Source organism: Pseudorasbora parva, chromosome 10, assembly GCF_024679245.1.
Source record: "Pseudorasbora parva isolate DD20220531a chromosome 10, ASM2467924v1, whole genome shotgun sequence".
Lineage (NCBI taxonomy): Eukaryota > Metazoa > Chordata > Actinopteri > Cypriniformes > Gobionidae > Pseudorasbora > Pseudorasbora parva.
The window spans coordinates 4,781,085-4,853,173 of record NC_090181.1 but is presented as its reverse complement, the minus strand read 5'-3'; the positions used below and the strand labels follow the sequence as shown (position 1 = coordinate 4,853,173).

Below are 72,089 nucleotides of genomic sequence, written 5' to 3'. Positions count from 1 at the left end.
CTCATTGGTTAATAGGCAAACAGTCGGATGTTTGAATGTTGCTAACCAATAAGATGTTCTGGCAAAGAAAAATCCCATTGAAGATATCATAGAGACTCTTTTGATTTGGCCCTGTAGTGCATTGTGCGTCATGTTTTGCATGCACACACAGTCGAGTCCAGTGAGGTTTGGCTCCTCGTGTCATTTGACTTGGTTCTGCCACCATACACTCCAAAGACACAATAAAAGGAGTCTGAGCTGCACAGTAATAGATGTCACATGTGTTACGCTGAAGATCGTGAACTGTTAGTAAACCACACGAGCATTCCAGCGGAGCCAGCTGCTGAAGCCAGTGAGCAATTCTCAAAGTCATTTATTAGTGCATGTGGGATTCATTATCAAGGAATTTGTTAAATGGAAATGGAAACCGGTAGCAGTTGAATAGGCGAATCCAGCGGGGTACACCGCTGTTCCTCTAGTTTACATCACCCGCTCTGTGTGTTTTGGCTTCCATGTGTGTTCGCCTGACCTTTGTTGGCGTAGCGCGTCGCGATACTCCGGGCTGAGTGCGTGTGATGTGGCTTTCGCTTCTGCATTTACTTAGCCTCATGATGTTGCAAACCTGTTTGTTTTTCTTTCTTCTGTGGAACACAAATGAAGAAAGAAAGAACACACTGCTCTTTTCCATGCTAATGAATGAGGATGCATGCTGTCAAGCTCCAGAAACACATTCAAACAACTTGTGCAACTTGTGCCCTGTGAGGCAAAGTCTTCTGAAGTCACGTGTGAGGAACAGACACAGATGGAGTATTCACTGGAAAGTCTGTTTCTCAAATAAGACTTGAACTTTATATTACAATTTTGTAAGATATTGTATTATGCGTAATCTATCCCTTTAAAATCTGTATTTCTATACAATAGAATATAATTCAAATTAAATGAGGTGACTGCAATATTTCTTTATAGCGTTATTAATATACTATTATAGTTAATAGGTTTTATTTACTTTTAGTTTAGGTTTTAATTCTTGATTTTGTTCTGTGTTTTTGTCGTTTGATAAGTTTTTAATATTTCTTTGCTTCAGTTTTTGTACTTAAACTTAATTTATTTCAGTTAGTTGCCCATGCAACTTTTCTAGTTTTATTTAGTTAAGGTTTTTCATCTAATATTTCCATTATCTTATGTCAGTTTTATTTCTATAGACCTTTTCACACACTGATGATGTATTTTAACATTTATGAACATATTTAATATAGCAATGTGTTTATATATATATATATATATATATATATATATATATATATATATATATATATATATATATATATATATATATATATATATATATATATTTACATTTCCAGGGTTCTCTCTTCTATAGTGGGCTTTTTTATTTCTTCTTTAAGAATAACTTTATTTCATCAAAAATATAACAGAGACTACAACAAATATACATTTAATTAAGTATAATTTTTGCTCCAGTAACAAAAAAAAGAAGGAAAAACAATAAATCAGTGATAACATTTCTGACTTTCCAAAAGAGAAAAAAACTATTTTGAGCTAAAAACTCGCACAGCACACACACACACACACACACACACACACACACACACACACACACACACACACACACACACACACACACACACACACACACACACACACACACACACACACACACATGTCGTGTTTTCATGTTTTATGGGGACATTCCATAGGCGTAATGGATTTCATACTGTACAAACTGTAGATCCTATCCCCTTACACTGCCCCTGCCCCTAAACCTACCCATCACAGGAAACATTCTGCATTTTTACTTTCTCAAAAAAACTCCTTCTGTGTGATTTATAAGATGTTTTCCTCATGGGGACCTAAAAATGTCCCCACAACGACAAGGATTTCGGATATTGCCATCTTTGTGGGGACATTTTGTCCCCATAACGTAGGGATTACCAGGCCACACACACACACACACACACACACACACATATATATATATATAAATGAATGTACATTTATAAGACTATACATTAATTACCTTGGCATTAAATTACAGAAAGCTAGTTAATGGTGCTGTGCGAGTTTTTAGCTCAAAATAGTTTTTTTCTCTTTTGGAAAGTCAGAAATGTTATCACTGATTTATTGTTTTTCCTTCTTTTTTTTGTTACTGGAGCAAATATTATATTTAATGAAATGTATATTTGTTGTAGTCTCTGTTATATTTTTGATGAAATAAAAAAGTTATTCTTAAAGAAGAAATAAAAAAGCCCACTATAGAAATGAGAACCCTGGAAATGTAAAAAGAGTTCATTAATTAAACGTTTATAAATGGGTTTATTTTTAGTTCATATAACATCATTGAGATGAATGTCATATCGTCGGAAAGATGACTGCTGAAGACCTGGGTCACATTGCAGCATTCATGCTGATTTAGAGCGAAGCGGTGCTCAGGAATACTGTGTAAAAATGGGCCGAGTCGTTCCTCAGAGGGGTTGGCAGAGGATTTTGTTTGTTTGGCAGCAGATCCAGGTCTGTGTAATCGGACAGAGCTCGACACCTGCATTGTAAATGTACAGCTTTACGTAAGACAGAGCCAGTCATGCTGTTGATCTAAGGATGTGGCAGCGTTTCACTTTGAAGGTCTTGCTGCAGGTGCACTTCTGCTGTCATTTCTGACAGAGTTTAATGGCTGGAGCATAAAGAGGTCTCACACACACACACACACACACACGCGCGCGCACAAACACACACACACCCTCTCTCTCTCTGACGCTGCACAGGAGGAAGGACAGACTCTTTCTAACCCAGCGTATGTAACAGAGGCCAGCTAGTGAGAGCCGTGCATAAACATTGCTCCCCGTTCTCAAGAGACTATTCGACTGACGCTAGAGACTACGGTCTTTAGTGTCCTTGTTAGTGTGCCATCTCCCATGCCAGACTGATCTCATGAAATGGCATATATATGAAATGCCAATACGTATGCCATTTTGGCATGCTATGAAGAAGCATAAGCGCTTTTTAGTGTTTTTATCTACGCCGTTTTATTCTATCCCCCTACCACTAAACCTACCCAACACACACACACACACACACACACACACACACACAAAACATAATTTTGTATTTTTATAAATCCATTTACATTGCGGACACACACATGGTTTGTTTCGGCGTAGACATAGACGTGAAATTACATGGCATTGACATACCATGAGATGAGATGATGGTTTGTTTCGCCGTAGACATTAACACGGAATCACACGGCGTAGACGGATAACACGCCACTTGGGGGGACTGGGGGTGAGTCTAACGGCGGCCAGCTAGTGAGAGAAGAGCGAGTAAACCTCACTCCCCAGATCTCAGCAGGAACTCTAGCGACTCTTGTCTTTAGTGTCCTTGTTTAATCAGACACACAAAGTAAAGTCCCAAGTTCCTGGGGAAAGTACCCGCAGTGCAAACGTGATTTAGTTGACAGTCGTCTGTGATTCCCTCTGTGTGTTGAAGTGCAGCTTTTTTGCCCCGATGCAAGGCGACAACACAGTCGGCTTTCATCAGCTCTAGTTCTTTGGCGTCGGTTTGGTGCGTCCCTACCCTATGTGTGCAGTACAGTAGTGGCCAAAAGGTGATGTCCGGGGGAATATTTGTTCTTGAGGACTCTACAAGAATAAATCGTCAAAATAAGAGAAAAATATTTTAGATTTTTTTAAGTATGCTAAATGTGAGGGAAGACCAAACCACTCAACTTGAATTATGTATTTATTTGTCAAAATGATGTGGCAAAAAGGGCAAACAGCTACAGGTTTTATTTTAGAAAATGCATTGAAAAACAAAAAACATAAATTGTCTACAACATTAATATTCAGTTGGTTCTCTCTCTTTATTTTTTGCATGCGTTCATAATTTATCTGTATGCGAGCCTGGCCAAAAAATATTTGATCACAATTTATGTCACAATTGTCACATTTGGCTTGTTTCATCGCGTTATCTCAAACAAGACAATCGACATTTCCGCAATATGCTCACAAAATCTTTAAAGGTGCACTATGTAGGATTTTTGCAGTAAAATATCCAAAAACACTCGGCCAGTGTTATATATTTTGTTCAGTGGAGTTCTTACAATATCCCATAGCGGACAGAAAAGTTACATAGTGCACATTTAACACGTTTTTTTAGAATATTTGAATAAATGGTAAAGATGTCATTTTTTTCTACTGCTGTATACTAATAAATACATTCTCCATATGGATCTGATATTGATGCATACAACTTTCATAGGAGAGAAAAATTATCTCTTTAGAGATTAGATAATTTTTTTCCATTCTTCCTAGACAGCAATAATATAATATATTGAGATTATATGGAGATTTCGCTCGTGTCCTTTTTTCCATTTTATTATTTATATTATTGTTATTTATATAATATTATATGTATATTACTGTTTTTTCCTGAAATTTCTTTTGTAATAAAATTAATTTCAGCATGAAATCAGAATTAACTGAAATGTCCATGTTTCTGGTGCATGCTATTTCAAAGAAAAATACTGTATCTCATTAAAGGAGCGGTGAAATGCTGTTTCAGGCATACTGAGCTTTTTTCACTGTTAAAGACTTGGATTCCCATCCTAAACATAGACAAAGTTTTAAAAACTAATGTTGGACGTTTGATGGAGTATTTCTGTGTTAAAAATACTCCTTCCGGTTCCTCACAAGTTTCGGAGAGTTTTTTTCGAGTATGGCTCGACTTGACGTTAATAGAGCGGAAGGTCCTTGTATGGGCCGTACGGGCTCTTCTCCCGGTAGGGTGCGCGCGTGACTAGAGCGAGAGAGGAAATGCACGCCCATAAACACTCGCTCAGGTGCAGATCCACTCGTCCGTGCAACACTTCTGTCGCGCCGCGCTTTTTATTCCTATGAGTGACAACAAGCGACTTTAACACGTCCGCATAGCATTCCGGGAAGGCAGCGCTGCATTTGAACCGATTTGAATGCAGAAATGACGGGAAGCTTCACAATATCGCTTCAGTCGTGTTGGAAAAGGTCACTGCTGGTCAGAACTTCATGAAATCAACAGTTACCAAAGAAGTGTGTTTTTTACGGAGCGGTCTCAGCGATAAAGGTTCGGTCCTGCTTTGGAAGCAGCCGGTGAGTAAAACTGCTTCAAATGTCTGTGCTGTCGGCTATCGTCGCGTAAGTAAACATCAGTATACAACAAGATCGTGTATAACGTTAGTTAATTTATCAATGGAGCATGCGATCTATGGTGTGTGTTTAAATACATTTGTTTAGCTGACCACTATAGGTGTCAGTTTGTTTATTGTAAAACCACCCAAACATAAACCTAGGGGACGTTCTCACAAAGCGTGCTTCGTCATTCAAATGCGCTAACGTTACTCCATTGTTGTTCTATGTATAACGTTACACTAGTCTGACGTGCAAAACCGTTTTGCTTGCTACTGCTAAGGTTTAGTCGCATACAATAGTCCATAAACCGAATCATGTCCTCATAAACTGCGAGTAAACACACACAAATGTTGACAGGCCACTAAATACAGTCCATACCACAGAGACGGACGTCCTGCTGTTGCTGTTTCTCCTGTTCAGTTTATTTCAGCCTCCGAATCTGATTCTGGATCATAATCTGTATTAGTTGAATCTGATTTAGGGTAGCCTTTTCTTCTCCACGCTTGAGGACGTCACCGATTTGTGTGCGCTCGACATTCTTTAGCTCCGCCCACACGATACGCCTCCAGCCACTCGTTTTTTTCGGAAAGACTCGGTACAGCCTATCTTTCTTTTATAAATATAATAAAACTAAAGACTTCTCAGGGATATGAAGGATGCAATACTACTCTATAGGTACTCAAGACTCAGACATGAAACTGAAACTGAGTGTTTTTACCCCCCCCCCCCTTAAGTTTTCTTATAGTGATGTGATGTCAACATTTTTCACCTTCCAATCAATTCCTGATGGATAAAATCCCATCCCCCCCTCATTGAATATCTTCTTTCACCTCTGAGGAATAACATTTTTCTCTAGGGTTTTATTTCTGTAATAATTTTAAATATATGCACATAGCATGATGGAGATGGCTCTGTGAAATCAATCTCAATTTTAGAGTGCGCCAAGAATGGTTTAACATTTTATAGTTACGGCTACTTTTCATCTAGTTCTTGAAATCCAACCTTGCCTGTCTAAATATTTGTGTACCTCTCATTCTGGTGCAAAGCCAAAGACGCCCAGCTGTGTAGTTTACGTTTATTTGTGTACTATGGCTGATGGTCTCTTCCTCTGGGGTTGTTTATGCGCAATATTGCCGGAGAGCCAATGTCCACACTTGTCTCAGTTTTTCCCTGCAAACGGTCCCACCCGAATTTGTTTGTTGTTGTGGATACATGTTGTGTGTGTGTGTGTGTGTATTTTCCTTTAGGGCAACAGCACGTCTGCCAAAGTCTAACTCAGGTAATGGACTCACACATCATGACCTGAAGGCAACTAGCGTATTGGTCATAATCAACCATTACCCCATAAACATATGCACCGGCTTTATCTGGCCCCCATCACTTCCTGTTGACTCTCATCCAAACCACTGTCACGTCACATCACACAATAATAGCTTGTTAAGTGAATTTACTTCCTCGTAGGGCAAAACCGCAAAACAAATGCCAAATTAGTGTGTCATATCAATTAAGTGCGGGAGACGTCTTTTGAACAAGCAGAGAGATAAATGAGCTGTGTGCATGTTTGTCTATGAGTTTTGAGTGTTTGCTAAGTCAAGCATTACTATTGCTCATATTTATGATTACAGTAAGTCGATGTCGAGTCATTTATTTCAATAGTGCTTTATTCAATACAGGTTGTTTCAAAGCAGCTTCACGTGATAAACACCAAAGTAACAGAATCAATGATGCAAATATGAGACTTGATTACAATAGAAGACAATAGTGTTGTTTTTCAGGAGTAAGTTTTTCAGGAGTTGCAGAACAAAACAAAGTCAAATAAGGCCACAGAATATTTTTTTAGATAATTGCGCCCCCGTCCCATCCCACTTGTTTATACCTCTCAATTCTGACGTTTTTTCCTCGTAATTTGGACCTTTTTTCTCGCAATCCAGAATTTTTTCTTTCAATTCTGTTTCAAATTGATTAAGCTGCTGCATAGACACACCTTGGCAACCACCCACAGTATCCTAGCAACCACATGGTAACACCATGGCAACCACCCAAAACATGCTGTGATAAGTTTTTTGCATGTGTGGACTCTTTGAACTCACTAGCAGCCACATAGCAACATGGTTAAAGAAAACCTTAGCAACACCTTGACAACCACCCACTTCATACTAGAATCGAGATGGTGAATTTGCAATCAATCATACTACTCTATCAGTTTCATCGCAACATGCCAAAAATCCCTCTGGATACTTTAGCAACTGCATAAAAACACACTGGCAATCCCCCATAGTACCCCAGTAACCACATAACAATGCCATGGCAACCACCTGTAACACCCTGCCATTGTGTCATTGAACACCCTAGAAGTCTACAAAGCAACATACTAAAACCATTATGAAATACTTGGCAACACCTTGGCAACCACCTAGACACCTTGGCATACCCATGAAGGTGAACTGACAATTACTCAACTCAGCTCCCTAGCAACTGCATAGCAACATGCTAAGAATCACCATGCTAAAAATCTCTCTGGATACCTAACACCTTGAAACCATATAAACACCTTGGCAATTGCCCGCAATACTCTAGCAACTGCATAGCAACACTATAGCAACCACTTATAACACCTTGTTAGGCTTTACATGATCAAGCATACATCGGAGCTCCCTAACAACCACATAGCAACATGCTGAATACCTTGGCAACACCTTAGCAACCATCCATATAACACTAGAATCATGATAGTAAATTGACAATCACCATAAAAACCCTATCAACTTCATAGCAACATGCCAAAATCACTCTAGATACTTAAGCAACTGCATAAAAACACATTGGCAATCAATCATAGTACCCTAGTAACCACATAGCAATGCCATGGCAACCACCTATAACACCTTCATTGCGGTGAATCAATATTTTGAACTATGCATCGTCCACTAAGCAACATACTAAAACCACTCTGAAATACTTAGCAACACCTAGGCAACCACCTAGACACCTTGGCACACTAGAATCATGAAGGTGAATTGGCAATCACTCCCAGAACTCCCTAGCAACTGCAAAGCAACATGCTAATCAACCTAGATACCGAAGTAACACCTTGAAACCATTTAAACACCTTGGCAAATTCCCTACTCTAGCATCTGTACTCTAGCAACCACCCATAACACCTTGTCATGTTTTGCATGAACAAGCATGCATTGGCTAAATACCTTAGCAACACTAACAACCGCCCATAGCACACTAAAATCATGAAGTTGAATTGACAATTACTCAGAACTCCCTAGCAACCACATAACAAAATGCTACAAATCTCTCTGGATACCTAACACCTTGAAACCATAAAAACACCTTGGCAACTGCCCACAATACTCCAGCAATTGCATAGCAACACCATAGCAACCACTCATAAAACCTTGTTATGCTTTGCACGATCAATCATACATCAGTAGCCTCTCAAATCTCCCTAGAAACCACATGGCAACATGTTGAATACCTTAGCAACACCTTGGCAACTATCCATACTACCATAGAATCATGTGAATTGACAATCACCCAGAACACCCTAGCAAATGCATTGCAACATGCTAACACCAATCACTTTTTCTTCTATCATAGATCAGATTTTGCAGGACTGTATATCTTATGTTAATTATGCAATGTTTAATCTGTTGGGACCATAAAGCAAAACATTGTTTTTGCAGACATTGTTTCTTATATCAAGCATGCAGATTCCACCAGAAAAGTTCAGATGATTTAAACATGCTTGTTATGATCCAGTCCCAGACTTTAGTCTAGAGGGATAACAGTAAAGCATTTATTTACGAGACACTTTAATGCCTTTTTTTTAAAGTCTTCTTTTCTGAGTATGTCTGCAGTTATGAGTAAGCCCTATAAAATATTTCAACTAATTAAAGCAGTGCATCAACAGGCTCTATTAATAAATTCATTATTTTCTGAACTTTGGACTGCATGAACACATTCCACCTGCCAAACATGCAGACACGCTGCGTCCAGAATTGAGTATTAGCTTTCTTTCTGATTATTGTGCAGTATAAACTGTACACTTTTATGCGATGATACTGTAATATCTTGAATAATGAGGCAAGATGTAAAAATCATGGTTGATATTGTGTAAGGGAGGCAAGCTAGTAAGAGCTTTGTGAGAAAAGCTCATTCACTTGGCTCACTCGAGATGTGTGCTAGCGACTGATACTACAGATTGTGGTCTTAAGTGTCCTTGTTAGCACACCCGCCTCTAATGCTGGAGGAGAAGGACTTGTTACATTTGGTGCCGTGACCCAGATGAAAGTGAATGTAATGGAGGCAAGCTAGTAAGATATGTGTGAGTAAACATCGCTCCCGTCCTCAAGAGGCGCCTTAGCGACTGACACTAGAGACTGCGGTCTTTAGCGTTCGAATCCCACTCAGAACTGGTGTTGTAGAACCAGTTACATTTGAATCCCGCTTGGATTGGGTCGAGTAGTTTGAGTTACAATTGCTTTTGATTTTCTCCTTTATACTGTCTAACACTTGATGGCTGCAATGCCAAGTCCACAACGTCATTTTGTAACCTGGGTGTGCTCTTTGATCCTAGTCTTTCACTTAAAAAGCCACATTTCTAGCATTTGTAAAACTGCATTATTCCATCTTAAAAACATATCTAAATATACTGCACATGCTTTTGATGCAAAATGCTGAACAGTTAGTACATGCGTTCATGACCTCGAGGCTAGATTATTGTAATGCTCTACTGGGTGGTTGCCCTGCTCGCTTAATAAACAAACTCCAGCTGATCCAAAACTCAGCAGCTAGAGTTCTTACTAGAACAGGAAGTATGACCGTATAATCCCAGCTCTGTCAACGCTGTACTGGCTCCCTTTTAAACATTGTATCCATTTTTTAATCTTGCTAATTACTTGCAAAACAATAAATGGTTTAGCTCACCAGTATCTGAACGAGCTCTTAACCCATTATACTCCATCACGTATATTGCGCTCAAAAAATTCTGGCCAGTTGATAATAAAATATACCTAAAATATCAAAATCTACTGCTGGCGGTCGATCCTTTTCCCATTTAGCACCTAAACTCTGGAGCAGTCTTCCTAGCATTGTTCAGGAAGCAGACACACTGTCAGTTTAAATCTAGACTAAAAACACGTCTCATTAACCTGGCATACACAATATCAATTTCTATTATTTAAATCAGTTAAATGATTGTTAGGCTGCATTAACTAGACCAGCCGGAACCAGGAACACTTCCCATAATACCTGATGTACTTGTTCATCATAAAAAGAGTGGCATCTACGCTAATGTTAGTCTCTCTGTTTATCCAGAGGTTTACTGTAGTCTGCCGGATCCAGATCAGATGGTGGACCTGCGCCTAGACACGGCCACAACGCAGCGCTGAAGTGTCGACAGAGACCGTGTTAACTAGTCTCTCCCCTGTTAAGGCCTCTTTCTGTTCCCCTCTGTACATATAAAAACACATATCCACACATACGTATTGAAACGCGCTTGCCTATAGGCTAAACACGTAATGCTTGTGTACCAGGCGCTATATTAGTGAAGGTAACTTGACTTGACTTGACTTGACTTGACTTGACTTGACTTGACTTGACTTGACTTGACTTGACTTGACTTGACTTGACTTGACTTGACTTGACTTGACTTCACTTGACTTCACTTCACTTCACTTCACTTCACTTCACTTCACTTCACTTCACTTCACTTCACTTCACTTCACTTCACTTCACTTCACTTCACTTCACTTCACTTGTTCATCACTATTCCATGCAGTATGCTGTGGTTTTATACTGCATATCTTGGCAAATGCTAGCCTAGAAATCTAGACGCACCCTAGCGGCAGCAAATTTAATTTGCCCGCAAGTGTGGTCTAGCAACTCTCAATTCCTATCTGAGCTGTATTCCTCAGAATCTGGACGGCCCAATCACATCGTGTAGGTAGGCTATAGAGTCGGCGGGCGGGGCCATAATGACGACGGCCGAGTTGCGTTTGCGTGATTCTAGTAACACAGTCTTCTAGTAAACACAGAAACTGGCGAACGGCGGCGGTCTTTCGAATCAGCTCTGCCCGCGCCTCCGGAAGACTTGGAGTTAAGCTTTCCTCTGAGAAAAGAACAAAGAGCGGCACTGAAGTCATTCTTAAAAAGGGAAGATGTGTTCGGAGTTTAGCCGACCGGATACGGCGAATGTTTAATCAGTCAGAGAGCTCCCCTTCACCGTCGTTGCTCTGGTTGGTGTACCGCTATCCTATCGCGTGCAGAGGGAGTTTGAAAGACAACCGTTTATCCCGCCCCTCAGATTGAGCCCTGTCTATGGTGAGTTTCCAGACCAAACATCTTGATGTGGGTCTGGCTTGTCAGGCTAGGCAAATGCCATAGTTCATCTAGATTTCTTCATCATTTTTCTCAATGTCTTTACACCAGCTGGTGTTTTGGTGTTTTTTAATAGACGCTAGAAGTCAGTTCATCTCAAGTTCACACAGGTGTCCCAGCAGAGGAATCAGGTGTAGATCATCAACATGTTCCACTGTGAGACAGTACTTTCTATCTTTATTTTCAATGCTGGAGCTATTATTTTAGCTTTTCAAAATGAACATCTTTTCATCAAATGTTTGGCAAGATATCCTGTGTCCAAGTGTGGTTTAAGTGTCCAAATAGTAAGGGTAGTATGGTAGGGTACTGTTCAGAATGCAGCCAGGCCTATGAACACAACTTTTATATTTCTGAACATCTGCACATCTGCTGGTAAATGGGAAGAAAACAGGAATGCAAATCACAGCCGAACATCTGCTGACCAAAGGCCACATCCCAGCCCAAGAAGAATAAATAGTGTTGGCCGTAATCATCAACAGATATTGATTTTAGATGGATATCGAACAGACACAGCTGCGTCAGGCGGAGTGCGCGAGACCACATACAATGCTCTTGCTTTCATGTCTTATGGATTCATGCGCTAAACGTCCGTGAATTGACAAACAAAACAGAAAGATCTGTGGGAAATGTTTCGTAAAACAACAGGCCCAGATGTTGGACTCGGACTCGTGGTAGTAAAACACCACAATGACTGAAAAAAAGAAGAATTCAAGGTTCCACAATTTTGATGTCAACAGATGTGTGCTTTTTCCTCCCTCTCTCCTCTCTCTTTCTCTGTTCTGAACGTACCTCTTGTTCTGAAACTAAATTTACTCGAACCGAGCCCCCTCCCTCCTCGGCTGTGGCCTGCTGCAGCGTTGCACATGAAGTTGTTATTAATTGGACGCAGCTGTGAGTTCCATATCTGAAAACACGTACTGTCACCAGGCCTGTGCAAAAATAAATGGATAATTTGGGGCAATTGTCACTGAGTGTTAAAGAGACACGGAGTGTTTTCAAAACTGCTTTCCCTGCAATCATATTTCTTCACCTGGTACGACTTAAACAGTCATTTGAAAAACTTCCACATTCTTACACGTAGAAAGCGAAAACAAAGAATTTGAGCGTTCTGTCTGATGACCCAAAAACATTAGCGGTATTCGAAATCGCATGCAACACTTTTACAAAGTTGTAAAACAAAGATTATCTATTATAGTCGTTCATGTTTAATTCAATGCCATTTCTTTGTACTTAATTGTGAAATTTACTAGCAATTAAACCATGCATACACATCCACGGTTTGCTAAAATACAACCAGCAAACACTTGATACTGTATCCCTCACTTGACTTTAACTTTATATAATAGTGAATTTAAAATAGTGTACCTTTGCAAAATAGTGAAATCATGTGGCACCAATGCAACATGTTACTGCTTGCACTACATTTTATGTTGCTTTTATCCAAGGTAACTTACACTACATTCAAGGTACATGAGTTCATACATTTCCTGGGAATCGAACCCATGACCTTGGCATTGCTAGAGTCATGCTTTACTTTTTTAGCTACAGGAATGCCAGTTAAACATAGTATTTTTGAAAAACGAGCATGCAGTATACAGCCAAAGCGGCGAAACACGTGGAAAGCCTTCAGAAGCAGAGCCGGCCCTGAACTTATGAAGTCACAGCATGGACTGCTTGTTTTTCTTTTTCCCCTTCTTTTCTGCTTGTTTCTCCTTGTGGATGCCCTACGTGTCGAGACCATCTTGACGGCCGAGTGTTAGTGTCAGTCCAAAGTTGTTTTAGTGACCCTGAGTGTTAGTTTGAGATCAGTTCTGGTGGGTTAACAATCATGCCTGATCCCCGGGCAGATGACTACTGTGGGAAGTATGATGGAGTAATTACTTGCACATTGATATGGTTTTCCAGGCCATTACATTCTGTGCCACAGGAAGGAACTGCCTTGTTCTGTTTGCCGTATCGCCCATGCCAGATCTTTTAACTCGGCTGGTTTTCCATCAACAGTTGGGCTTGAAAGAGCAATAAAAGAGTTAATCAGATGCATTCGTTGACATTTAATGAGGGTATAACTCAACAATCTGTGCGTCGGGTTTGTTTTCTCTTGTGCTTAATGCGTATTTGTTTAATCCCACACTGCAGCATTAATTTGGAGTGCATTAATCGCATCCTGCAAAGATGTTTTCTGAAAAATTAGGAAAAGATGTTTGTCTCAATGCAGAACAGTTGTTTTAAATAAGAACGTGCTTGTCTTTACTGGGGAAACCCAATAATCAGACAGACTTTTTTTCCACTGATGAGAAGCTAAACATTGCCCTCTCCTGGATATATGACTTGAATCGCTTTTTTGCTGATCCAGTAAGTAGGATAGGAATTTAAAGGCATTATTGGAGTGAGATGTGTTGTAAAAGTAGGCAGCGTAATTATACTGTCTTCTAAGATATTTTATTTTGGCCACAGCATTTTAAAACAAAACAAATCACTGAATGCATTGAAACAAGCTAAAAAATTAAATTAAATAAAAATCCATCCAAAATGGCTGCAGAAGCTTAAGAAATGTTGATTTATAAATATAATTAATTCAATGCTAATTTCTTCAATCTAAATGAAATATGGGCTATTTACCTAGTATTTATGTGTGCTGAGTATTTTTATTTGTTGAAGAGAATAAACAAATGAGATTTTCAGGGCCAAGTACCCCTTGGTAAACACCCTAGCAACATCCTAAGAACCGCCCAGGTTACAATAGCAACCACATGGCAACGTCTTAGCATCATGATGGCAAGTTTTCCTTGGGTAATTATGCCCTGGTAACTAACAATCTAGCAACTGCACAGCAATGTCCTAAGAATACACTCAACATGATAGCAACACCCTAACATCGTTACAAGTTTTGCATTGGCCAGCATGCCCTAGTAAATACCAAGAACACCCTAACAACTGCATAGCAACACCCTAGGAACACGCAGAACACCATAGAAACCCCCTTAGAACCTCCTAGGATACCATGTAGCAACCACATAGCAAAACCCTTGGCAACCATCCACAGCAAGATTTGCACAGGCAATAAGGCCTTGCATTTTCTCCAGAATATGTAAAAATCTAGTGAATTATGCTCTCAGCATTTCAAATAGTCATTTTATATATTATTTATGTTTAGTTGTAGCAAAGAGGAAATAAATTGTATGTGAGAACTTGTCCCTTGACGCACTCTTCTTCACGCTGGGCTGCTGTCTAGACACACAGGTGCAGATCTCTGGTTCTCCAGGCCCTGTGTGCAGAGACGCTCAGCTGGTGTCTTGTCACAGTGACCGCAGCTTCAGTGGGACACACCCTGTCCCACACTGCCTTCCCCCAAAGGCTTTCAGTGTGCAGAAACCAAAGCTAAAGCCATACACGCTGGGCCGCAGCCAGAGGCTGTATTTCAGAAACAGACACGCAGACCATTGCAGCCTTTTGCCTGCCAGATCACGGCTGAACAAATCTAAACAGAATACAGCTGAGATGCATACAATACCAAGGGCTTATTTCACAAGCCAAAATGTTTGTGAAGTTTAATACTTATGGTAAGGGGTTTGGTCAAATCTGTAACTCTGAGTATGAGCAATTATAAAAGTGATTCTTTACCACTAAATATGACATGTAGTGAAATGAAAGTAATTACTTTTGATCATATGCAGTGGAAGAATATGCACTAAAATATCACAATATTCAACATGACGTAATGACTTTGCGTAAACATACATGCCACTTTCTAAAGCCAAATGGCGTGTTATCTGTACACATTTTGTGCTATCCGCGTGTGTATGTCTACGCCGAAACAAACAATCATCTCAGCGTGTAAATCTACGTTGTGTGTTTCAAGGTTTATGTCTACGCTGTGTGATTCCGTGTGAATGTCTACACCGAAACTAACCATTATGTGTGTGTGTGTGTGTGTATATAAGAGCAGCAGCAGCAACAATATCAGCAGCAGCAATAACAGCAGCAGCAACAATATCAGCAGCAGCAACAATATCAGCAGCAGCAACAATATCAGCAACAATATCAGCAGCAGCAACAATATCAGCAGCAACAATATCAGCAGCAACAATATCAGCAGCAACAATATCAGCAACAATATCAGCGGCAGCAACAATATCAGCACCAGCAACAATATCAGCACCAGCAACAATATCAGCAGCAGCAATAACAGCAGCAGCAACAATATCTGCAGCAGCAATATCAGCAGCAACAATATCAGCAGAAGCAGCAATATCAGCAGCAACAATATCACCAGCAGCAGCAATATCAGCAGCAACAATACCAGCAGCAGCAATAACAGCAGCAGCAACAATATCAGCAGCAGCAACAATATCAGCAGCAGCAATAACAGCAGCAGCAACGATATCAGCAACAATATCAGCAGCAGCAACAATATCAGCAGCAACAATATCAGCAGCAACAATATCAGCAACAATATCAGCGGCAGCAACAATATCAGCACCAGCAACAATATCAGCAGCAGCAATAACAGCAGCAGCAACAATATCAGCAGCAGCAATATCAGCAGCAACAATATCAGCAGAAGCAGCAATATCAGCAGCAACAATATCACCAGCAGCAGCAATATCAGCAGCAACAATACCAGCAGCAGCAATAACAGCAGCAGCAACAATATCAGCAGCAGCAACAATATCAGCAGCAGCAATAACAGCAGCAGCAACGATATCAGCAACAATATCAGCAGCAGCAACAATATCAGCAGCAACAATATCAGCAACAATATCAGCGGCAGCAACAATATCAGCAGCAGCAATAACAGCAGCAGCAACAATATCAGCAGCAGCAATATCAGCAGCAACAATATCAGCAGAAGCAGCAATATCAGCAGCAACAATATCACCAGCAGCAGCAATATCAGCAGCAACAATACCAGCAGCAGCAATAACAGCAGCAGCAGCAGCAATAACAGCAGCAGCAACAATATCAGCAGCAGCAACAATATCAGCAGCAAAAATATCAGCAGCAGCAATATCTGCAGCAACAATATCAGCAGCAGCAATATCAGCAGCATCAATATCAGCAGCAGCAACAATATCAGCAGCAGCAATAACAGCAGCAGCAACAATATCAGCAGCAAAAATATCAGCAGCAACAATATCTGCAGCAACAATATCAGCAGCAGCAATATCAGCAGCAACAATATCAGCAGCATCAATATCAGCAACAATATCGGCAGCAGCAATAACAGCAGCAGCAGCAATATCAGCAGCAGCAGCAATAACAGCAGCAGCAATATCAGCAGCAAAAATATCAGCAGCAGCAATATCTGCAGCAACAATATCAGCAGCAGCAATAACAGCAGCAGCAATATCAGCAGCAACAATATCAGCAGCATCAATATCAGCAACAATATTGGCAGCAGAAATAACAGTGGCAGCAATTTCAGCAGCAGCAATAACAGCAGCAACAATATCCGCAGCAACAATATTAGCAGCAGCAATAACAGCAGCAGCAATATCAGCAGCAACAATATCAGCAGCATCAATATCAGTAACAATATTGGCAGCAACAATATCAGCAGCAGAAATAACAGCGGCAGCAATTTCAGCAGCAACAATAACAGCAGCGGCAATAACAACAGCAGCAACAATATCAGCAGCAGCAATAACAGCAGCAGCAATATCTGCGGCTGCAATAACAGCAGCAGCAACATCAGCGGCTGCAATAACAGCAGCAGCAATATCTGCGGCTGCAATAACAGCAGCAGCAATATCTGCGGCTGCAATAACAGCAGCAGCAATATCAGCGGCTGCAATAACAGCAGCAGCAATATCAGCGGCTGCAATAACAGCAGCAGCAATATCAGCAGCAGCAATAACAGCAGCAGCAATAACAGCAGCAGCAATATCAGCAGCAGCAATAACAGCAGCAGCAATATCAGCAGCAGCAATAACAGCAGCAGCAATAACAGCAGCAGCAATATCAGCAGCAGCAATATCAGCAGCAGCAATAACAGCAGCAGCAATAACAGCAGCAGCAATATCAGCAGCAACAATATCAGCTGCCGCAGCTGTATATAATATGCAGCTTTTGCTGCAGCAACTTCCATTTTTCTTTGTGATGTTTAGCACCAGTTTATCAGGAAGTGACTATTTTGTTCTCTTCGGCTCACTCATTGCAAGTTGTGCTTTATTTGCAAATGTTTTATGCAATATTCCAATTTTACGTATAGGTTAATTTCGCAACTTTGGATGGATAGCTTATAACAACACTGCACTGGAGATGTAAGGTCAAGTTTAGTGTATTGCTTTGTGGTATCAAACACTGTGATTTGGTTGTATACACAATTTTGCATACCATATTTCTGTTGTAGTATTGTGTAATATAAGTATTGTAGTATGCATGCTGGGCTGGTGACTTGAGAGGACACAGTTTCTTCTTTCTCTAGATGAGCCACTTTTGTTTTCTGCACTTTGGTTTGTGTATTTGAACAAGTGCCCTCCTCTGGTCAGACAAAAGCGCCTTGTTAAGCAAAACCTCGGCTAACTTTTATGGGTGATGCGGTCTCTGTGCTATTTGCAAACGCTCAAACAAATTAGAATAACAGCTGTGTGATGCGGGCGCTTTACGGTTAGATTCTTCATGGCCACACAGTGTTTCAAAATGATATCCTTCAGTGCAGCTCTATTTCTGCGGTGTGCAGGCGAGGTTATATTGAGATAACTGGTGACCTGCTATGTCAGCACTAGTGATCTGACAGCTTACGATCAACAGGCATGTATATTTTTCAGGTGAAGTCATTACTGCATGGTCTTCAGCAAAGAAAGTTTTTCTAAAGTTCTCATTAACTCTTGACCTGACTCTGAAGGCTGTTGGACATAGTGCTGTATCAGAGGTAAAAAATGATATAAATACTGTTGAGTTTATCGCACAAACTGATCGTTTCGTGTCTTAAGACATCAATGTGCTGTCACGTGTCACAGGGTTTTATATGGATTTGTATATGCATCGTTTTTTTTGTTTTACTCTATTAGATTTTGCTAACATTCACATGCATTACAAAACTGACAGACTTAAAGGTGGGGTTAGTGTTATTTCAAAACCGTTTTAGAAAAAGGACTCGGGCCGAGTGGAATAACAAACTTGTAGCCAATCAGCAGGTAAGGGGCGTGTCTAATAATGAAGGTGAGAAGAGCGCTCGCTCTCGCTCTGTGCACGTCATTATTCAAAACACACGAGTCACACATGACGGACAATAGGCGAGAACTAGCCTAATATATGCTGACTTTTGCTTCACTATGCTCGTGTGTCATGTTCGCTTGTTTGTCCATTTGCGATCGTATTGTGGCTCACTTCAGCGATGATAAAGACCCGTTCATTTCCACACCGTACTATGGAGCTTCTAAATCTCCTCCCTGTGTGCTTCAAGATCAGCTCACACAATGTGTCCGACAAGTAAGATACTATACTCCTAATATATGTGTTTCCTCTTTTCATGATCTATATAACTCTAATCTGGTCATAATTGTAATATGTCGTTAGTTGGACTGTCGGCTCGTGTACTATCGAGTTGTTCATGAGAATGGTTTGTGTTTTTGTGATCTGCATAACTCTAATCTGGTCATAATTGTAATATGTCGTCAGCTGGACTGTCGGCTCGTGTACTATCGAGTTGTTCATGAGAACGGTTTGTGTTTTGTGATCTGCATAACTCTAATCTGGTCATAATTGTAATATGTTCGTAAGTTGGACTGTCGGCTCGTGTACTATAGAGTTGTTCATGAGAACGGTTTGTGTTTTTGGGATGATGGGGTGACTTTTTCATTGAATATTCGACCTGGATTAGTTACACAGATTCTGCTACAGTCGTTGCCTGGGTTACGCATGTGTGGGGCGGAGCTATCAAAATAGGGGCGAGACCCTTTTGGGGGTAGGGGCGTGTTTGTTTTGGTGATTTGAAATATCAACAACGGTTACCAGAAAGCACTCACCTCACATTTAACTTGTGTTCTACTGAAGAAACAAAGTCACCTATATCTTGGATGCCCTGGGGGTAAGCAGATAAACATAATATTTTCAATTTTGGGTGAACTATCCCTTTAAAGCAAGAGGCTGTTTTTGCCTTATTTGAAAGGGTCATGAGCTCTGCTCTGATTGGCTCATTTCAGTAGCTCATGTAAGTGCAGTTTCTTCAGCAAACACAATCGCAAACATCACAAGCGGCTCATGAGTTGTGACAGATTCACTGATTGAATGACACTTTAATCAGAAAATCTTAAATGGAGATGACTTGTTTTTATTTTTAAACTACATTTTAGTCTTGTTTTCTTTTGTCAACAATATTGCAAGTTTATATAGTCAAAATATTAATTTAGGGACATTTTTTTCATCTCATCTTGTCTTGGCGAAATTAACGAAACTGACACTAGTCAAAGCAAACGAACGACTTTGAATCACATCCCTGCACAGCCTGGATCAGAACATTTTATATCCATGATCTGCCATTTTCACTATATTGTCCTCATCTTCACAATACCTGTAGAACTTCTGTTGATTCGGTGCAGGTCCATGTTAATACTGGCCTTGAACGTGGGCTGGGTATATGCACATTTGGGGAGGTGTAAATATTAATGATCCTGATTGTTACGTCACAGTCGGTGTTATGTTGGCATTTTTCAGTGGTCTTTTTCTAGCACAATGTTTACGTATGAAGGAGGAAACAATGGTGGTTGAAGCTCATGGTATGCTAGTTCAATGTGCAGGACTCTTATTATTAAACTATGCCAAGGTAAATACAGTTTTTCATTAGGGCACCTTAAAGGACAACTCCGGTGAGAAATGAACCTAGGGGTAATTAACAGATGGTTACAGAGTAGATCGTTCTCTGGGATGCGTTTTCATGGAAATCGAATGTAAAGAGTTTTATCTTTAAACAGATTAGCTTATAACACTAGTCTATGGGGCACAGAGTAGTGAAATTAAATCACTAGTTAATACCACTAACAAGACTCAAAATAGCCTCACACTAACACAGTAGCATAATGAGGGTCCCAACATGCAAACCGAAGCATTGAGAACTTTGTAAGAGTACAAACAGTTTAATAAGAAGATACGTTGTAAACATAGTGCCTTACGCATTCACGGACAGGCGCCATCTTGGAAAACAGTCTCGACTCATCGAGCGACGAGAGCTCTGCTAAGTGATGAACTGTGACTGTGAATCTCATATGGTCCGTTGTTTCCGGAAGAAAACACTGAACACAACAGAGAAAATAAATAAATAAAAATAAAAATGTCCATGTTATTACATTTCACAAACTTAATTCCTATCGACCAGCTCACTTAGAACAGCGCTCGTAGATCGATTCATCGAGACTGTTTTTCGAGATGGTGCCTGTCCGTGAACACGTACTGCACTATGTTTACAACGTATCTTCTTATTAAACTGTTTGCACTCTTACAAAGTTCTCAATGCTTCGGTTTGCATGTAGGGACCCTCATTATGCTACCGTGTTAGTGTGAGGCTATTTTGAGTCTTGTTAGTGGTATTAACTAGCGGTTTAATTTTACCACCCTGTGTCTACCCTGTGCCCCATAGACATTTATCTCTATGTTTTTAGAGATAAAACTCTTTACATTCGATTTTCAAGAAAACGCATCCCAGAGAACGATCTACTCGGTAACCATCTGTTAATTACCCCTAGGTTCATTTCTCACCGGAGTTTAAGGGAGAAGGTTACATACATTTTAGACTAGAGGTGGGACAAAATACTGATAGGGCAATATATCGTTATCCTTCTCCATGCGATGTGAGAATCAATAAGCTGGTGCTAAATAATAAATTAAATTAAATTAATAAAATAAGGCGCTCTAAATAGATTTCCCTGCTCCCAGTGTCTCTACTTCATGGCTCCTCAAGGTGGCGCTCAACACATGAATGCAGGAAACGTTAACATAAGAAAAAGAGTTTTTTAAAAGAATGGTGGACAGCAGTAAATTAAATAATGTTTAAGTCCAAAGTCCCGAATAAAGAGAAGACCTACGCTAAACATTTTCACTTGCATTTTTTTTATACACTCTAAAAAATGCTGGGTTAAAAACAACCCAAGTTGGGTTGAAAATGGACAAACCCAGAAATTGGGTTGTTTGAATGGGTCAATTCACTGGGTTCAAACAACCCAATTTCTGGGTTTGTCCATTTTCAACCCAACTTGGGTTGTTTTTAACCCAGCATTTTTTAGAGTGTAGTTAGACGGATATGGTAATGTATTATGATAGGATTGTCCAGCAATATTTTGATAATCGCCGTATTGTGATGTTATCGGTATCGTAGTGAGCCATGTATCGTATTATAGCGTGCGAAACCCTGTGATTCCCACCCCTATTTTAGACATTACATTAAATACTGTATTACATTAAATACTGTATAAATATAAATACTGACTACTGAACAATTATATATATATATATATATATAAAACTAATGGATTTAACATCAAAATGTAATTATGTCAGAAGCAACTGTAAATAAATTACAGACTAAGATTAAGAGTAATCCCTTACTGTAATTTGATTAATTTTCCCTTGAAATTAGATACTTAGTAATGCAATATATATATATATACATCTTATGCAAAGACATAATGAAATTGTGCAAATGCTGTTTGGGGCCCGGTATATTTATCATGGAAGTATCTGGGGTGCATGCAAACAATGCAGAACCTCTTAACCTCATAAACGGAGGGTTTTGTTTGATTGCAGCAGGAGTTCGCTTCCCCTTTCTGGCCCCTGCACAAGTAGGCGGTTCAAACAAAGTGTTAGGTGCTAATGAACAGAGCCCTGACAAAGTTTGTTTTCCTGTGGAGAGTCAATGCATATAATGGCTTCATTCAGGTCCTGTGGTTCAGCCATGGAAAGAGCTAGTAAAGAAATCCCATGCCTTGTGTGTGACCTTTCTGAACCTCTCACAAACCTGTTTGCCTTTCGGCCCCGTCGAGGGAGGACATGCATATTCATGAGACGGTACGGCAGGGAGCGTGTTTACAGCAAATTGACTATTACTGTAATGAAAGAGAGGAATGAAAACGACTAGTGTGGTGAGGAAAAATGTGTTCATTTTAATTGAAATGAAAATGATAAATATTTTTAATTTAATTGTAAAATGTATTTGAATTGCAAATTAATCTTTTTTTGTAGTATGTTTTTGTTGTTGTTGTGGTTTTAGTTTTTAAACTAGGAAAACCCCTATTTTTGTTAGGTGAACTACCCCTTTAAATGTCCGCTTTGTTCTGTTCCCAGTGTCCGGACAGTGAAGAAAACAGTCCCTGTGCAGATTGGAAGAGTCACAAAACTGGTTTGGGTTACTAAACATTGCATGCCTGGAGTAAACAGGAAGGATTACTGCTGTCATGCACGGTAGGGTTGGACAAACCACATGCTTTTGATGCATTTATTCAAAACTTTACACAAATGACTTACACAAATGTTTTATTCATGATGCTAAATCTGTCGTGCCCAAATCCTCTGGGTTCATTTGATTTGCACAAGGCGGTCCAGTCACTGGCACACATGAAATCCCCCAGCATGCAACAGTTCTGCTCATTAGATCCTTGAAATGAGTTCAGATCTTCTCAAAAGCGATCTATTGACTTCCTTCAGTGAGCAACATCCTGCCAGAAGACAACACACTGTAAAAACAATGTCACATGCCAAATACAATCACACTGATTAATAATGGATGGAACATCATCTTTTCTTTTCTTTTATTGTGTTGTATTACATTTTATTGCATTTTATTTTATTTTTGTATTGGGTTTTGTTGTATTGGGTTTGGTTGGGTTGTGTTGTATTGTGCTTTGTTGGGTTGTGTTGGGCTGGGTTGTATTGCGCTGGGTTGTGTGTTGGGTTGTGTTGTATTGTGCTGTGTTGGGTTGCGTTGGGCTGGGTTGTGTGTTGGGTTGTGTTGTATTGTGCTGTGTTGGGTTGCGTTGGGCTGGGTTGTGTGTTGGGTTGTGTTGTATTGCATTGGGTTGGGTTGTGTTGTATTGTGCTGTGTTGGGTTGCATTAAGCTGGGCTGGGTTGTATTGCGCTGGGTTGTGTGTTGGGTTGTGTTGTATTGTGCTGTGTTGGGTTGTATTGTGCTGTGTTGGGTTGCGTTGAGCTGGGCTGGGTTGTATTGCGCTGGGTTGGGTTGTATTGCGCTGGGTTGTGTGTTGGGTGGTGTTGTATTGGGTTTGGTTGGGTTGTGTTGTATTGTGCTGTGTTGGGTTGGGTTGGGCTGGGCTGGGCTGGGTTGTATTGCGCTGGGTTGTGTGTTGGGTTGTGTTGTATTGCGCTGGGTTGTGTGTTGGGTTGTGTTGTATTCAGAGGTGTAGTGGTAAAAAAAGAGGTGGGTAAACTATAAATTCTGGGTGACCGCATCGGTAAGGTGGGTCACTGCCTACCGGTGTATGCAGCCCGATCTCACGGCAATTCGTACTAATTTTACGAGGTGGCTAATATGAGCACATATGAGAGAACACACTAGAACATATTCACATTAAACAAGCTGGAATCAAAGAATTTTACTTTTGTTTAAAAAAATTACTCAAGCCGACTAATCGATTATCAAAATAGTTGTCGATTACAGTTTTTGCCAATTGCTAATGAGGCAGGTGCAGATTAACGACTAAAGGATGAATTTGGTGCCACATATTTTAATTTAAAGAAAACTCAGTTTCTGTAATTAACAGAAGATAGACAATGTAAGTTGCACTGTAGTTTCCACAAGTGTTTAATGGCTGCCGACATTAACAGACGATTTTGCTAAACTAAAAAAACAATAATACCAAAAATTTTCCATTTGAACACAAAATACACTGCATCATTACAGCTTTTTTTTTTTACAGGGTTTCGACATGCTCTCTACAATAAACCAGCTGCCTGTGATTAATTAATAACACAACAATGTCCAAAGTGCCTCTTTGTCCACTTGAAAAGTGATTGAAAAGTGTCACAAGCTGATAAAATGTACTGGATAATTATGTCATTTTTGGCTTAGGAACTGTAGGCTATTTAGAGGTGGATAAACTCAATTTAGAGGTGGATAAACTCAATTTAGAGGTGGATAAACTCAATTTAGAGGTGGATAAACGCTATTTCCAAATTTTGGGAGGTGCGTAAACGGCGTTTACGGCCGTTTAGCCTCCACTACATCCCTGGTTGTATTGCAGTGGGTTGGGTTGCATTGTGTTGGGTTGGGTTTTGTTGTTGTGTCGTTGTGTTGTGTTGGGTTGTATTGTTGGGTTGGGTTGGTTTGGTTTGGGTTGTTGGGTTGTATTGGGTTGTATTGTTAGGTTTGCTTGGGTTGTGTTTTGTTATGTTGTGCAGGGTTTTTCCTACATACAATTTTTTTTGGCGCCGCCAAAACAAATTTTTGTCCTGCCAAAGCCTTATTTGATGAATTATTGTGATTTATAAATTGAAGTAGATTACTAATGCACGTTAGCCTGGATGCCAGCCGAACTTTTTGGATGCCAGCCCCACCCACAACATTTTAGGTCGGGCACTTCAGGCTGGCCTCGCTCCATAGAGGAGTAATTATCCCCAAACAGAAACTGTTCTGACCAATGAAATCATGAGGGCGGGCTTTAGACGATGACGGACAGATGATCAACAGTAACGTAATCATCACGTCATCAAAGGGGCTTGGATTATATTTGTTCGAATCCTAAACGGAGAGCTTGTTTGTATGCATTCACCTTCACCATTCAGGGATGCAAACTAATAACGTTTTCTTGACCTGGTTTTCTTGGAATTTACAACTTTGTTTTTACCGATATAGACGAAAATGAAAAGACTGCTTCAAACAAAGCTCAGCTTTTGAAAAGAGAAAAGATACAGGGCAAGAGAAGGAGACTGGGGGGAAAAAAAAGAGAGAAGATGATGGCGATGAGACAGAAAGAGCAGGTAGCCCACTGTGCTCAGAATAGAAAAAGCATTAGCCTATTCCTAATTGCTACACATAATGTGATTCTTGTCTGTGAAATCCAGGCTAAACTCTCATCATCTAATAGGATTAGGAGCATCACATTTTGATTTCACTCATTGGTTATATTTTCACACTGATTTCTATCTTTGACATGATCTTACTCATTCAACATTAAATATATCAAGGTTATATGATCAAATAATGTTCTTTACATAATGTAAATCACAAAAATTTACTTTAGCTAGGTTTTCAATGACGGAGCCACACATATCTCGTCTTTGGCTCAATTTAACAACAAAACAGATTTTCTGATTTTCTAATTTGGAGTCTAAATTTTTTGCAACATTTAACCAGATTCTCATTTATAAAAATCTGTTGTCTTCTTAAAATAATTTATACTGCACACTGACATGGTTTTAAAGCTACAGTTAGCTGATTCTTTGATTTTCTTATGTCTTAAAGGGAAAAGGAGGAGGGAGGGAAATGTTTTTTTTTTCAAACCCTCGAAAATTCATATTTGGACCTCGGTATTTAGAAAATCCTGGGTACGGCCCTGATAATGAGATTTCACAATTAGATGAGAAAAAAAAGTAGTTTATTGTCAGTATTGGGCTGACAGATCACGCGGGTAGGTACTTTTACTGTTGGTGTGTGTGCGCGTATGCGTGTGTGTTAATGACCATGTCTGGTCAGCCTGCACAGAAGACCATTTCTGATCCAGGAAAACCCCTGTTTTGTTGGTTTGGGTTGTGTTGTGTTGTTGGGTTGGATTGGGTTGGGTTGGGTTGGATTGTTGGGTTGGGTTGGGTTGGGTTGGGTTGTGTTGTTGGGTTGGATTGGGTTGTGTTGTGCTGTTGGGTTGGGTTGGGTTGGATTGGGTTGGGTTGTAATGTTGGGTTGGTTTGGGTTGTGTTGTGTTGTATTGTTGGGTTCGGTTGTGGTGTTGTGTTGTATTGCATTGTTGGGTTGTGTTGTACTGCGTTGCGTTGGGTTGGGTTGTTAAGCTGGGTTGTTGCGTTGCGTTGTATTCATCCATGCACAAACTAATCCTCAAACCAAACTACCTGTAAGCGCCAATGCAAGATGAAGTTCCTCACGCAGTAACTGCAGAACATTAGCGACTCCTTCGTCTCCCTGTAAACAGAAAGATCGATGTCCTGTTAGACATTAGGAGCATGTGCATGTCCAGTAATTCCACATTCACTGTGTTTTACCTCACAGGCAAGCGCCCACAAGACGGGTCTCCCTACAAAAACCGCCTTGGCTCCCAGCGCCAGAGCCTTCAGCACATCTGTGCCCTTGCGGATCCCTCCATCCATGAAGACTTCCACCTTTCCTTCTACAGCCTCCACAACCTCAGGCAAAGCGTCAATCTGCACCGACACACACACCAGCACATCACTGTGTGTTTCTGATCAAAGGGTGCTCTTTCATTCTCAGCTGTACACTTCCACTCAAAAGTTAAATTATGATTTTTAAAATGCTTTTTTAAGTCTCTTATGCTCACCAAAGCTGTATTTATTTGATCAAAATACTGTGAAAAACTCAATAAGAAAATATGAACCAATATTAATAATTAAGCAGATCTGCATATTAAAGGGGGGGTGAAACACTCAGTTTCAGTCAATCTCATGTCAATCTTGAGTACCTATAGAGTAGTATCGCATCCTTCATATCTCCAAAAATTATTTAGTTTTATTATATTTGTAAAAGAAATATGGGCTGTACCGAGTCTTTCCGGAAAAAACTGAGCGCCTGGAGGCGTATCGTGTGGGCGGAGCTAAAGAATGACGAATGCGCAAAGCGTTGCCGTCCTCAAGCGTGGAGAAACCCTTGCTATCGATCTCAGCTAATAGATATGATCCAGAATCAGATTCGGAGGCTGAAATAGAAACAGCAACAGGAGGACGTCCGTCTCTGTGGTATGGACTGTATTTAGTGGCCTGTCAACATTTGTCTTTACTCTCAGTTTATGAGGACATGATTCGGTTTATGGACTATTATATGCGACCAAACCTTAGTAGCAAGCAAAACGGTTTTGCACGTCAGACTAGTGTAACGATATACAGAGAACAGCAATGGAGTAACCGTGAGCGCATTTGAATGACGAAGCACGCGATCGTGTCGTTTACTGATGTTTACTCACGCGACGATAGCCAACAGCACAGACATTTGAAGCAGTTTTACTCACCGGCTGCTTCCATAGCAGGACCGAACCTTTATCGCTGGGACCGCTCCGTCAAAAACACACTTCTTGGGGTGTGGAGATCCACTTAGCGATGCGACTGAAGCATTTCTGCGTTCAAATCGGTTCAAATGCAGCGCTGCCTTCCCGGAATGCTGTGCTGAAGCGTTGAAGTCGCTTAATGTCAAAGTGGAGGAATGAAGTGGAGCGCGGCGCGGACTATCACCGACATTAGTGTTCACGGACGAGTGGATCTGCAGCTGAGAGAGTGTTTACGGGTGCATTTCCTCTCTCGCTCTAGTCACGCGCGCGCACCCTACCGGGAGAAGAGCCCGTACGGCCCATACAAGGACCTTCCGCTCTTATTAACGTCAAGTCGAGCCATACTCGAAAAAAACTCTCCGAAACTTGTGAGAAACCGGAAGGAGTATTTTTAACACAGAAATACTCCATCAAACGTCCAACATTAGTTTTTGAAACTTTGTCTATGTTTAGGATGGGAATCCAAGTCTTTAACAGTGTAAAGAGCTCAGTATGCATGAAACAGCATTTCACCGCCCCTTTAATGATTTCTGGAGGATAATGTGACACTGAAGACTGGCGTAATGATGCTGAAAATTCAGCTTTGATCAGAGGAATAAATTACATTTTAAAATATTTTCACATAGAAAACACCTCATTTGGATTAGGGCTGTGCAATATATCGAAATTATCGAAATATCGCAAATGTACATATCGCAATATATGCATATCGCAATGGCTCGCAATATCTGAATGATTTTAATAGGCTACATCAACATTGTGAAAAGTGTAAGTTTAAGGTCACACATTGGGCAGAGAATAGACTGGGCACATTACTGTTACTTATGTGACCTGCTTGACATTAAAAAGAGTTATTAAACGCAATAATTTGCGAAAAACAATATCAACACGCACACCGAAACGTGAACAATTTGTGACACACATTTTTTCTACAACCCTGCTGATCACTTTCAGAAGTTGTTGCGATACTTTCTTTTCCCAGAAAGAATGTGAAACACAAATGGTTTCATTCTCAGTTTTTTTTTATATAATTTAAATAGATGTTACACACTAATAGCAATATTGTATCGCATATCAAATATCACATTATTTAACAAGATAACGCATATCGCATTTTTCTTCAATATTGCACAGCCCTAATTTGGATTATAATAATATTTCACAATATTACTGTTTTTATTGTATTTTTCATCAAATAAATGCAGCCTTGGTGAGCAGAAGAGAACAAAACCATAATTATTCCAAACTATTTAAGTATCAGAATACACATATTGTGCTTTTTGTCTTACAGTAGATCTTGTCCCCAGAACTGGTATGGTATGACCGAAAGCTCTAGAAGGATAGAGCTTCTGTGGATCATCTCAGCACTAATTATAGATCATAACATAAAACACAAGTGTTGGAAGACCAGGAGCAGATACACCACTTCTGTGTCTATATTCAGCACGTTCTTCACACTCATTTGAACTCTGCGCACACAAAACTTGGTTTACCAAAGTTTGGCATTCACTTTGGTAAACCAGTGACTGTATTTCACACTATCAAAGATGCAATTTAAAGGCCACAGAGGATAGTTTGCAGAGAGGACTTGTGGGTTGGAGGTCTCATTTCGTCAATAGACACTTACGGTGGCTGGAACACCATCGAGTTGTCTTGCTCCGTGGTTTGACACAAGTATTCCATCCACCCCATACTTCAGAGCTTCTTTGGCATCTTCAGCTAAAACGGCAAGATTCACCATGAGCAGAACATTAATTACTGTCCTTCTAAAGGTTTTGTGTTTTCTCATTCTGCAAGGGAGCTGCAATTTTGAGTCAAAATCTTTTGCAATATGGAAGCATATGGGTAGCAATATTTATTTTGTAAAATAAATGGCAATGTATTTCTGTATTTAAATTTACATTTTCCATACCAAATGTGCAATGTTGGGAGCAATTGGATATAATTAAAATTTGCTATTTCCTACACTAGTTTTATCATATAATAATTTATGTTGCAAAAGGATATAAACACCACTGATATAGACTCCACTAGACCCCTGAGAAGGTGTGCTGTGGTATCTGGCACTAAGATATTAGCAGCAGATCCTTTATGTCCTGTAAGTTGCTAGGTGGGGCCTCTATGGATCGGACTTGTTTGTTCAGCACATCCCACAGATGCTCGATTGGATTGAGATCTGGGGAATTTGGAGGCCAAGTCAACGCCTCAAACTCTTTGTTGTGCTCCTCAAACCATTCCTGAAGCATTTGTGCTTTGTGTCAGGAGCATTATCCTGCTGGAAGAGCCACAGCCACCAGAATACCGTTTCCATGAAAGGCTGAACATGGTCTCAGCAATGCTTAGGTAGGTGGAGTGTGTCAAAGTAACATCCACATGGATGGAGCACCCAAGGTTTCCCAGCAGAACATTAGCCAAAGCATCACACTCCCTCCGCCGGCTCGCCTTCTTCCCATAGTGCATCCTGGGGCCATGCGTTCCCCCCATGCACAATATAAAAGAAAACGCGATTTATCAGACCAGGCCACCTTCTTCCATTGCTCCGTGGTCCAGTTCTGATGCTCACGTGCCACTGTTGGTGCTTTCGGCGGGGTCAGGGGTCAGCATTGGGCACTGGTCAGCGGCTATGCCGCCCCTTACGCAACAAACTGCTTTGCTCTGTGTATTCTGACACCTTTCTATCAGAACCAGCATTAACTTCTGGAGCAGTTTGAGCTCCAGTAGCTCGTCTGTTTGATCGGACCACACGGGCCAGCCTTCGCTCCCCACGTGCATCAATGAGCCTTGGCCGCCCATGACCCTGTGGCCGGTTCTCCACTGTTCCTTCCTTGGAGCACTTTTGATAGATACTGACCACTGCAGACCGGGAACAGCCCACAAGAGCTGCAGTTCTGGAGATGCTCTGACCCAGTCGTCTAGCCGTCACAATTTGGCCCTTGTCATACTCGCTCAAATCCTTACGCTTGCCCATTTCTCCTGCTTCTAACACATCAACTTTCAGGAAAAAAAAGGTTTGCTTGCTGCCTAATATATCCCACCCACTAACAGGAGCCGTGATGAAGAGATCATCAGTGTTATTCACTTTCCCAGTCATAGTGTAATGCCTGATTGGTGTATATCATTACCAATTACATAGTTTTTATTGATAATTTTCTGTATATTATTTACACACACACATTTAAATTATATTATTGAATTTGAATTAGCGTTTTGCTCCTAACATTGCACATTTGGTATGGAAAATGTACATTTAAATACAAAAATACATTGCCATTTTTCATATTACATTACAAATTGAATATTGCTATCCACATGCTTCCATATTAGCATGGAAGAACTATGGTATGCACTGCTTTCTTTATCTCTATTATTGTGGACCTATTATGCCCCTTTTTCAAGTTTCAAAAGTTGATGTTGTTTTTGGGCTCTACTAGAACAGGTTTCCATGCCTTAAATGTCCAAAAACACATTATTTTCCCCATATTCTCCATTGGTGGATCTCCTCTCTTCCCAGTCTTTCAGTAACACTCTGTTTAGTTCCTGTCTCTGTGAAGCTCCTCCTTCTAAAAAGCACACTGTGCTCTGATTGATCGGCTGGAGCAGTGTGTTATGATTGGTCAAGTGCTTTGAGCATGTTTGGGAAATGTCCCGCCCCTTACCATAACACCACTAACTAACACGACCAGGCCCGCCCCTTTATTTTGCATATGAATTATTCAAATTAGGAATATTGTGACATGTTTGTTCCCAGAAGAAACTCAAGACTTCAATGGAGGCGTTTTTTAGGAGTTCAGAAACACTGACACTGATATAGAGAAGAACTCAACATTACACACTAAAGACAGAGCAACATGGAAAAAGGCATAATAGGTCCTGTTTATGGCAAGCATCACTGTCACTATTGCATTTATTAATTTATGAGACTGCAACATTTGCACTGGAAATGATCTTGAGAAAAGTTGAAAATGTAGCTTTGCATGGTCTGTAATTTAAGTCTGTTCTGTTTGGAAAAGTCCCGAAAATGATGAAATGCCGTTTTCCTTTAAGCCGAGGCCAAGAGGAAAGGATGCACTTTTCAAGGAAAATGATGTTCCACACATGAGCTAAAATAACTAATGGTGTTCCCCAATTACTTTTCTCCCCCTCGACATACTTTTCAGAGTTTGTCAGGGAATGCATTTCTGTCCTTTGGTCTGTGCTGAAATTAAAAAAGTTTTTTTTCTGTACTTGCTCTTTTATTTACAGAATGTGCCATTTCCAGAGCCAGAGAGAAGATAAAAGTTTATCTGAAGACACAATAACAGCAGTAAAGCTTCTAGACGTGTCCGAGATAACCTCCCCGCTCACGGTCTGGCTGCTCTTTTCTCCCGCGAGATAAATGACACATTATCTTTAATTAGCGGGCCCTCGCTGACAGACGGGGTCAACGTCCGCTTTGTCTTGATTATATTATGCAAATAGCTGGTTCTGTATCAGTGACGGTGAACATTCCACATTCTAATGTCAATCAGAAAGTCAGAACCTTTATTCTGTAGTTTTTTTAGTAAACACCTGTATTAAAGAATCCATAAATTGATCTTAAAAACTTAAAATGCAACATCAAGAATATTTTTAATCTCCAAAGAAGCATATCCAACTCAAATTGGTTATTGAAAAGATGATGCTCTCTTGAATAGAACAATTAAAGAACCTTTATTTATGAAGGATGCAAGTGAGAGAGAGCCTTTGATTCATGTCTGTTAGCTTTGAGTTCAGCTACTAGTGTACGTTTTCACATTTGAAATATATAAAGTTTGCATTTTTTACATTGTATTTGTTGTTGTTTTGTGTTTTATATTTATTATATTACTTTTATTTAGCTTTTTATTTTATATTTGTTTTAATTTAATCTACTCTTAGTAATTTTATTAAAATTTTCTTGTAAAACTAGAATTGGCAAAATTTTTAAATGTGTACCTTGAATGCAATGTAAGTCGCTTTGGATAAAAGCGTCTGCCAAATGCGTAAATGTAAATGTAAAACATTTTTACATTATATTTCTTGTTTATATTTATTATATTACTTTTATTTTGTTTTTATTATGTTTTTTTATTTAATATTTATTATTTGGTAAATTTTTTACAAATATATTTTATTTTATTATATTATATTATATTATAGTACTATATTACAAATTTATTTTCGTTTTTTACTTTATTATTCTATATTTTATTTTATTTATACGCTAAATATACACAAAGATTTAGTGGAAATGTGTATTTAAAAAAAAAAAAAAAAGGCTTTCCTGTAGCTCAACTAGTAGAGCGTGGTGCTAACAACACCAAGGTCATGGGTTTGATTCCCAGGGAAAGCAAGAACTGACAATAATTTTAAATGTGTACCTTGAATGCAATGTATGTCGCTTTGGATAAAATATATATATATATATATATATATTTTTTATTTTTTTTTATTTATTTAAAAATACACATTGCCACTAAATTTTCGTTTGGTTGTCTCTAAAGCTCACTTTAATTTGTTTCCGCTCTTTAGACGTGACGTTCTGCCTGTGAAGTCAATAACAGCTTTGGGACACAACCACAGATGGCCCAAAAACACACGGATCGCTCACCGGTCAGAACGCCTTTGACCACCACCGGCAGGGAGGTCATTCTCTTCAGCCAGGCTATGTCGTCCCATTTCACCGTGGCATCTATGGCCTGAGTAACGTACACCGCCAGGCCGCTGTCCTCCCCGTAACCCTCTTTTGAGGAGAACGCTAAATCAGGGGATTCGAAATTGGCCATCCTGTGGGAAAAAATGGAGTGCAAAATGGAATTAGTCCTGTGAGTGTTGTTTTTGGTCAGTGTATGAAAACTGAGCAGGGGTTTTATCCAAACACCAGCACTCGCGCTCAATGGCACCTTGTTGCCGCTGGTGCGCTTTGATTTGTGGGGCCGGGCGAAAGGTCTCCTGGAGGGTTGAGGTGAAGTTCATGTTGTGTCACCGCTGATGGAGACGGAGGCAGTTGTGCTGAAATATACGGTGGGGCCGTGATGCTTTTTTTGGTTTTCTAATTGCCGTAATTCACCTCGTGGGATCCGAAGCAGGAAGGCTTTACTTTCATGAGGGCATTTTTATAGCGGGGCGCTGCTGGCATATATCTGTAGAACTGCTGATATCTGAATGTTTCCCCACATAAAAAACATAATGTAGCGAGTGTTGACGGAGCTGAAGCGCTGAGTATTAATCCCCATGAGCGGCGTGATCTACTGTAGAACAGTTCCCTGCTTCAAGAGAGAGATTTCTGTTTCCATAAATACATAAAGCTCTTCAGTGAGCGCTTTGGTTTTCAAGGGACAACAAATCTGTAAAAGAATCTGTCCGTGAGTGAGAGAAAACGGAGGCTTTGTTTATAAAGACCTCTCTGAAGAATTGTAAAGAGTTAATATGATCAGTCTTGTGGGGTTTCTTTATCGTTCCCCTGTTGAAAACTCCAGCATGTTGGTTCAAGGCAACATCATTCACAGTCGCACTTCCCATGTTGAGAACCAGCAACCAGCATCCCATGCTGATCCCAGAATGCAAAACATAGGGTGATTTGAGGTTGATTGGGACACGTTTTGCCATTGAGGTGACTGGGGAAAAGTGTCCCAATCGACCTGAGTTCACCCCTGCCTTATGCTGGTGACCAGAATCAGCAGGGGCATTAAAGTCCCACTGAAGTGCCCTGAAACGAGCAGCATTATTCAATATGTTGATGTAATTTCCACTGAAACAGGAAGATGGGGCGGGGCATATTGAACAGCTCCTCCCATTTTTTTAAATAGCCAATAGCGTTCAGTTTATATCACAGCTCGGCCTTGTGAGTATTAATCCCCATGAGCGGCGTGATCTACTGTAGAACAGTTCCCTGCTTCAAGAGAGAGATTTCTGTTTCCATAAATACATAAAGCTCTTCAGTGAGCGCTTTGGTTTTCAAGGGACAACAAATCTGTAAAATAATCTGTCCGTGAGTGAGAGAAAATGGAGGCTTTGTTTATAAAGAACTCTCAGAAGAATTGTTAAGAGTTAATATGATCAGTCTTGCAGGGATTATTTATCGTTCCCCTGTTGAATGATATATTTCAACACAAGCTGCAACGGTGATGTGCAACAATTGTATTGGTTTCTATTTCTGCGATTTTGCAACTGGAACAACATAGAAAGTATGACAATGATAATCTCAGGCACAGTTTATGTTTTTAATCTAATGTTACAAGCATCTAAATATCATTTTGCATGATCTTTATAGCCATGCGTGCCGCACACGTACTGAAAAATTAAGCCAAAGCATTTTGATCGCCCCCTGGTGGCTGGCTGCAGTATAGCTCATAAACCAGCTAAAAAATAGGACGGGTAAAAAAAAACTAATTACATATCACAGTTTTTCACATCATGCTTATGTATGTTCAAGTGTTTATTTTCCAATTAATTTGGTTTTAGTTAGATATTTGATGCTATAAAAAGGAGGTTGACGTCATGATTGAGCGAGTTTGCGGGAGTGTAATTGCTAACGTTTCTGGGATATTTTGACTTGAAGGAAATGGATATAAATGGGTCTGTGTTTATATATGCATACAGAAAATGATAATGGATAATTTACCACAGATATTGAAAATAAGTGAAAGAACAAGAAAGTTCAAAGCTGGTTTACTTCAAACTTAAAGGGTTACTTAAGCGATTAGCATATGGCTTTGAATCAGTAGAAACCATGGAGTATATGCGAAGGATTGTCTTCGTTTTTCTTATCTCACAATTATGAGTTAGCTTGTTTGTTTATCCAGTAAGTCTGGTTTAAGTTAGATATTAGATGCTTTAAAAATGAGATGGGATGTGATGTCATGCAAACTTGAGTAATGTGTTGTGGGTGGTTGCCAGGGTGTTGCTATGTGTTCTGAGTGGCTGTGAGCTTATGTGATTGCCAGGTCCTTTCAAGGGTGTTGATATGACCAGAGAAAAAAAATCAGAGAAAGCAAATATGCAATGATTAGTCCTGTCATACGATGCTGTTTAAGTTGATCATACTGATAAAAACCTGCAGAGTATAATAATAAATGCTGCTGCTAAAGTTGCAGTGCAATCAGCCGTTGATGTTTGTTATTAGTGATGAAGAATTCACAGTGTTGTTGAGTTTACATACCCCCACACACACGCACACACAAACACAAACACACACACACACACCAGCCAGTAAAGCAGGCAGCTGGCACACACACACGTCACGTGTGGTTGTCTCAGCGTTTACCTCAAATGAGAGGGCAGTTTAAATCGGTTGCGCACGTCATCACGTCGCCTGCCAAGATAAGGTGTGTCCACTGTGACAAAGATACCCTTATACCCAGCCTCCTCGGCCCTCCTGACCAGAGACTGAGTCAGCGCTCGGTCTTTATAAATGTACAGCTGCATCCAGCGCACGGCCCCAGGTGCGGCCTCCGCGACTTCCTCTATGGTGGAGGTGGCCCATGAGCTCAACATCATCCCCGTGTCCGAGGACAGGCAGGCTAAGGCGGGAACAGACCGGAGGAGGACGGGTCAGAACAGAAACAAGATGAGTTCAAGCCTTTAGAGATCAGAGATCCCTCACAGAATTTACTAAGCACTAGAGTTACTTCAGTAAAACTGCCTTTCTCTGTTCACTGACCAATGCAAGAAGCCACATCAGAAAAACATGGACAATCAGGGCATACAAGGTTGAAATGACATGAAATGAGAATGTAATTTTGACTTAAAGGAAATGTATGTAAGATTTTGGCCAAAACTGGTACTGCAATCACTCCCCCCCCCTCCCCCTGACCCGAGGTTGCCAGATTGGCTGCAGGATCAGCAGAACGTTTGTAGATCTGCAGCTGTGGTAACTAGAGCAGATCTGGCAACCCTAAACACTACTGACATCGTGATTGGTCGATAGGTGGAGGGCGGAGCTTCAGGCCAAAACACAACATGTCAACATCAACATCAGTTGAGGGCTGCAACAACAGCTTTATAATGACAATATCCTGGCCGGACTACTGTTGTCAGTGATAGAAGTATTTGATATTAACATGATTTCTTAAAGCAATCCCCTGGTGTTGAGACTTGTATGGCTTAATATAACAAATTATGTCTCTTACTGAAATATGTAGTAGAAAACCCATGAAAGATCTACGTTATTTTAAAAATCGATTTTATATTTGGCAATCAGCTGGCGCTACCCATAGCTATTTTTACCACAACGCAACTCGAAAATTATTTGAGTTAAGTGAATTGCTAATTGTACTTAAAACACACTCAAACATACATGTGCACACAAACTCTCTCTCTCTCACAGACTCACACACACACACACCAACAGATCGGAGCAAACACACACGCACTGCGTGCACGCGCATACATAACCCTCATTCACTATTTCCTGTGTTGATATCATCGTGGATATCATAAATAGACTGTTAATATGCAGTAGATTAACTGTAATGCCTAATGTGACCAGCAGAGGGAACTATCTAGGTAGGAGCATGGGATAGGGGAACGTGAGGAAGAGAGGCAGGATGTTTTGGTGATGATGCATGGGATGTTGGTTCTGCCTTAAAGTTTGAGCACAAGCTTAGTGAATTAAAACCTCAATCTTTAAACTTTCATCTTTGAGACACGAAAAACATTGCCTACTTTTGTTCACTAATACAACTTGAAGGAGTGAATGAAGACGAGTGTGTGAAGTCGGACAGCTGTTTGTAAATCGGCTGTACACTCGTTATTGCGGTGCAACGTGAGACTGAATGACTGCACTCGAACATGTCCACTATGGTGTCGGACAACACTACAAATGTCCGTCCCTTCAAATAATGCCCTATTTCAGGGTCGATTTCAGATTCAGCCCCCGTCGTGGAGACTGAGCAGCCCAACATCTCGATTGAGACAGAGCTGTAAGGTGTGTGTGCGCGCCCGCCGATCTGTTTGTGACTTTGTGTAGGTAAGTTTGTGTGCACATGTATGTTTGAGTATGTTTAGTACAAGTGTTAAGTACAATTACAAAGCAATCCATTGGTTTTGTTTAACTGAAACAATTTTCGAGTTGCGTTGTGGTAAACATAGCTACGGCTGATTACCGAATGCAACCATTCTACGTCATCAACCTAGAACGCAAAGAAAATGGCACCGCCCATGGTCCAAATATAAAATCTATTTTTTAAATAACGTAGATCTTCCATGGGTTTTCTACTACATATTTTAGTAAGAGACATAATTTGTGTTATATTAAGCCATACAAGTCTCAACACCAAGGGATCCCTAATGTCTAGTGACATATCAGGACCATTTTATGAGTAATTTAAATACATTTCTTACATACAGTTCCTTTAACATGCCATACTTTCAACTTTATACCTCATAATTATGAATTAGTGTCATAAATTTGACTTTTTGTCTCATAATGGTTACTTATTTCATAATTTTCAACTTTTTTATCTCGTGACATATGTCCACTTTCTATCATAATGATAGGCTAATGGTATATTAGTGTCATGATCTCATAATTATGACTCAGTATGTCATAATTTCCATTTTTTTTGTCTCATAAAAGTGTTACAATTGTTAAAAAAAAAAAAAAAAAAAAAAACTATCACATAATTGACTCATGTCATAGCATGTCATTATTTCAACTTTATATTTTTAAATTATGAATTTGTCATAATCTTCACTTTTTGTCTCATAAGTATTACTTTAATGTCATAATTATGACTCCGTATGTCATAACTGACTTTGTCAAATAATTTACTTAACATGTCAAAATTTTAACTTTATTTCTCATACTTATGAATGTCATTAGTTTTTATGACTTTTTGTGCTTTTATGTCAATTATGACTGTCATAACTTTGACTTTTTGTCTAATAATTTACTTGGTTTGTCATAATTTTGACTGTTATAATTATGACTTGCGTTGTGTCATAAATTTGACTTAACGGATAGTTACTTTTATGTCATTATTTTAACTTTTTCCCAATTCAGACTTAACATGTCATAATTTCAACTTTATATCTCATAATTAATGTCATAATCTTCATAATCTCATCTCATAATTATTACTTTTGTCATAATTATCACTCAAAATGTCATAACTGACGTTGTCACAATTTTCTTAGCCTTAATATGTCATCATTTTAACTTTTTTTTCCTCATAACTATGAATTCGTTTTGTGATTTAATTTAGTCATAATAGTCTAATAATTTTGACCTTTTATCTCATAATTATGATTTAGTTTGCAATCATTTTAACTTTTTATGTCATTATTGATTTATGTGTATAATTTAAAATGTATAACGTTTTATACATTGATTGGGAGCAGGAGAGACTGCAGTATGTAGGAAGGGATAATGCCGCCCCCGTGTGGTTGATTGTCGTGACTGAGGCGGAAGCTGATGGTGTCTGACCTCTGGCAGTGGCCGTCTCTCCGTCGGGATGTGCCATTCGCTGCATGGCCGTAGCTGCCACACAGATGGGCATACTGACTCTCTGACCCAGAACTGTGGTGGACATGTCCACTGCCGACACGTCTCTGAGCACACGGGGGTACAAGCGCCACCTGCAGGACACGATTCATATTTCAGAAATAAGAGCTTTAGATGATACCGGGGCTAGTTGTCACAAAATACCAGAATTTCACGTGTATATGTTTGGGTCATATATGGACAAACCCAACTGCTATATATATGTTGGTATATTTTGTATGGTATATGCACTTCCATATTATTGATGATTATATACTATTATGCTATATGATAAAGACAAAAAAAATGTATATTGCTGTCGAATTATCACATCTAAAATATAAGTTTGTGTGTACATGATATGTGTACTATTAATTAATATGTATATGTAAATACAGACTCATTTATGTGTATGTGTGTGTGTGTGTATATATATATATATATATATATATATATATATATATATATATATATATATATATATATATATATATATATATATATATTATATATATACATACATACACACACACACAAAGAAACATATTTGTTATATTTACATGTCAAATATGTATATATAATATAAATTATATATACAGTATATGCATGCAAATATTTCCTAAATAAATACATGAATGAGTGTATTTATATACACATATTTATAAACAGTACACACACACACACACACACACACACACACACACACAAATGCATTGAAAAAAACATGAAACACAACTTCTCCTGGATGGTGGGAACTGTATTTTGAAATAGATAAATGTTTGCTTCTTTCTTCCTGTATCACATGTGTACCGTATTGCCTATGAATTCACCCTTGACTTGTATAATTTGTGCTGATTTCATGACTCATGGTGTCGTCTGACCACAGCTCACTTAACTTTCACAGCGTGTGTCTGTTTGCACATTTTATAAATATGTATATATGACTAATATAAAGTGGCATTATTCATCTGGACAGTGCTGTAAGTCGCTGAGCTGCGGTGTTTGGGTCTGCTCACCCACACAAGCGCTCCAGGCCAAGATAAACGCACAGAATTATAACTGACCCACGCTGCTCTAAAATTAGGCCCAAACCTTCAGAAAAAGTGTAATTCTTGTCAACATTGTGATGGCCTGACTCGAACTATGACAGAGTTCCTGTTTCATTTTTTTTTACATCATTTAATTTCTCTCACCAAATCTTTATATGCCGCATTGCTCGATGACCCTGAAAAGGGTTCATAGACAATAAGTACACTGTAAAAAATTATTGTTGGTTTTTGTCGGTTTAACTTAAAAAAGTAAGTAACCTGGTTGCCTTAAAATTTTGAGTTTATTGTAATTAAAAATTTGAGTTGATACAATGAAGGAAATTTGTTTAATAAATAGAAACTCAAAATATTATTGTATCTGAACCACATAAAAAATATGACAAATCATGAAAATAGCACTATTTGGCATGTTTCACTGCGTCATCAGAAATAAAACACACACAATTACCCAATATGGTTACAAAATCTTTTAATAATATTTTAATAAAGGTTGTCGAATCTCAAAAAATGTTCATTGTATTAACTCAAAAATGTAATTTCAATGAACTCAAAATTTTAAGGCAACCAGGTAACTTTTTTTCTAAATATTTTTTTACAGTGTAGATCATATTTCAAGAAAAGATTTTGCTTTTCAAATCAATAAACAAACGTTGATACACAGCAGGTTTTTATTTTTTATTTTTACTTGATCACAAACAAAAAATATTTTGTAGGTAAATATTTTTTGTTGGTTTAACTTAAAAAGTAAGTAACCTGGTTGCCTTAAAATTTTGAATTTATTGAAATAAAAAATTTGAGTTGATACAATGAAGGAAATTTGTTTAATAAATAGAAACTCAAAATATTGTATCTAACCACATAATTTTTTTTATAAATCATGAAAATAGCACTATTTGGCATGTTTCACTTCATCATCAAATAAAAAAAACACAATTACCCAATATGCTTACAAAATCGTTTAATAATATTTTAATATTGTGGGATCAAATTTTTTTTTATTGTATTAACTAACATTTTTTTATTTCAATGAACTCAATTTTAAGGCAACCAGGTAACTTTTTTTTTTTAAATAATTTTTTACAGTGTATAAACTTAACTATTTAGGTTGATTAACCAATTAACTGTATGAAAACCAATTTTTGCCACATTCACATGCAATAAAAAAAACAAAAACATTATTGTTTAAAACATATGAGTAAAACTGCTTCAAATGTCAGTGTGTTGTTGGCTATTGGCACATAAGTGCACATCAATTGAACATAATCGTGACTCTTTAGCTCCGCCCACACGATACGCTTCCAGCCGCTCGGTTTTATTCAGAAAGACTGTACAGTAGGGGTTGCACCTACTAGTCGACCTTAAAGGGTTAGTTCACCCCAAAAAATAAAAATAAATAAAAAAAGCTGTAAAAAACCACACTCTGGTCGGGCCAATCACATCGTGTATAGAGAGTCGGTGGGTGGGGCCATAATGACGGCCGAGTTGCGTTTGCGTGCTTCTAGTAAACACAGAAACTGGTGAACGGCGCCGGTCTTTCGAATCAGCTCTGACCGCGACTCTGGAAGACTTGGAGTTAAGCTTTTCTCTGAGAAAAGAACAAAGAACGGCACTGAAGTCATTCTTAAAAAGGGAAGATGTGTTCTGGGTTTAGCCGACCGGATACGGCGAATGTTTAATCTGTCAGCGAGCTCTGCTTCACCTTCGTTGCTCTGGTTGGTTGTAGCGCTATCCTATCGCGTGCAGAGGGAGTTTGAAAGACAACCGTTTATCCGCCCCTCGGATTGAGCTGTCAATGGTGAGTTTCCAGACCAAACATCTTGATGTGGGTCTGACTAGGATGCATTACAATAGGTAGGTACTCAAGATTGACAGAAACTGTCAATCTGCTATCCCCCCCCCCCCCCCCCCAAGTAAGCAGAACAACAGACTTTTATTTTGTACCCATACATTTTAATTAATTCATACTTTTACCCTAAAATTACCAACTTAAATATTTTTAGTTGTGGAAACTTGGCTAGCTAATTCAATGAATGCTTGCCAATTGGTGACACAATGCTTTGGTAACATTAACATAGCATTAGCACACTCAAAAAAATGACTTTGCGGCACTGTTCTTTTTACCCAAATATTTTTTGTTAAAATAACACATATATATTTATTTTGCCACCAAAACACTATTGTATTGCGTTAAATTAACTTAACCTGCATCACTTTACACCATACTTAATTACCAATCGTTAAACTAATGTAAACGGTTTCATTTCGCAATTCAAAAAAAAAAAAAAAAAGACCCGGATGTGACGATTTCCAACGTATTGAATGAACTTGAAGACTGCGCGCAGCACGAAGAAGGTGGCAAGGTAAGAAAATATAAAGTTTATCTAAAGTCTTTCATTTCTGTTAATATTTCGTTAAGTCTGTTCTGGGATGTCTGTTGTTTAACTGTCAAGTATTGTGGGAAATGTTGTGCCATTTTTGGGAGTTCATTCATGCGATTGAAAGGTGAGTTTAATGTGCATGTGATTGATTCTCTGTAACGTATATTAACGTTAATGTATAACACTTATATATGTAACGTTATGTATGGACGTGGAAAAAATATTTGGGCAACATACTAAAATTCTAAATAGTTTTCAGTTAACCTAACGTTACTTTTAAGTTAATGAAACGAGCAGTTATCAGGCATTCAAAAACGCTTGAAGTGAAAAACATTTAAAGTGGCTTAATGTACTATAAAAATCAAACTCCGGTAAAACATACAAATAAAGCATAGAACTATGAATGCAACGCGTTTAGTTACAGGCATTTTCACGTGGCATGCATGCTGCCTTCACGTGCTATCGTAAATGTATTATGTTACGTTAATTCCCATTTCTGAAGTCGTGGTTATGAGCTATTTACGTTGAAATAAGCGACTTCGAAGGACGTTTGTGTGACGTTTTTAACTATGAAGTTAGTGTACACCTTATTAATAAACCGTACTACATGCAGATAAGCAGATTAACCCTGCCAGCATATGAATGCAATGCAACACATTCAATTTACTTAACATTAACGTAACACATAAGAGTTCATTTTCTGGTTAATCTGTTTATCTGCGCACAGCCTGTGGTTTATTAATAAGAATTTGATCTTGTAATATTACCCTCTCAGTATTATTAGCCACCTTAAGCATTTATGGGAGGAAAATGCTTAGAAATTACACATTTTATATATATATATATATATATATATATATATATATATATATATATATATATATATATATATACATACATACATACATACATATATGAATGAATGAATGACAGTATGTTTTTCATCATGTCTTTTCCAGTTCATCCGTACCTATGAAGAAATGTCACTACTTCATTGATATAGAGCTACGTTTTTTGGCTAAGGTAAGTGAAGCACTCTATTGCTTTTTAAGATTTTTAAAAAGTAGTAATATTTTTGCTGACTTTTGTTACAATCCATGGTTTGGCACAATGATAGTATTTAGGCTAAAGTTTTATGAATTCTGCTACAGCTTATTGCACTGATATAGTATTAGCTGTGAGCAGACCGTATCAATTAGTGCATTAGAGAATACAGTGACAATACTAAAGGTCTTTGCACACTCAGTCCGAAATTCGCATGCAAAAATTTCGGTGTGTGTGTGTGTGTGTGTGTAAAATTTGGTGCAAAATGCAATTTCATCAGTTTGCCTAAATTAGATCGCTCGAATGTTTTACACATTTACATGTGGTAGAGAGCTGACTGTAAAGGCTATATTTTGTTATTGTTCTTATTTGTATCTTTAGACTGATGACATTGAAGTGAAGAGAGAATGCATAACCGAATCTCTCGGCGTCTACCTGAATGAAGACCCTAGCAGTCTGATTTGGGAGTATATTGTGAGTATATGTGCTTTATAAATGTTTTCTGCATTTTCCAGCATGCTAAATGATTTGTTAAAGTTAACACACAAGAATTTAAGAGTATTGTATTCTTTTTAAATGTCCCCTCTAGGATGCAGACATTGCCAGCACTGAGAAGGCGATCCAGAAGACAGTGATGGGAATTTATGTAATAAGACTTGAAGGTGGAATACATAGGAGACAGCCCAGCAGATGTCGGAGTGGTGTTAGAGGGTCAACATTTCTTCAGGATCTTAGCAGTGTCCCATATGCAACAGCCATGACTGATATATGGACTGAACTTGAGCTACCCTCCTGAACTCAGGTACACATTAAATGTACTGCAAAAGTTAATTCTGGAGCTGGATGTCAACAAGTTATCCAATAAAGTGCAACACTGAAGACCAAGCTGTTAAACACTGAAGACCAAGCTCTTCTCTGATATGTTTGCGTAAGGACTTCCTGGAATGCCAAAATGTTAATGTAATTGTCTTAATTTTGTAAAAATCATTTAAAGGGTTAGTTCACCCAAAAATGAAAATAATGTAATTTAATTACTTACACTTATGATGTTCCAGACCTGTAAGACCTCTGTTCATCATTGAACACAAATGAAGATATTTTTGTTGAAATCCAATGGCTCAGAAAGGCTTCCACTGGCAGCAATGACATTTCCTCTCTCAAAACCCATAAAAGTTACTAAAGACGTCAGCGATTTTAAAACCCCGCGATCCGAACCGCTGAATCGATCCGCTAATTCATAACACATTCCGAAGCTTCAGGAAGAAATGTTTTCGGCCATCATGTAGTTATTTAGGGGGTTTTTTTGCGCACAAAAACTCTTCTCGTTGCTTCATAAAATTATTGTAGAGCCACTGTAGTGAGATGGGCGTGGTAAAGATATCTTTAGTGCCTTTATGGGTCTTGAGAGAGGAAATTACATTGTGGCCAATGGAGGCCTTTCTGAGCCATCGGATTTCAACAAAAATATCTTAATTTATGTCTGAAGAGGAACAAAGGTCTTAGAGGTCTGGAACGGCATCAGGGTGAGTAATAAATTACATTATTTTCATATTTGGGTGAACTAACCCTTTAATTTAATTGTATTTATCCTTTACCAAGTTTTATAGAGGTTATTATTTTTATTTTTTTAACTTTCAGTGACTTTGCTGAAGAATGACTCGACTCTTAACAGTATGATGTTGTAAAAGTCATTTAGCTAATGTTAATGCATTTGCACAGGTGTCTTGAATGTAATTGCAACCCTTTAACAAATACAGTTTGATCCTTTGTTATGCATCTTGACTTTTTTATGACTCTACAAGACAAACACACACAAACAAAATGCTGATTTGAATGGCATAACTTTAAATAGAAAACATTGAGTTAAAGTAACAAAAACTAATTGGATGGAACCACTGTCCATAATTTAAATGTTATTTGAGACAAATCTCCTTGTGTTGGTTGAGTGAAACATATTTAGCCAGTTTTAAATTAACTAAAGCAAGTTCACTGAACTTAAAAGGTTTAAGTTACATGGAAGCAATACCATTGATTTGGTTGGACAGTACAATTTCACTTAGATTCTCTCTGATTCAATTGTGTTGTCACAACACAAGGAGCTTGCATAGATTCAAAAAAATCTATTAATGTTAATAAAACATAATTACCTTGTGTGGAACCACTGTCCATAATTATATTAAGTAAGTTTAAAGAGAAATTTTTTTGAGTGCACTTGCTGAATGAGTACAGCGATATAGACCATTTAACATAAATCTGTTCTCAAACTGAGCTCATGCTCCACTCGTCCATAACAGACACTCTTCTAAACTAACATAGCAAAACATTAAACACTACTGAATATGCACCCTAACATTAATCTTGCACAAAAACATTATATAACACTTAATTTGAGCATCCCTTTTGAGTGTCATGGCAAAGCATGCTGGGAAATAGAAATCTCAGCACAGTTTCAGTTAAATTTAAGTTTGTCTAGATTAAGTTCATACAACTCAAAACAATGAAACAGTTCAGATTACTTAAGTCAGTTTTGAGAACTCAAAAGAAAAGTTCTAAATACTCATAAAAGTTCATTTGATTGAACAAATTTGTTTAATTTGAGTAGGCTCTACTCAAACACGTGAATTATCTTGAGCGTTAGGGTTTACGGTGCGGATTGTTTTTTGTGTGACACTTCTATGCCTGTCTTCTCTTTAATCAAAGCTTGTCAAATCAAACAGCGCTTGTACCGTCACGTACCTGGCGAACGCTGCTACATTATCACGCAGAGTCTCCTGCTCGTCTGCTCCTGAGAAATAATAATCAAACACTGACTTGGGCAAAATCCTTTGAGCTTGAAGCTCATAATCGCTAACACACACCAGCGTGTCTGACATGTTTCCACTGATGAGACTCAAACCTCTTCAAGCCGCTGTATTTCACCACTGATGAATAATTAACTTTCTGTGTGAACTTTCTGCAGGCTTCCAACTAATGTTTATCCAGCGTCGGTCCCTTTGCCCCGTCACATGCCACTAAAGGGGCTTCTCCTCACAAACATGTGGATAACCAACACACAATCAATACGCTGTCAACTAAAAAGTACTCGTATGCATGAAATGAACAATTGCATATAACAGAAAAAGGATTGTGTGCTTGAGTTAAATCAGAAAAAAATCTATATTTTGCATAAAGAAAGATAGAACCATTAGGGTTTTAGTTGGGGAATATGTTGCAGAGATAGTCCCGATAGGTTTGGTAAGATTCTCCCTGGTGTGAGTTTGAATGATGGCAGTATTTTCAGGCTTGTGTGTGTAGGATGTTCAGATGTGCCTCCTCTGCAGCTTTACGTAATCGCTTCACAACCGCTGCACACACACTTCGACTTCACACACACCACAGAAATCTTTTACTGATGCAATCAAAGTATCAGTTAACTAACTATCAGATGCTCTTCTGTTTACTAACCCTCTTCATGGCAGTCAACAATCACAGTTTTTTTATTAGTATTTCAATGAAAGGAATGTACTGTTTTAGTTTGATAATGTTTTTTATTTAATCTTTTTATTTTCAGGAGATTTTATGGTACAGAATTATATGTATTCTGTAGTTATAATCCATTTATTCACTTTTTGAGCATGGACCTGAAAATGTCATACATTTTGAATGCTTTTGGATTTTTTTTTAAAAACAGCACTTTTTTAGATTATTGCTGCGGTGAAAATATGTTTGTTATAATGAAAGCACAAAAATGATATTTTTAGTTTTAATATGAAGTATGTATATATTCAAAGAACACATTTTACTTTATAACTGTGAGCAACTCAAAGCCATAACTCTAAACAAGTTGTGTTCCAAAACGTGAGGTTGATATCTCAACAAATGAGCTTTCAGTCAGATTTTGTTTGTGCGCAGTACCAAAAATTTCCACTTTATTAAGTAAATGATTTAGTAAGTAAATCATTTCACTAGATGACATGTCTCCCATTTTTGACCTAAACTACACAAGTGTAACTGTTTTTTTTTTTTTTTTTCAAAACTATTTAACCTTTTTCATGTTCACATAGGAATTCAGATTAAGTAAAAAATTAACTAAAACAACAAAATGTGACGTTTCAGTAAAAAATGAGCCCCAGAGGTTTAAACTGAATGCTTCATAGTTAACGAATTTCCATGAAAACTCTAAGGCACTGTACACTCGGAGACGCATTTAGCTGTATACGTAACATTTTTTGTTACACGGCTCTGTGAAATACTCTGATTGGTCAATCGCGCATTCCAGCGGTATGTTATTTCCAGATAACAACCGCTCATCCGGGTACTACGAGTTATCTTGACCGGATCTACTTCTGTGCTTAACGCTGGCGCCTTCTCGTGGCTTAAACAGCCGTGGGTTACAATGGAAGACTTCAAGGCAGGTTTCCTTTATAACGTTTTTAATATAGATATTTTTCGTACACAAACGCATCGATTCGAATCAGAAGGCTCTATTAACCCATCAGAGTCGTGTGGAGCACGTTATTTGGCGGAAGACTGCATTTTTTATGGACTTCAAAAACAGCTAACGTTACAACTACTGCTGGGATTAATGTTAGCCTGGACTGTTTAAATATAACTCAGATTGTATTTGTCTGAAAGAAGAATGTCATATACACCTATAATGACTTGAGGGTAAGTAAATCATAGGCTTGGTTTCATTTTTTTGATGAACTAACCCTTTCAGCATTCATTTTTTTAGTAGTCGTGTAATAAGCGGGATAATGTCCACCCAGCCGGTTGTTATCTCAGAATAAACCCCTTCAGAGGGATGCAAGTCTCCGCTTCTCGTCGGGGTCCTGATCACTCTGTCGGGGTTTATTCTGGGATAACAACCGGCTGGGTGGACATTATCCCTTACTTATCGTATCAGTGTTTTGTTCAGACGGACCCGACAGATGAAACCGGGTCCCTGAGTGGTTAAATCTGAAATCGTATGTACAGCCAATCGTAAAAAAGACTATAGATACAGCTACAGCCACTGAGCATGCGCACATCAATACTGTGTAATTTAATTATTGTATTTGCATTATTGTAAGGGTAGGTTTAGGTTTCGGGTAGGTGTAGGTATTAATAAAACACAGTCTGGTAAGTAGCAAATGTATTTACTTTTATTTTATTGTGAGATTTTTGCCTCACTTCCGGCCATGTCACATGCCTGTCCTGTCTTGTGTGCACATGTGGGTTTTGTCATGTCTCCGGTCTAATGTCAACCCCGCCCTTCTTGTTATCTGATTATTGGTTAATTTGCCCCACCTGTTCCCTCTTGATTTCTTCCCCTTATAAGCTCCTTGTGTTTGTCAGTCTGTGTTGGATCCTTGTGTAATGTCTGCGTCTTCCATCCTCCCTGTGATTCTGTTGGTTTGTTTAAGTTTATATTTTATTATTCTATTATGTGTTTTTCCCCCTCGTGGGTTTTGTTTTGAGTTTATGTTTTATTTGTTATAAATAAATATATAATTTTCTGCACTTGAGTCCTCGTACCATTTTCCTGTTTCCTCGTGTCCGTGACGTGACAGAAGGATCCAACCATACAATGAGGACTCAGCAGAGAAGTTCTCCCTCGGTGCCAGTTCCGGGGGTCCCGAGTCCGGGAATCCCGAGTCCAGACAGGGCCTGGAGGGCCGTAATGGGAGGGTTTGTGGTGGCAGTCCTGCATGCTTGGGAGAAGCACAGGGTGTCATCCACCACTCCGGTGGTCCCAGTTCCGGTGGATCGTGTTCCGGTGATCCCAGTGTTGGTGGATTTGGTTCCGGTTGTCCCAGTGCCGGTGGATCGTGTTCCGGTGGTCCCAGTGCCGGTGGATACTGCTGGACTGGAGAAGTTTCCCCGAGTCTCTCCGTGCGCCGCAGAGGCGTCCTGCTCTCCGTGCGCCGCTGAGGCGTCCTGCTCTCCGTGCGCCGCTGAGGCGTCCTGCTCTCCGTGCGCCGCTGAGGCGTCCTGCTCTCCGTGCGCCGCTGAGGCGTCCTGCTCTCCGTGCGCCGCTGAGGCGTCCTGCTCTCCGTGCGCCGCTGAGGCGTCCTGCTCTCCGTGCGCCGCTGAGGCGTCCTGCTCTCCGTGCGCCGCTGAGGCGTCCTGCTCTCCGTGCGCCGCTGAGGCGTCCTGCTCTCCGTGCGCCGCTGAGGCGTCCTGCTCTCCGTGCGCCGCTGAGGCGTCCTGCTCTCCGTGCGCCGCTGAGGCGTCCTGCTCTCCGTGCGCCGCTGAGGCGTCCTGCTCTCCGTGCGCCGCTGAGGCGTCCTGCTCTCCGTGCGCCGCTGAGGCGTCCTGCTCTCCGTGCGCCGCTGAGGCGTCCTGCTCTCCGTGCGCCGCTGAGGCGTCCTGCTCTCCGTGCGCCGCTGAGGCGTCCTGCTCTCCGTGCGCCGCTGAGGCGTCCTGCTCTCCGTGCGCCGCTGAGGCGTCCTGCTCTCCGTGCGCCGCTGAGGCGTCCTGCTCTCCGTGCGCCGCTGAGGCGTCCTGCTCTCCGTGCGCCGCTGAGGCGTCCTGCTCTCCGTGCGCCGCTGAGGCGTCCTGCTCTCACCGCGCCGCTGAGGCGTCCTGCTCTCACCGCGCCGCTGAGGCGTCCTGCTCTCACCGCGCCGCTGAGGCGTCCTGCTCTCACCGCGCCGCTGAGGCGTCCTGCTCTCACCGCACCTCCCTGGCGCCCCCTGCACTGACCGCACCACCCAGGAGTCCTGCTCTCACCGCGCCGCCCTGGCCGCCTGAACTCTGCGGGCCGCCTGAACTCGGTGGGCCTCCCGACCTCGGCGGGCCGTCCTGGCCATTTGAACTTTGTGTGCCACCATGGCCTCCTGAACTTTTTGTTTTCCCCATGTTTCCCTTGTTGACCCCTCCCTTGTCTGTTCCTTCCTTGTTTGTTTCCCCTTTCCCGCCCTGGTCTGTCCCTCCCGTCCCGCCCTGGTCTGTCCCTCCCGTCCCGCCCTGGTCTGTCCCTCCCGTCCCGCCCTGGTCTGTCCCTCCCGTCCCTAGTGGAGCGTCTGGTAGCCGCTCCTTAAGGAGGGGGTAATGTCACATGCCTGTCCTGTCTTGTGTGCACATGTGGGTTTTGTCATGTCTCCGGTCTACTGTCAACCCCGCCCTTCTTGTTATCTGATTATTGGTTAATTTGCCCCACCTGTTCCCTCTTGATTTCTTCCCCTTATAAGCTCCTTGTGTTTGTCAGTCTGTGTTAGATCCTTGTGTAATGTCTGCGTCTTCCATCCTCCCTGTGATTCTGTTGGTTTGTTTAAGTTTATATTTTATTATTCTATTATGTGTTTTTCCCCCTCGTGGGTTTTGTTTTGAGTTTGTTTTATTTGTTATAAATAAATCATTTTCATCATTTTCTGCACTTGAGTCCTCGTACCATTTTCCTGTTTCCTCGTGTCCGTGACGTGACAGGCCATTGCTGTAACCTTTCTTCTCCGTTTTTAGTGTATTTCTGTGTCAGAATTACAGTGGCACACACTGGTCTGGCATGTATACTACATTGTTTTGAGGGGAAAAAAATACCAGATAGCGAAAGCTCAAGATTCCTGTGGATATGGTCCAATCAGGAGCATGATAGTGATGAAAACTTGTGAGACAATTGAAAACTCTTATATTTGAGCTTCTTCATCTGTTGATGTTTTTCATCACTATCTCAACATAAAAACAATGGGTTTTTTTCTCTCCAAAAATGGTTAGAAAAGAAATTGAATGTAGGAGGATTTTAACTGTGTCAAGATGATTGACAGGGCAGTTTAAACGGTGACCAGATGGACGCAGCGAAGCGACAGAGCTGTTTGTTAAAGATGCAGTTATGACGTAGTACGTCCCAAAGCTTGCCTACTACTAAGTATACTTTTTCCTCCACATCAGTACATACTTTTAAGGCTACAACATACTCCACAAGAACAGAGAAAGAAGTTCTCACTCCCAGAGAACTTTTTTCGAGAACTTTTTTTTTTCGAGAATTTTTATCTCTGTTATTGCAGAGTATAATAATAATAATAATACATTTTATTTAAAGGCGCCTTTCTCGGCACTCAAGGACACCGTACAAAGATACAATAATACATTTAAAAACAGTAAGATAAAATAAAATATAAATAAGTAGATAAGAAAGAATAACTGAAAAACATGTGACATTAAGTAGAATAGGCAATTTTAAACAGATATGTTTTGAGGTGCGATTTGAAGTGAGAGAATGAATCAGTGTTTCTGAGTTGCGGTGGTAGTGAATTCCAAAGTCGGGGAGCAGAGCGGCTGAAAGCTCTGCTCCCCATAGTAGTGAGGTGGAAAAGGGGAACAAACAAGTGTATGGAGGAAGAAGATCTAAGAGAGCGGGTCGGGGTTTGAATCTGAAGAAGGTTAGACAAATATGGAGGTGATAGGCTGTGGATGGCTTTGAATGTTAAGAGAAGAATTTTGTATTGAATGCGGAATTGTACCGGGAGCCAGTGAAGCTGTTGGAGAACCGGAGTGATATGGTGAATAGATGGGGTTCTGGTTATTATGCGGGCAGCTGCATTCTGGACCAGTTGAAGTTTATGAAGGGATTTTAGAGGGAGACCGAAAAGGAGAGAGTTGCAGTAGTCCAAAGCTGAAGTGACAAGACTGTGGACAAGGACAGCTGTAGTGTGGGGAGTAAGGGAGGGGCGGAGGCGATTAATGTTTCGTAGATGGAAGTAGGCAGACCGGGTAATGTTATTGATGTGGGAGTGAAAAGATAAAGTGCTATCAAGGATGACACCCAGACTCTTTACCTGGGGCGACGGTGAAACTGGGGAGTTATCGATAGTGAGGGAGAAACTGTTGGTTTTTGATAAAGTGGATTTAGTACCAATGAGTATAACCTCGGTTTTATTACTATTTAATTTAAGAAAGTTGTGTGTAAACCAGGTTTTTATTTCGGAAATGCAGTCAGTAATAGTGGTAGGTGGGAGAGTAGATGAGGGTGTGGTCGAAAGGTAGAGCTGTGTGTCATCAGCATAACAGTGGAATTGGATATTAAATTTGCGAAAAATATTCCCCAGGGGAAGGAGATAAATTATGAAAAGTAAGGGCCCCAGGACAGAGCCCTGGGGAACACCTGAAGTGACAATGGAGGGACTGGATTTAAAAGACTTTAATTGAACAAACTGAGTGCGGCCTGATAGATAGGATGTAAACCAGTTTAACGGAGTCTGGGTGATGCCAATAGAAGCTAACCTATTGAGAAGGATAGTGTGACAGATGGTATCAAAAGCTGAACTCAGGTCGAGGAGAATGAGAATGGTAAGGAGTCCAGAATCAGCTGCCATAAGGAGATCATTGGTGATTTTAATTAGTGCTGTTTCAGTGCTGTGAAGTGGGCGAAAACCAGACTGGAACTGTTCATAAAGGTTATTATCGGATAGATGGAAATGAATTTGAGAGGCAACTGTTTTTTCAAGAATTTTTGAAATGAATGGTAAATTTGATATAGGACGGAAGTTGTTGAAATTGGATGGGTTGGCACCGTGCTTTTTTAAAATTGGAGTAATGACAGCAGTTTTAAATGATAAAGGAACAGTTCCAGTGGTGAGAGAGGAGTGGATGATATCTGAAATGAGAGGAACCAGCAACGGAAGACAGGCTTTAACAAGATGTGTGGGAAATGGGTCAAGTTGACAGGTAGTTGCCTTGGATGTTCTAACTAGTTTTGTGATTTCAGCGATAGTTGGGAGGTGGAAAGCAGAAAATAAGTGTATGGATGGGTCACAGTCAGCTGAATTGCTGAGGTGAGGGATAGATCCAAGGTTCTGGTGAATATTTTTGATTTTTTCATTGAAATATGACATAATGGAATTGCAAAAATTGATTGTATAAAAGTGAGGGGGGAGAAAGTCCTGAGGTTGAGTGGACTTATTAAGTAGAGAAAATAATGATTTAAGGTTTCCCTTATTAGCAGTGATTATACTGGAGTAGTGGTGGGTTTTGGCAGTAGCAATGGAGTCCTTATAACATAAAATGTGATCATTATACATTTCTTTATGAATAGTGAGACCAGTTTTCCTAAATAGACGTTCAAGTTGCCGACCTTTGGCTTTCATGAGACGAAGGTCGGGGGAGAACCACGGGGCAGAGATGGAAAATGAAACAGATCTGGTTTTTAATGGAGCAAGGGAATTAAGAATATTATGGAGTCCAGTGTTGTAATGAGCAACCAGATCATCAGGGGTGAATAAATTATAAGTGTTGGAGGAGCAGAAGGAGTGAATACTTGAAATGAGCATGGTAGAGTTGATATTCTTTATATTCCTGAATGAGATGAATCGTGGTACTTTAGAGATAGAGAGAGTGAGTTTCACAGTGAATGAGATGAGAAAATGGTCAGTTATGGGTAGGTCAGCAGCTGTAAAGTCAGAAGGAGTAATACCAGAACAACAGATTAAGTCCAGGGTATGTCCTTTTGAGTGTGTCGGAAAAGTAATATATTGCTGGCATTCAAAGCTCTCTAAGATGGAGGAAAAGTCTTTAGTAAGAGGCAGATTGATGTTGTCCATGTGGATATTAAAATCACCCAGCAGTATTATGTTTGATGAGAGAGAGGATAAATGAGTAAGAAAAGCAGCAAAGTCATTTAAAAATTCACTGTTTGATTTGGGGGGGCGGTAGACAGTAGCGATGATGGTTGGAGTGGGCCCAGATAACGTGCAGACAGCAGATTCAAACGAGCTAAAAACAGGAACAGTCACCGGCGAGACTTTCCACTTCTCGCGTGTATGTTGTAGCCTTTAGGGTGTAGTATAAGTAGATGAATTGGGCCGAGTTTCCCGTAATGAGCCTGATGAGTTTTATCAGGTGTGTTTGATTAGACTTACAAAAAGGGCATGCTGGGTGCTTCAGGAACAGGGTTGAGAAAGAATGTTTATCGTAACACTTAACTGCACATCAACCCAAGTTTCTGCAGATAATGCAGTTTTACACTGTATTCCTTCATGTGAAATGCATGTGAAATGAAATCTGCCATCTTTGCTTGTGGGAAATTGCTGGAGGATAATAATGTCACAACACTGATTGACGGATGAACACCAGGCCTTCAGTAGTGAGCATCTTGAGCTGTGATGTCGGGAAAACATGTAAGTCCATTTGATATTTTTAGAAAAATAATATATGAAATACTTGCATTTAAACAATTTTGGCTTGAAAAATTATGTTTTAATTATTAAAACACGTGGCTGCTTTCGAATGTCTGTCAAAGAAAATGCTTTTTGGCTGCTGAATTATGATTGGTGTAGTTATGATGTTTAACAGTAGGCTAACTGACCCATGTCAACCCTCTAACCCTCAGCTCTTTTTATAGATGTAGGTCAACTAGTTTTTCTTGTATCTTTTAAACACACAGGGCCAGATTTACTGAACAGGGCAAATCCACGTGTGTGGAAGTTCTGTTGGTGATCTACTGTCTGAGCAAATTCAGAATTGTGTCAGGTAAAAAATTGGTTAATTCATGTTTTTTGGGGGCGGTAAACAATGGTGCAAATGCTACTATGGCTGCGTAAAGTCCAGGTTAAGTCCAAGTTTTAATCCCCTTCTCTCGCTAACTTCCCTCCGTCTCGTTCAATCGGATGTCCGTCATTGCTTACGTTGCACAAGATGGTCTCGTGCCTTGGAATTTGGATTTTTCCACCACGTTCTTGAAATAACATCTGGAATGCCAATCAAAGTCGGATGTTCAACCTATAATATCCACCGGTCGGATCAACCTCAGCGAGACGAGTCATTTGACATTACTTCCAAGATGTCGACAAGTCCGGCTTCCATTGGGAATAAACGTAAAACATAATACCATCGTTTCTGCTTTTCTTCAGCTGTTTTCAAAGTGATATGTTTTTTTTTATTCTGTTTATGCCATAATTGACACAAAAACACGATATGCTCTTGTTTCGTGGCAAGGCGACTTCATGTGGTCAACTTGTGAATTGTATGGCCTCTTGTCTCCTTCCCTGTGTACTACTTCAGCAGGTGTTATACATTTTTGGTTAGGTTTGCCTTCAGGTGGCTTTGCCACTACTTGGCTTGTTTATAATGGAACGGCCTTGATCACTTGTGGGTAAGGCCCTGTCCCAAATGCCACCATAAACTCTTGTGGTCTAGACGTAACGCTGCTTTAACTCTCAGGAAGAAGTCTGCTGCGTAGCTCGACAAAACTACACATTGAGGGTGTATATCGATTGCAAAGGGGGGCGCTCGCGGGTACCCTTCTGAAACCTAAAAAGATTAATAGACACATGCACATGCAGTGGCCAATTCCACACATGAGTGCATATGAAGTTAGATATTTGGGACAGGGCCTCAATTAAGAGTGAGCACTGCGGGTTGCTGTTGTGACGTCACAATCATGTTGCATTGTGGTCTATGGAGCTGCCTGACGTGTACATATGAGTAGACTCACTCCCTCGGTCAAAATCAAGGGGTTGAGGGTCTGTCCAAATAAACATCTCACTTGACAAAGTTGACCGCACTTTGAAATGTCTGCGGGGAGTCCCCCGAGAGGAAGTGCGCAAGTGTGTCTAAAAGTGGATTAAACACAGCCACTGATTAGCGCAGGCATTAGTCTCTTAAAATAATTCAGTGATTATCTCAATGCAGTTTCTTGTAGGGATGCACTGATATGAAAATGTTAGCCAATAACTGATCATTCTTTATATCTGAAAGCTAAAAACTGATATATTGGCAGATAAATCTAAATCCATATTTTATATAATTTGAGAGCATGATTACAAAAACAAGTCTCAACATTAAAGGGATACTTCACCGCTTTTTCATATTAAACTATGTTATTCCCTTAGGCAAGGCAAGGCAAGGCAAGTTTATTTATATAGGACATTTCATACACAATGGCAATTCAAAGTGCTTTACATAGAAAGGAATTAAAATAGGGCTAAAAAATGCATAAGAAAAAGAATACAATGTAAAGAGAATTAAAAGTAATAAAATGATGATAACCAAAGAAAAGAACAGGTAAACTAAAACAGTTATAAAAAAATTATTTAAAAAATGATGCATAGATAAGGTGCAGTCGGACGTACAGTGGCACAGTGCTCATTCAGTAAATGCACAGCTGAACAGATGTGTTTTGAGTCTGGATTTGAATGTGGCTACTGTTGGAGCACATCTGATCTGTTCAGGAAGCTGGTTCCAACTACGGCTGGCATAATAGCTAAAGGCAGACTCTCCTTGCTTTGAGTGAACTCTTGGTATTTCTAACTGACTTGATCCGGCTGATCTGAGTGATCTGTTGGGTTTGTATTTAATCAGCATATCTGCAATGTATTGAGGTCCTAGGTCATTGAGAGATTTATAAACAAGTAATAGTACTTTAAAATCGATTCTAAATGTAACTGGAAGCCAGTGTAAAGACCTGAGGACTGGTGTGATATGGTCATATTTTCTGGTTCTGCTCACAATCCTGGCAGCAGCGTTCTGTATGAGCTGCAGCTGTCTAATGGTCTTTTTGGGAAGGCCAGTGAGAAGTCCATTACAATAGTCCACCCTACTGGTGATGAAAGCATGAACGAGTTTCTCTAAGTCTTGCCTGGAGACAAAACATCTAATCCTTGCAATATTTTTCAGATGATAGTATGCTGATTTAGTTATTGCTTTGACATGACTACTGAAACTCAGGTCTGACTCCAAAATTACACCAAGATTCCTGACTTGATTTTTTGTTATCAGACCTTTAGCCTCAAGATACGCGTTCACCTTGAGAATTTCATCTTTGTTTCCAAATGTAATGATTTCAGTTTTGTCTTTGTTTAACTGAAGATAGGTTTGGCACATCCAGTCGTTAACTTCATCAATGCATTTGCACAGCGAGTCAATGGGGCTGTAGTCATTAGGTGACAGTGCTAAGTAGAGCTGGGTGTCATCAGCATAGCTGTGGTAAGCAATATTGTTCTTTTTCATTATTTGGCTCAGTGGCAGCATATACAGGTTAAACAGGAGAGGTGCTAGAATTGACCCTTGTGGGACTCCGCATGTCATGGACGTCCACTCAGACTTATGGTCTCCTATACTCACATAATAACCTCTCCCTTCTAAGTATGATCTGAACCATCTGAGGACCATCCCAGAAAGCCCGACCCAGTTTTCCAGCCTGTCTAGAAGTATGTTGTGGTCAACAGTGTCGAATGCAGCACTGAGATCGAGTAGAACCAGAATTGATGTTTTACCTGTATCAGTATTTAAGCGAATATCATTTATAATCTTTATGAGCGCTGTCTCTGTGCTGTGATGCGGTCGGAAACCAGATTGAAAATTGTCAAAGAATCCGTTTGAGTTTAAGAATTTGTTTAGTTGATTGAAAACAACTTTTTCGATGATTTTGCCTATGAAGGGGAGATTTGAGATTGGTCTGTAGTTGCTCAGTATGGAGTTATCTAGATTTCTCTTTTTCAGAAGAGGCTTAACTATTGCAGTTTTAAGGGCGGTTGGAAAAGTCCCGTAGAGAAGTGAGAAGTTCACCACTTCTAGGAGATCTGCTTCCAAACAGTTAAACACACTTTTGAAGAAAGAAGTGGGGAGTGCGTCAAGGGTGCAGGTTGATGTTTTAAGATGCTGTACTGTGTCTTCTAAAATTTTACCGTCAATTGTTTCGAAATCAGACATAGTAATTTTCCGAGGGTTTGGTCTGATCTGACTGACCCCAGAGCAACTAGAGGATGTGCTGATCGCCTTTCTGATATTTTTGATTTTCTCTGAGAAGAAGGAAGCAAACTCACTGCATTTGCTGTCTGAGAGCATTTCTCTGGGAATGTGACTCGGGGGGTTTGTTAGTCTGTCTACAGTAGCAAAAAGAGTGTGCGTGTTGTTTATGTTTCTGTTTATAATATTTGAGAAGAAGGTCTGTCTAGCTTTGCCTAGTTCAACATTGAAAGCATGAAGGCTGTCTTTATAGATGTTATAATGGACTACAAGTTTTGTCTTTCGCCACTTTCGTTCAGATTTTCTGCATTGTCTTTTCATTATTTGAACTGCTGTTGAGTTTCTCCATGGTGCCTTTTGTTTGCCACTCTTTTTCCTGACTTTCAGAGGGGCAATATCATCCATTACACTCTTAACTTTTGAGTTAAAGGAGTCAAGGAGAAAATCAACAGAGTCTGCAGATATGCTTGGTTTTAGAGATAAAGCCTTCATAAACAGCACATTAGTGTTCTCATTTAAGCATCTCTTTTTGACAGAGACAGATCTAGCTTCAATGGCAGGAGTGATTGATATGTCAAAGAAAATACAGAAATGATCAGACAGTGCCACATCCTTAATAACAATTGATGAAATGTTTAGACCCTTACTGATAAGTAAATCTAGAGTGTGTCCACGATTGTGTGTGGGTCCATTTACATGCTGTGTCAAATCAAAAGTGTTAAGAACAGTCATGAGCTCTTTTGTTGTACTGGATTCAATATTATCTATGTGAATGTTAAAATCCCCAGCAATAGCAAAACAGTCAAACTCTGAGGAAATTATTGATAACAGTTCTGTAAATTCCTCAATAAAGGCTGGAGAGTACTTTGGAGGCCTGTAAACAATGATAAGCAGGATGCGTGGAGAACCTTTTAACACAATACCCAGATATTCTAGAGACAAATAGTCACCAAATGATACTTGCTTACATTGATAGAAATCTTTAAAAAGAGCAGCAACACCCCCACCTCTCCTAACAGATCTGCAAACACTCATAAAAGTAAAGTTAGGAGGGGCTGCTTCATTTAGGACTGTTGCACTACAGTTTTCTTCTAACCACGTTTCATTTAGAAGCAGAAAATCTAGGTTGTTTGTGGTTATTAAGTCGCTGACTAGGAATGATTTGTTCTTAAGTGAACAGATGTTTAAAAGTGCTAACTTAACAGTATTAATTTTTTCACCCACATTAGTCTCAGTTTGACAAGTGACAGGCAGCAGATTATATTGGTTTGTTAAACGGCCTGACAAGGCCTTAGACTTTCTTTCACGTAACAGAACAGAGATAGAGAAAGAGGCAGGCACACTGGGTTCCCACTTGTTTTGTAAACATTTGATAAAGGTACTGTTATCATAGCGGGGACCCAAAACACATCACTGAGAGCTGGAATCAGTTGTTTTTGGTTCACCTACAACAGATGGAGGCGGGTGTGGGCCCTGGCGTTGTGACCGAAGAAATCTCACAGGAGGAGGGGGAGCTGGGCCCACAGGCTTTGGTGGTTGTGGGGCTCGACGCTTTTTGGTTGATATCTGGGGGCTCGCAGCAATTGAGTGTGATAGTCTAGTTCCAACAAAAATCAGTTCCTCCATTTTCTCTGAGAAGCCCAGATGCGGGGATGCTGGAGAGAGGAATGACATGTCCGGTGAGAGGGGCTGTTGCTCTGGTGTTATCGGAAGTTGAAGTATGTTGTCCTGGCTTTGCTGTCCATTTTCAAGAAAGTCATCTTTGGGTGCTGAATCTTGGAGCAGTTCTAATCCTTCACAGTCTGTCTGTAGTGAGCTCTGTGGGCAGGGCTCAGCTGGGAGTGTGTCCATGAGCAATTGTTGTGGCTGTGTGGAGTTCTCATTGTCCTTGTGGGATGTGTCAGCCGAGTGTCCATTCAGGAGCTGAAATGAAGTCCTGTGGTCATCCATACTCTGTATCAGGTTGAGTGGGTTAAAACACACAGCTGAAGGATGATGAAGGGAAAAATAAATATTGTCCTTTAGCACTCTTGCACCAAGTTTGTTTGGGTGGTGGCCATTTGATGTAAACAGTTGTCTCTGACTCCAGAAGAGATTGAAGTTATCAATGAAGTTCACTCCATACTTCACTGTTCACTCCATACTTCCCTTAACTAAAACGAGTTGATACACTCTCTCATTTCTGTCAAAAGGGAGATGTGAGGGAAGATGTTTCGGCCGGGACTTTTTACTGCGCCGAGCCGAAGTACTCTCAGAAGTGCTAATCCGCCATACATTATAGTTCTCCTTTTTAATCCGATTAGAAACGCGCCACGTTTTATTTTGTCACCATACTTGATCGTTCAACTACTCGTGTAACTGTATTTAAATAGGGGAAACGTGGAGGTGTTTGGTACTTCTAACTTGATCTCTGTTTGGTTCCATAGTGAATGAACTGGGCTTAGGGAGCTAAGCTAAATGCTATCAGATCATCACCGCGCGTCAGAGAGATTAAGTGCACGCACTGAGACGAGAGAGGTATGTATCAACTTGTTTAAGTTAAGGGAATAACATAGTTTAATATGAAAAGGCAGTGAAGTATCCCTTTAAAATCCGTATCCCAAGCACAAAAAAGTATAATGTTTTCATTGTATAATTTTATGTAGCCGATATGACAGATTTGAGCTGCACATGAATGTATTTTCCTTTTTTTAAGTGATTTCAATCCATTCAAACCCATCATGGTGAACAGTCACATCTGAAATGTCTCGGCTGAATAATACATTATTTATCAACTAATAAATCTGCCACATTTTCTTATCATGCTGATAATGAAACCGTTAAAAATGAACATATAGATGTCAGTTCTAAGTCCGTAATGCAATTGCATTGCAAGTCTAAGGAGACTTATACATTGCATCGGGAGAAATCCAATTATCTGTTATTTCAAGCTGAAATAATTTTCTGTTTCAATGCTGACATGGCAAACATAAAAGTCCAAAACACTTAGTATCAAGTCAAACTTTTTAATGAACGTATAACACCAGCAGTTATGAACACATTACACAATATTATCAATATAACAATCTGTCACACAACACAATGAAATTGACAAGATGTTCAGCATTTGATAAACGACACAGAAACATTTTACAGATGTGCTGGTGTGTTTCTGTGCTGGTTACCACTTACAAAACCGACAAAATCACCAATGTTTATTTGCTACACCACACAGATTTAAACAGTCTGTCAATAGTATAAAAAATTAAAGGCAATTGACCGTCGAGCCGCCAGTCAAAGACTGCACCAATTTTAATACCAAAGACATTGTCAATGTGTTCTTGTGCAAATTATGGATTTCATTTGCAATTACAGGGAATGCATTACAAATCTACACTGTACAAAATAACATCTTCATAGCATTGGGAAATACTTATCCTGAGACCTGGTACGCAAAACATCCGTCTGATAATCTGCCATGTTTAATATAACGGTGATTACGGACAGATTGTGCTGACCAACACTATATGCATCATGTGTGGAGGAATGCAATAGTGCAAAAATACTCTTCATATCTTCCATACTTTAGGAAGCTTTCCTACTGGAAACAGTCAGGAGTGTAAATGTTGTGGCACGGGAAGGTGAAACATGAATACACATGAAAGTGTTCATCATTACAGCAAATATGGAATGATTAAGGAATTGTGGTAAAACAACGAATCATTCAACCTGCTAAGAACATGTCCTTCATATTTCACTCAAAAAAATGTAAATAATAATACAAAATAAATATTTATAGGATCCTCAAGATGTTTTGCATTGTGACTTTTTTTTTCCATGCAGTTAAGCACAATTCTCATAATATATTACTATCAATAATTCTAATTACTAACATTTTAGTTGAGTTCATTATTGCAATACAGTAATTTTTGAAATACCTTAGAGTATAAAACAGGACATTGCAGCAAATTTAGGCCTATAGAAAAGCCGAAATGTAAAACTAGTTATATCACTTATTAAACAAATTATTAAAATCTGCATAAAGGCAGTGCAACAAATACTACTTTGATAAATAGACATTTTAGTGCTTCATCATCATCAAAAATGTCACAATGTAAAAAAAAAGTGTATGTGTGTATATAATTATGTATATATAAATGCACACTCATTTATGTACATATTTGCATGTGTAAATATACTTATATCATTTATCTTGTATATAAATATAACATTTTTCTTACATATATACATGCATGATGAGTGCATTTATATGTACATAATTATACACAGCACACACACACACACACACATATATATCATGTAAACAAAAACTTTTATTTTGGATGCGATTAATGGCGATTTAATCGATTTGACAGCACACAAAAAAAACATTAATACTTAATATTCAGCTTTTTTTTCCTTTTGATTTTGAGGTGAAATATGAGACGTATTTCTTGACAGATTTTGTGAGATTCGTCCAAATGCATCGTAAACATGTTTTTAATGGTAACTTTAAAATGATAAAAAATGTTGGTGTTTGTAGAAAATAAAAACTCAAATCTTAAAGAAGGTCCAGAGCTTTTAGCAATAACTTTAAAGCAACTAGTCTGAAAGACTGCAGCGAGAAGCAGGTCAAATGCAGTGGGCAAACCCGCGTTCTGCATGAATGCCGCAGAAATCAGCCGATAGCTGGCGTGGCTTTGCATACCCTTCAGATATGGCTGCTTCCTCCTGTTTTTGGTGGCGACTGCAGTCCGCGGACGGGCACATTAGGTTCCCTCTGTGGTGTCAGGCCCCTGTGGTTTGCGTTTCCTCACTGAGCTCTCTGCTGCCCCCTGCTGCTCGCTGCCACTGCCCGCTCCGTCTGGCGTCGGCCCTTCCTCTTCGGTCGACTCGTCACCGGACGCTCGCTCTCTCTCGCTCTCATTGTCCAGGTCAGACGCGGGCTTCTCCTCCACCTCTTCCTCTGACACTTCCTCTTTCACAATCACTACAGCAGAAGTACAATAACAGGTTCAGGAACAACTCTTGAGTTTATTGACCAAGTAAAGATGCACAGACAAGTAGAGCTGGGCGTTACTATTAAATATGCGCAATATATTTACAGTGATTTCAAAATATCTGTTCATTTTGTCAATTTCAGTAAATCGATTTAAAACCACATTTTATGTATAAATTGGGGATGCCACAATTCTCAATATAATATTGAACCGTTCGGTACGGCATTCACAGTTTAAATCACGCATGTGAATTGCGTTTTTTTCGGTTAAGCATTTAATTCATTATTTCGGTTTCTCTCCGTTTTAAATATTTCTCTCCGTTTATTTTGGCTCTGTTTGAATGTGTCTGTGAGTCTACGCGCTGATATGAGCAAATATCCAATCATATGCACTAAAGTTAGGGGGTGTTTGTTTAGCTGCGTTTTAAAGCCTTGCCGGTCAAACATTTAATTCACATTTTACATGCGCTGAGCGTGTACGCCTGTCAAACACACGTGATTACTCGGCTAAGTAGTCTTACTGTGCTAATACTGTCAAACACACACAAGGTTAACATATACACAGTCGGTTATGTCTAAAGTGAAAGTAAAATCATGTGTGTCTGTATGAGATGTGAACAGGTCTTAGCAGTGCAGAGATTGTGAATACTTCTAAAATACTTCACCTCTAAAATTATGCTTTTAATCAATGTACATTGTATATTGAAGACTGTAGTTTTAGCCTACATTTATTCATTCAATGTTATTCTTAAATGCAACTGTACAGCTCTGAGCTACTGTACATTTTTATATTTATTTATTTAATATTATACAACACACTAGGAAAGTGTACAAGGTTTTTTTTAAAGTAAAGTTTAAGTTAGGTTTTTCAAGTCTTTTAAGTAAAATAGAGATCATTTCTAAAAGCTTTCTGTTCCTGTCGCCTAAGAATTGAATAAAAAAAGAAGCAAAACCAAGCCGAACCGAAAACTGTGGTTAAAAACCGAGGTATGTATTGACTGTAACCGTGGACTAACTGTATTGTTGCATCCCAAGTGTATTTTATATATATATATATATATATATATATATATATATATATATATATATATATATATATATATATATATATATAATATATTAGTGCTGATGAGAAAATGTATCGTGATTATTCGCATCCAAGTTATAAGCTTGTTATAGTTAAGCTACACACACCTGCATGTATATTTAAGAAATTATTTGCATGTATATACTGAATAGATAATTTATCTGTTTTTAAAAGAAGTTTCTTCTGCTCATTAAGCCTGCATTTATTTGATCAAAAATACAGAAAAATGTATATTGTGATATTTTATTACAATTTAAAATATTTGATTTTCAATTTATTCTACTTTAAATGATGATTTATTTCTGTGATTAAAGCTGAATTTTCCGGATCATTCCTCCAGTCTTCAGTGATCATGATCCTTCAGAAATCATTCTCAGATGAGGATTCATTAGGAGTGTTGGAAACAGTTCTGCTGATGAATAAAAGGTTCAGAAGAACTGCATTTATTCAAAATAAAACCATTTTCAAATAATATAAATCTCCTTTACAATTTAACACATCCTTGCGGAATAAAATTATTGATTTATTTCAAAAAAAGAGAGAGAAAAAATGACTGACCAGTAGTGCATATTGTTGTTACAAAAGATTTCTATTTTTAAAACATTTGCTTCTTTTTTTTTTTTTTTTACTTTTTATTCATCAAAGTATTATAAAAAAGTATCACAGGTTATGAAAAAAATATTCATCAGCAGAACTGTTTCCAACACTCCTAATGAATCCTCATCTGAGAATGATTTCTGAAGGATCATGATCACTGAAGACTGGAGGAATGATCCGGAAAATTCAGCTTTGATCACAGAAATAAATCATCATTTAAAGTAGAATACATTCAAAACCAATTATTTTAAATTGCAATAATATCACAATATTTTAAAAAAAAGTATGTATTTTTGATTAAATAAATGCAGGCTTGATGAGCAGAAGAAACTTCTTACAAAAACATTACAAATAGTAATGTGTCCAAACTTTTGGCATGTACTGTGTTTGTGTGTATATGTGTGTCTGTTGTTATTATTAATTTATTTAATTTATTTTTTTTGAAGGCCAGTTTGCTACACTGTGATATTCAAAGTTAATTTAAACAGAAGAAATTCCAGTATCTGCAAAAACATTGTAAAGTTAATGAAAGTAAAGAAGTTCAGTGCAAAGTAAATGATAATAGTGTGTGTAATCTCACCTGGTTTGTCTTGTCTACGCTTTGGTCTGGATGGCCAGATGCAGTCAGCGATCAGAACCAGCATCTGATTGAGAGATGTAGCTTTAGACCGAGTCATGATTTCAAACCCACCAGTGGAAGTTCACTTTTAAAAGTTTGATCCACTACATGTGAGAACCACCCACTGTATCCTCAAAAGAGCCGCGGAATCGACCAGTATTACGCAACTCACAGTTGTATAATGTGAGAACATCTTTATTTCAAAATGCATTATATAACACCTTCTGCTGCAAGTCATCATGCGTCAGTATGTGCGAACTGCTTCACAGAGCGCTCGCGTTAGATGAAGTCAAGTGCACTTCGTTGGGTCCCTTTGGTAAATGGTCTTTTTAGATCTGTACCAGGGACGGTCCGTTTGCAGGAAGATTATGCATGAGATACTTTCATGCAAAGAGTAAAGCTTATCACTTTTTGCTTTGAATATGAATAATACATCAACACATCTAAACTGTGAAAATGATGTTTGTAGACTTACCAGGCCGAGTATCAGTCCCATAAAGAGTGTGATGATGGCAAATATCACATACGAACCCCAGGAAGGAATACCGAGAATATTCGTCAGGTACGTGTGGATTTGCTGGTTATAAGGACAAAACGGGAATATATTTTATAGACATAAAATGAAGTTTTCTTCATAAAAAATAGCTCAATAAGGACATAAAGGTATCAGTAACACTTTACAGTAAGGTCGCATTATTTAACAATAGTTAATGCATTAAGTAACATTAATAGTGAGTAGGGTTGCAAAATTCTGTGAATTTTTAACGCTTGAAACTTTCTTTGGGAATTAATGGGAATAAACTGGGAATTTGCATAAAAAAATATAATCTTCAGCAGCATAATCTTGTTTAAAACAACCAGATTCAATGCACTTTCAGTTTAATTTCTACTCTACACATTCGTCAACACACACACACACACACACACACACACACACACACACACACACACACACACACTCACTGCAGGGCTTTTGAGGCCACACACCCTGCATGCACTGTGCATTCCTCCATAACATAAGCCCCTTTCACACTGCACGTTGGACCCGCAATATTCCCGGAACATTGCCGGGTCGCCTTCTGTGTGAAAGCAACCACGTCCCGGAATTGATTACCGAATTGAACCCGGGTCGGGGACCTAGTAACATTGCGGGATTCGACCCGGGACGAGCGCTGTGTGAACAAAAGCCGAAACTAATGCTGCAACGTCTACGTAGTTATCGTGCGACTCCTAGAGCTTGTTTCTTCAATAACACAACCCTGCAGTGCCAGAAGAGCTAGTCAGTGTTTTAAACGCAGAGAGTGTTCGTATACAAAAGAAACTAAAATTAAATAAGCAGAAATGAGCGCAAACTGGACACAAGTCGAGACCACGGAGCTCCTTACTATCCGCTCTGAAGCGGAGATCGCTCGCCATTATACGTCACATCCGGATGTCACGTGTCAACTCGACCCGTCACTCGGACCGTTACGGGTTGTGTGTGAAAGCGCACATATTACGGTATTTCGCTGGCAGTGTGAATGGACCAAATCTAGCGGCCCGGGAACAAATGCCGGGTCGCATTATCCGTGTATTTGCCGGAATCGCAGTGTGAAAAGGGCTATACACATATGTTTACAAATACCGAAAAAACTGCAAAGCTTAATTTTCAGCATCATTACTCCAGTCTTCAGTGTCACATGATCCTTCATAAATCATTCTCATATGCGTTTTTTTTTTTTTTTTTTTTTTTTTTCAGGATTTTTTTCAGGACTTTGATGTTGAGTGTCACTGGCCCACCGGAGGGCCCACAAACATTACATTTTTAAAACAGTAATATCCTATACTAACCTAAACTTTTGACAAGTTGTGTATTATTTGAAACCTTGGTCTCTACTTTTCATATTTGGGGTTTTACAAAAATATATTATAAAGGAGCAGTAATTTATCAATTTGCAACAATAATACTTTCATGCTCATAAGGTATGTTCAGACCTTTATTTTGAAATGGCGATGAACAGAAAAAATCATGAAAGATAGGTAGAAACCTGTTTGTTTTCATGTCAAGAGTAAACATTAATTTTTTTGAGAAAAAAGATCTGAATTTTTTTTAAATATAAAGAACAAAACATTATTATTATTATTTATTATTATTATTATTATTAGAGGTTTAACTTCTATCAAATTCTGCCAAACTTCCCATACTACTTCTGAATAGGATGTTTACTTCATAAATTGTATGAAAAATATTGTGGCACCCTCACATGATAAGTAATGGAGCTTGGCTGTCATCTGACTGAAAGCTCATTTTTTGAGATATCAAACTCAAATTTTTTAAATTGATTGATTTTTCTTTTGAAATTTACCGGAAATGTTTCGCCCCTTTGCAACCCTAACAATGAGCAATATATTTAATACAGTACTTATTAATCTTTAATAATGTTATTATAAAAATACAACTTTCATTGTTAATGCATGTCAGATCAGGTTTATTAAATTATATAAACCAACACAACTTTTGTTTTTAATAATGTATATAGATTTTTAAATGCTTTAGAAGTATTTGTCATTATTAGAGTTTCAAAAAAATTACTCCATATTTGTCTTGTTTTCCAGTAGAACTATGGAAAATATTCTTAAATCAAGATATAATTACTTAAAAAGCAAAATAACTTAAGATGATTCTTGTTTTCTGAAAAACATTGATCAAAATTAAGTAAAGTTTTGCTTAACTTTTTGGTCAGAAATGACCAAAAATCTTTTATATTTTTCCTCTCGGTCAAAAATGGGACATGGGAAAAAAAACATCAATGGGAAATATGAAAAAATACCAAAACTCAAAGAATCTTTTGGTGGTGCATATCAGCCACGGTGCAGAAAAAAGTGCACAGCAATGAAGGGATGACAGTGACACTACATTTTCAAGATCTAAATAGACACACACACACACACACACACACCACACACACTGTATATAAACTAGAGTGACTATAACATAAAATATTACATAAATTCAACCACAATGCAGGAAAAAAAATAAATGGCAAGAAAGAGGTTACACAGGAGTACAACACACATACACACACACACACACACATTATACACACGCAAATGAATAGATGTGGCTGTAAAAATTTGGTAAATTTGAGCCAAAAGACTCATAAGAGGTTAAAATCAGATTAGACCCAGATTAATAAAGCAAATGTTTTCTTTTTTTTGTGGTTACACCAGGGCATTGCATACATTTTCCTTTGTTTACTCTGACCAGATGGCACTAATCTACTTTCAAAATTTTAACATGGAATATTGCTTTAATCGAAAATTAATTTCAATGTTACAATTTTTTTTTAATGATTTTCAATGGGAAAAACAGCTCGTACAAAATGGTATAAATATTGCATAGTATCATAAAATCCCCTAAAAATTATAAATAATAATCAAAAAATATTATTGAACAAATATATTTGATGTTGGTTTTCCTGGGAAAAGAAAAAGTTAGATTTTTAAGGCTCTCTGTTACTTTTGACGGCGAAGGAGCCTTCCTAACCAAAGAGGACCAGAGGGTTAAAACTAGAAAGATATCTGCCAGTGGAGTCATGAAACCCCAAAACACTTTTTTTGAGATGTAAACAGATATGTATAGGCTGCACATCATTGAAAACACTAAGGGTACTCATTAATGGTATTCATATGTGAAAATAGTTATTTTTGCATTTTTCAGAGCGATTTCTGTCTTCCGGTTTGAAAAGCTTAGTCGGAGCAACGTCACAAATGCTGACGTCGGCACGGCCTTTTCGGTCCATGTATGGGCAGCTGGGCACATGCTGACGTCGACCGCTCCGAGCGATTCTCGATATATATTCATGACATGAAGCTCATTCAGTCCAATCCCTGCGCTGTAGTATGCATGCAAGATAATTTAGTTAATATGCATGAGACAGTCACTTCTGTCAGGCTCGTCTTCCATCATTATTGTAGAGATATGGTGGGGAAGTTTTGGAAGCAGCGTGCGGAAAAGTCACGGAGGAAAGCTGGGCGTTGTGCTGATACGAAGTAACGTAAAGGGCGCCGAGCGAGCTGTAACCGGCGCCGTCTGTGGAAGCCTTTGCTACAAAGGCTCGGTAAAGTAAAATTCACCTGAGGAATCGCACGCCGAACCTGCAAGCGTTGACTATCTATGTCAGGAGTGCAAAATAACCAATCTGTAATCTGTAGGCTAATGAACAAAAGCCACGTCCTCTCCGTTTTATTTGTCGTCACAGCCATGCACTAAACCGCATGTGTTCGGGCTCTTAGTGAAACAGTGTCTTGCATATTTGGACAAATATAGATTTAGCTGCCGAGTGATAGACAGCGCGGATCGTCACGGCAACCCAGCGCGCGTCACTCTGCTTCAGATGCGCGGTCGAGACTTGCTTCAAACCCCTTCGCTTTTACCCCGATCTAGAATTACACATCTCTATCACATCGCATGTTGGGTGGTTCACGTTCTCTTATCACGTCGGCGCGTTGTTCATCTTGCCAAACAGCGTGCATATTTGGACAAATATAGTTTTATCACGTTTGCAAAATATTTCGTCATGCAGAATAACATTTATTTTCATTTCTCACTGAATTATGCTGGTTTGAACTTTGAAGAGCTGAATGATTTGCGATCTCTGCTGCACGCCACTCATAGCTCTCTCATTCGCTGTACTCATCCCTCATTTAATCTCACTGTGGTAAACAATGCCAACGTGAACCAAGAACATGTTTCAGAACCGCTGTAACTGCTGCTGTTGGTATCGCTAATCTTAATGCACCTACTGACACTCCCCTATTTATGCAAACCATTCCCTCTTTCCACACAATACCATCCCACCTTTTCACAGTCGACCACTCCCCTTTTAACAAGCTTTTTCAAATCGAAGGTGTGAAAAAACACCGCTGCAGCAGGGGGGTTTCATGACCCTTTAATAATCTTGCTTTCACTTCGAATTAAAGTCAATTTTTCTGACCCAATCGGCAGATTTTCCCCTGCTTACTTTAAGCATTTTTATTTTAAAAAAAGATATATATTTTATCTTGTCATTTTTCTTGAAGTAAATGCATTTTCATTCAAGAATATTTCGATAAATACTGAGAAAGTGTATTAGTTGCGGTGTATGTCAACTAATGTTAACAAAATAACGTTAAAATGTAAATAATAAAAATATTGCTCTATAACTCAAGTGTGCCGCTGCAGACTGTGAATGCATTAATTCAGTTATAATGGCTACTTTGATATTTTTAAGGTGTTTTTTTTGTCCTTTTTGGACTAGTGAACATCATTAAAATATATTATTTTGTGTTACATGGGGGGAAAAAATGAGTAAATGATGATTTTAAAGACAGAAATGTTTCTTACTCGGATCCACACGGAGAGACGAAACAGATGAGCCATTCCTGACATCCTGTAATAGAATAAAACAGTTTTATATACAGAATTTCATGATGAAAACACATCAGCACGTTTGCAGACAGGAGGGGTTTTATTTACAGAAGAGATGATGGTGACCTCCATCCTGGCACCGGCTCAACCGTCGCCCACTTTCTGTCCACAACATAAGCCTGGATATCCTCAATAGTCCGTGATGATTGATATTTGCGGAAATATCCATCTTTAGCGCTGTGGGTGAGATGGGTTTTCTGTGTTATACTACAATGAAATACATCTGCACTTTTTAATTAAAAAGTGGAACCTGAAAGAACATTTTAAACGAGTTTTGTCATAACACCTGAGGGGAGATAAATTCAGCCATCCGAGGACTTACTGAAAAATAGTCGGCAGTATTGTAACCATAAACCTCCCACTCAGACCTGCAGAACAAAAGAACAGAGGACGGATATATTGATGCAGAAATGCAGATAGAAGAGCGAGCACATCCTATACAGGGCTAAAGAATCCCTTCGGCATGGGAAGGCGGTATACGGTCTATAGCGGAGCTGTAACAGGAGTAAAGCCTGACAGCTTCCTGACAGAGACACAGTAAAAGGCGTTTTCTCCCCGGCAGCTGAGATTTACAGGAGAGACCCATTCAGACCCGCAGCGGCTGGAATAACAGGACCATCTTTAGTGCATCATTAGGGCTTCAATCCAGTCTTTGCTTGTTAGTGTTCAAAGGGAATCGTCTAAACGGGTCTGGATTTAATGGGGTCTAGGGCTGGGCAATATCTAATAAAAAGTATATATTGATATTGTCAAAATTTGTACAATATTCGTTATATATCTCGATACGTTTGCAATTGCTTTTAAATAAAAATATTTTATTTTGCCCCCATTTAAAAACAACAAAAACTATTTAGATGTGAACAGTGAAAGCAGACCGCTGCGTTATCTGGTAAGGTTTTTGGGAAAGGCATGCATGTTGAATTTGAAATATTCGATAGTCACGATATTTTCAAATTTTACATCGTCGTCAAAATGATTGCGATATTATCGCAAATATTCGATACATCACCCAGCCCTAATGGGGTCCTATTGTGCTTTTGT

The 72,089-nt window shown here is 39.2% G+C and overlaps 3 protein-coding genes and 1 long non-coding RNA gene across 4 annotated transcripts in view; 2 read left to right on the top strand and 2 right to left on the bottom strand.

The window, feature by feature from the left end:
• Positions 1–15,463: 15,463 nt before the first annotated feature.
• On the top strand, positions 15,464–17,656 carry LOC137090820 (GATA zinc finger domain-containing protein 14-like). The gene is made up of 2 exons (XM_067454773.1): positions 15,464–17,429; positions 17,628–17,656. The coding sequence occupies exons 1-2, from the start codon at positions 15,464–15,466 to the stop codon at positions 17,654–17,656; spliced, it is 1,995 nt and encodes a 664-aa protein (XP_067310874.1).
• A 5,307-nt stretch (positions 17,657–22,963) lies between these two features.
• On the bottom strand, positions 22,964–46,600 carry hao1 (hydroxyacid oxidase (glycolate oxidase) 1). The gene is made up of 8 exons (XM_067454924.1): positions 46,415–46,600; positions 39,151–39,302; positions 35,989–36,244; positions 33,334–33,509; positions 29,353–29,444; positions 26,713–26,871; positions 26,563–26,632; positions 22,964–23,197 (listed from the first exon to the last, which is right to left on the bottom strand). The coding sequence occupies exons 1-8, from the start codon at positions 46,549–46,551 to the stop codon at positions 23,130–23,132; spliced, it is 1,110 nt and encodes a 369-aa protein (XP_067311025.1). The 5' UTR covers positions 46,552–46,600; the 3' UTR covers positions 22,964–23,129.
• Positions 46,601–54,415: 7,815 nt separating this feature from the next.
• LOC137090515 (uncharacterized) lies at positions 54,416–55,571 on the top strand. Its single transcript, XR_010907877.1, has 3 exons — positions 54,416–54,750; positions 55,017–55,102; positions 55,268–55,571. It is a non-coding gene; the product is annotated as an uncharacterized lncRNA (long non-coding RNA).
• A 5,738-nt stretch (positions 55,572–61,309) lies between these two features.
• The window catches only part of tmx4 (thioredoxin-related transmembrane protein 4), a 14,273-nt gene continuing 3,493 nt past the window's right edge, over positions 61,310–72,089 (bottom strand). Inside the window, exons 3-8 of the mRNA XM_067454923.1 lie at positions 71,371–71,416; positions 71,097–71,225; positions 70,965–71,010; positions 66,075–66,176; positions 65,561–65,624; positions 61,310–63,287 (exon numbers count right to left, since the gene is read on the bottom strand). Coding sequence (XP_067311024.1) covers positions 63,067–63,287; positions 65,561–65,624; positions 66,075–66,176; positions 70,965–71,010; positions 71,097–71,225; positions 71,371–71,416 — 608 coding nt within the window. The 3' untranslated portion in view covers positions 61,310–63,066. The remainder of the gene's footprint in view (positions 63,288–65,560; positions 65,625–66,074; positions 66,177–70,964; positions 71,011–71,096; positions 71,226–71,370; positions 71,417–72,089) is intronic.

What these genes read in the sequence shown, in the direction of transcription:
- hao1 (XM_067454924.1), bottom strand. Translation starts at nt 46,551, where the DNA reads ATGTCAGACACGCTGGTGTGTGTTAGCGATTATGAGCTTCAAGCTCAA. An exon ending in GGTCAAAGGCGTTCTGACCG is followed by an intron (nt 29,445 to 33,333) that starts GTGAGCGATCCG and finishes TTGCCGTTTTAG; the next exon opens with CTGAAGATGCCAAAGAAGCT. An exon ending in TCGATGGTGTTCCAGCCACC is followed by an intron (nt 26,872 to 29,352) that starts GTAAGTGTCTAT and finishes GTGTCGGTGCAG; the next exon opens with ATTGACGCTTTGCCTGAGGT.
- LOC137090820 (XM_067454773.1), top strand. Translation starts at nt 15,464, where the DNA reads ATGTGTGTGTGTGTGTGTGTATATAAGAGCAGCAGCAGCAACAATATC. An exon ending in CAGCAGCAATAACAGCAGCA is followed by an intron (nt 17,430 to 17,627) that starts GCAATATCAGCA and finishes CTTTTGCTGCAG; the next exon opens with CAACTTCCATTTTTCTTTGT.